The 70,321-nt window shown below is 38.3% G+C and overlaps 2 protein-coding genes across 2 annotated transcripts in view; both read right to left on the minus strand.

The window, feature by feature from the left end:
- Positions 1 to 7,267: 7,267 nt before the first annotated feature.
- LOC132846805 (uncharacterized) lies at positions 7,268 to 28,601 on the minus strand. Its single transcript, XM_060871520.1, has 12 exons — positions 28,499 to 28,601; positions 24,431 to 24,558; positions 23,834 to 23,864; positions 22,876 to 23,741; positions 19,225 to 20,229; positions 18,765 to 18,906; positions 16,961 to 17,670; positions 15,815 to 15,889; positions 9,392 to 9,545; positions 9,125 to 9,213; positions 8,694 to 8,730; positions 7,268 to 8,617 (listed from the first exon to the last, which is right to left on the minus strand). The coding sequence occupies exons 1-12, from the start codon at positions 28,503 to 28,505 to the stop codon at positions 7,875 to 7,877; spliced, it is 3,987 nt and encodes a 1,328-aa protein (XP_060727503.1). The 5' UTR covers positions 28,506 to 28,601; the 3' UTR covers positions 7,268 to 7,874.
- A 21,597-nt stretch (positions 28,602 to 50,198) lies between these two features.
- Positions 50,199 to 70,321, minus strand: part of LOC132846806 (uncharacterized) — a 34,683-nt gene continuing 14,560 nt past the window's right edge. Inside the window, exons 5-10 of the mRNA XM_060871521.1 lie at positions 66,073 to 66,898; positions 54,410 to 54,504; positions 52,913 to 52,923; positions 51,882 to 52,009; positions 51,229 to 51,259; positions 50,199 to 51,153 (exon numbers count right to left, since the gene is read on the minus strand). Coding sequence (XP_060727504.1) covers positions 50,306 to 51,153; positions 51,229 to 51,259; positions 51,882 to 52,009; positions 52,913 to 52,923; positions 54,410 to 54,504; positions 66,073 to 66,898 — 1,939 coding nt within the window. The 3' untranslated portion in view covers positions 50,199 to 50,305. The remainder of the gene's footprint in view (positions 51,154 to 51,228; positions 51,260 to 51,881; positions 52,010 to 52,912; positions 52,924 to 54,409; positions 54,505 to 66,072; positions 66,899 to 70,321) is intronic.

Genomic DNA, 70,321 nt, shown 5'->3' on the forward strand with positions numbered 1-70,321 from the left:
ATAGTATTGCCACTAAAAATCTATCCTGGGGTAGAGGACAGATGTGACAGATGTCATGCTTCCCCCTGTCATCTAAGTCATATGTTTTTTCTGTGCCCAAAATGACACGCATTCTGGACAGGTTTTTTCGGCATTATGTCCTCCATATTTGAAGTGCAATTGACGCCATGCCCTCTGATCACTATATTTGGTATTACCAATGAGTCAGTATCACTGAGTTCTGTACACAAAGATGTTTTAGCCTTCTCATCTTTGATGGCCAGACGTTGTATACTTCTGCACTGGAAGGCAATAAGATGTCCCTCCATCTCTCAGTGGTTTAAGGATCTGATGTTCTTTCTTAAGTTGGAGAAAATAAAATATACACTGAGGGGTTCTACTGATACCTTTTTTTGCAAGTGGCAACCTGTTATTTCTTACTTTAGGAGACTGCAGGTGTTACCTGATTAGAGTTCTAATTCGGTCAATAATTGGACTGTATGCATAACCTTTTTTTCCGTTTCTTCTGTTGTTTTAACAGGGGGATGTAGGGTGTTTGTGCGTGCGCGCGTGAGTGTGTGTGTGTGTGTGTCTTTGTCTGGGGGTTTGTTTTTGTTTTGGGTGACGGGGTGGGAGTGTCTGCTCTTTGTTGTTTGAAAAAGGAAAATGGAGAATTTCTGTATGCATTCTTGTATTTGTGATTGTTGATTTTTCAATAAAAAAAAAAAAAAAAAGAATAGTATTGCCACTGTTGTGAACATCATTTTGAGCGAAGGAAAAGTATTTATTGTCTACAAAGAGTATAAACATAGAAGCTCTTTCTTTGACTATCCAATGAATTCAAGTGATTTGGGAATTTTTTTTGTGAGGGAACTCTGAAGACGTGCACATCTCAGAGTTTGATGGCAGTATTGAGAAGTATGTTAGGTTACCTCTTAGAGAAAATTTTGTTGTTTTACCATTACTACATTCTGCACAAGTTCATGAAATAGAACATTAAATATGGGATGTGTGGCGATAAACCAGTAAAAAAGTCTCAGTTGGTAAGTATTTATCTAATTGTTGTTGTTTTAATTCATAATGTCTGACTCACTAGTTGATAAAACCTGTTTGTTATTGCAAGATAAGGTGCTATGAAGTTGGGAGAACATTTTAAAGAGCTAAAATTAGGTTCAAGCTACAAGGTCTTACTGTTAGGTAGGAGTGTGTGATATGTATTGTCAATAATAATATAGTAATTGTTGTTTTAGCTGACATTGCAAACATTTTTTTGTGTGTGTGCATGTTTTCACTGTGTGACATAGCCTAATAGAATGTCATCCAAATTTCAATATTATATAACGGAGCAAAAAATAGGAGTTTTGGGATTTTTATTTGATATATTTAAGCATTATCAGTCGAGCAAGCAATATGTTTTTATGCTTTGTATATCTTTCAGGAGTTTTTAACTCTCCTGACAGGTGGTTGTTGAAAATATGAATGTGTTCTTTAAAGAATACTGTAGTTCCCTTAAAAAAGAAAATTCTGTTATCACTTACTCACTCTCAAGTTGTTCAAAACCTGTATGAACTTCTTTCTTCTGCGGAACACAGAATAAGTTATTTTGAAGAATGTCGGTCACTAAACAGTTGATGGACCCCATTGACTTCCATAGTATGTTTTTTCTGTTCTATGGAAGTCAATGGGGTCCATCAACTGTTTAGTGCCCGACATTCTTCAAAATATCTTATTTCTGAGTTCAGCAGAAGAAAGAAGTTCATACAGGTTTGAAACAACTTCAGGGTGAGTAAACGAGTGATGAGTTACATTTTTGTGACTTGCCTAGTTAAATAAAGGTTAATAATGTTTTTCCTGAATATAGGCATGATTGCCAGTTTAATAGAATCAATATCAAACAAAGTTATATTTTATTAAGTACCAAATGTGTATGATGTACTTCTGTGGAACTCAAATGAACGTGTTTTAGTATGTGAACAATATTTTCAGTTCTGAGACTTTTTTCTTTTTTGTTCAATAATAGGCATGTTCCATATTGGAATATATATATATATATATATATATATATTATATATATTCCATATTGTTTCTTTTTTGGAAACAAATGAGGTGGAAGTGGTGCCCAGCGGTTGGGTAGATGGTGTCTGGCCACACCTAAGAGGGGAGAGCCTCACAAAGGCTGTGAAACCCAAGAAAGAGTGGAAAATCTTTAAAGTAAAGCTTCTCTACACAACAGGTAGTTCTTTAATGTTTAACCCCAATAAATATATGTGATACATAATATTTAATGTCTCACTATAAGTTTTGTGCTTTATCAACATAATTTAGAAAAACTAATTTTTATTGCAAAAGAAAAATATTTTAGTGTTTATAATATCTGTGGATTCTATCAACTTTTCTATTTTTATACAATGATATCAAATGTATAAATGTTTTATAAATTATGCTTATGTTTATTCTGTTTATGTCCCTTTCACTCAGTAATCCTGGTAAATTACTGTAAAATTACTACAACTTTTCCACTAAACACAGAACGGTGCTGTTCAAACACACAATGGCGTTCTGTCTTTTTACCAGTAATATACCATTCACACATCAGTACCAAAGTACTGCCCAGAAAGGTGGTAAATAATTTGTTAAAATAGTCCATCTGATTACAGTGGTTCAACTTTAATGTTATAAAGCGACGAGAATACATTTTGTGTGCAATTTTGGGATTATTGACATAGCAGTCTACAGGTGGTCAGAAACCTCTCAGATTTTTATTAAAAATATCTTCGACAAAGGTCTTACAGGATTGGAATGACATAACAGTCAGTAATTAATGGCATAATTTTAATTTGTGGGTGAACTATCCCTTCAAACACTGAACCGCTTTTTTCATCCACATGGATGAGAAGTGCTTTAGTTTCATCTGTCCAAGTTGACAACATTATTTTAATGTTGCAATAATTTACCAGTAAAGAATGTATGTGTGAAAGGGACTATTTTGACTATGTGGTTGTCATTTAGTCTTGCATGTGTTTTAGACAACTATGATGATGCCAGGAAAAAGCTCCCTGAAGCAGAACTCTTCTCTGACATTCAATCTGATACAGAGAGTGGGGTTAAAAAACGTAGACGAATTATGTAAGTACACATTTCTGTTTTCCAACATGAGTTTTTTATTCTGTTATGAGTTTTATTTTATTAATGGTGCTTGCAAAGCAACATTCTTACTATCCTGCATACTCTTCTGGACAAAACTTCGGCACATAACTTGTCCCGCAGCTTTTGTCCTAGACCCATGAATGAGATGTCAAATTGACTGGCTCATTGAGGAGAGGTGTGCTTTGACTTTTATAAGCGATCCGAGTACCGGTACTTCCGGTACCGGGTCTCAAAGTGGCCTTTTTTCCCATAGACTCCCATTATAAATTTGGAGGTTTATAACTCGGCAAGCTTTTGAACTATCTGCACCAAACACTGCCAGCTCCTTTAGAGTGATACCCTTATCAAACTTTTAAATTGGTGTACCGACTGGCCTTCCGGTTGTGCCGCAGCCCTGCCCCAATATATGCAAAATCAAAAAACTTTTTACAACATGGACATGTGACATATCAAAACACTCAGAACAATGAGGGGAACTTGCCACGTGCAAGCACCATTCACATTTTCTTCAGGAAATGTACGTTCTAGTTATAATTATTGTTTATCAGAAGCAATCCACATTATTGTAACTATTATTATTATTATTATGAATACATAAGTACTCTTTTTTACAGTACAATAGTGTATATAATTGCAATAGTAAGATAACTTTTTATTAATTTAATTAAAATAATAATCATTACAGGGGATGGGTTGGCTATTCTTGTTTTCCCTATTTTTTTGTCATTAGCTGATCACATCCCTGGCTCACTTAAGTGACTGCATTTTTTTAAAATTATAAGTTGTTTTGTTTTTGCATAAAGTTATTTTTTATATATTGTCAATCATACATTTTAAAGCTGTAATCAAAAAATTTTTGCTTGAGATTATCATACTGTCAAAGTATGCATCTGTATTTAAGTTCCTCCTTGCATTCAGTACTTGGCTGTTTGTGCTTGCACGCTGTCTCACATCATTGTGTTTGAGTTTATTTTGTGTTAGTAAAAACACTTCTATTTAAATTTTCTTCATCGTCTTTGGACTTAAACGTGACATTTATGCTATCTGTGTTGGTGTGTTTTTACATTAAAGTGTGCATGTCTTTTTTAAAGCAGAATACATCCAGAGTTGTAAATTTTAACCGGTTGGTGAAAAAGTATTCTAAAAATATATTCTAAAAACAAAATCTAAATAATTTGTCATAAGAAATTATAGTATTATTATGGCCCACATATTGAAAAATACAATTTGCAATTCCTTTCGACAATATACTGGAAATTTTTTTTTTTTGGTCAATCAGAGGTGGTTAATTATTGCAATGAAAATATTAAAGGAAATAATTAATATTTAAAGAATTTTTTTTCCCATTATCCTCCAGCTCTAACTTCCAGGTTGTATTGCTGCTAGCATTATTTAAATTCATCTTTATTGCAGGTGCAGTAGGGCAGAATCCCCTTTCTGCAAAAGCCTCAAATAAAGACATCGAAACCAACATAATTAAATGGTTGCACCTCGCTGGAGACCGAGAGGGGGGTAGGAGGGAGCGAATGAAGAAAAGAGAGGCCCAACAAAACACTGTCGACCCTCATTAGGCACATCATCAAAAGCAAATTCAAGTTCTCTACAAGTTACTCTGATTTTTTGTATTTTCTTCTGTGATTTTTATTTTATATTTTTATCTGAGTTTAATACATTCTTAAATGTATTCTTATGTTTATATTCTTAAAGCTGTGATTATTTAAACACTTGTTTTGAAATAAATTGTTTTGAGTACATTTGTTGTTGAGTGTTTCATTTACCTTTAAGTTAAAATACTGTCAGCTGCATGTGGGGCACATATGGGCCATTAGATTTTAACAGAACTCAACCATACTAAAATTGCATATAAGGCTCACATATGGGCCACATTAAATTGTATTATTTGTCTCATGCTTGGTGGACTTATGGGACTGCTTTGATTCAGTTCTGGCAAAGGAGATGTGGGCCATGTCTGGGCCGACAAACACAAACTAATCTGGGCCACAGCTCAGCTGTTTATCTGGCCCAAATCTGGGCCAAAGGAAATTTGCTGACTGGGTAATTAGTATCATGTATTTTCAAAGTACAAAGCAACACACCAGTATTACTAATACCTCATGAGTCCATCCAAACAGTAAAGTCGACCTACCTATAAGTAGAATAAATATGCAGGATCAAGTGTAGGGGTGTGCCATATCATAACATCCTGTCATGAACGCGGGGATAAAAACGGACCCAAGTGCAGGATAGCGTAACAAAAACATGACAGGATAAAACACAGGATTCCGCGCTGCACAAGGCAACGCGGCTTAACTACATACTAACAATAATCAAGACACATGAGGGACAGGTGTGCAGAGGCAGGGAGGAAGAGACAAGGGCGGGGCAGACACGTGAACACAGAACATAAACAAAAGGCACATGGCCAAAGTCCGGGCTGAGTCCTGACATATCCACGATAATACCGGTATAAATTTTTACATAATAAAAAAAGTCATATCTCAATATCAGTGGTATGGAGTTGTGATGATCTATAACCCACTGTTCCCTGCCATGCCCATTGACGCAATGTCAGTGAGTGAGAGCAGCACGTCAGCCTCTGATGATGGTTTAGTACCAAAAAAGGAAGTTACTTCAAAAGTATGGAAGTGGTTTGGATACAGGAGGTCAGACAAAACACAATTGTTTGCAAAATATGTCAGAAAATGTTTGCAAAATCTGGAAACACAACTAACCTGTTTACCTCTTCATTCAATACATTAACACACAGCTGAGTATAACCAGGCTATGGAGACATGCGAGAGGGAGATACCAGCAGCTGGTTATGTGCGGCCCAAAAATAAACACACGAGTCAAACGAGCATCACTGGAGTACTCACCAATTACACTCCTTATGACAGGAAAAGCAAACAGTAGATAGTAATTACTGATGCGGTTTTGTATTGTTTGGCGAAGGATATGATGAAGTGTTTTGTGAAGTTTGTGAAGTAGGATTTCTTCTATCATGACAGAGTCACATAGTTGCATCTGTACCCCATCTGAAACAGCCAATTGACCCAAGGTGCCTCCAAGACACCAAAAAAAGACCCTTGGAAGCTTTTTCAAGGGCACAGCATCAAAGAAGCTGAACTACACAGCTACTTGAATTATCCACCAGCAGATAGTGAGAGTGATCCACTCATGTGGTGGAAAAGGCATGATTGGAGCTTTCCTTGGATCAGCCATTTAGCCAAGAAATACCTGTGCATCCCTGCTGCCAGCATTGCTGCCGGAGGGAATGTAGTGGCTTTTCAAAGGACATCTCTTAAGCCAACATTAGTGAATATGCTGCTTTAATTTTGTTTGCACTAATAAATGATGCTGCTTGCGTGCTGCAATAAGAGACAAAATGTTTTTCAGTATTTTTTTCTATATCTGAAATATCGTTATCGCAATTTTCCCTGAAATATCATGATATAATTTTGAAGCTATATCACCCACCCCTAATCCTGTGTTTATTTTTCTAAACTTTCTGCTCAGAGTCCAAATTTATTTCAAAAAGTTATTTTTTTTCAAAGAAGGAACACACACCCTGATTTTTTTCTGAGCAATGACAGTGATTGTATTTTAGATCTATGCTGTGTAGGTTTATTGTGTAGCAGCTTCAACCCAGGATAACCAAAGAAAATTAGCCTTTTTGAAAGAGCAAATACAAAAGACATAAGGAAAGATATTATAGGACTCACACCCTGACCAACATCTAACCATCACTGACGAAGTGGTAAAAATCATTAATCAGATGCTATTCTAAACGTGCATAGAATAGAAAAAAAATCTTTTTACCAGTACACTGGTGATCATTCCCACTCATGGAATGGAAGTCAACTTATTGGACATTTTCAATCAGTATAATTTTTTTTATTTTTTTTTAACTATTTCTAGTTGTGGTCACAAATAATGAGGACACTTGGTTTTCAGTGTGAGACATTTTTTCCTCTGTTCATATAACCTTAGAGGTTGAAGTTAACACCTTCAATTTTTTCAAGCTTATGATCAAGTTTGGGTTACAAAATAGGTTTGATATCCCCATTTGCTTTAAATATGTAATCATTTGTGTGGGAAAAAAATCTAACCTTTTTTACATTTTTCCATGTAGAGTAAGTAAAAACACATTTACTTTTTTATTCACATTTGAATTTGTGGGACAGGAAACAAGACAAAGATGTGTATGTGCGTGTTACACACTCAATGTCGGCAAATCCGTCAAATCCCGCTAGAGGGCGCCTAAAAGCTACTTTTGTAACATTCGTTCTTTTATCACAGCTGCCATCTTGCTCTCCCTGATGTATCAGAAAAAGAGCATATAGAAAATAACATTTTTGATACTTGATATCAATTCCCATTATAAAAGGTTCTACAATGTCATTCTATTCTTCCATGCACCACAGACAGGTAGTCATGGGCAGTTGGAAGTGCAATAGTATAATACAAAAAATCCATACTTAAAGCTGCTCAGTGACATGTTTGACATGCCAAATAACAGAGTCATGAAATCTAACACCAGAATGCTAATAGTGCAATGGCTAAGAGCAGCTGACTGTGTGCTTATCAGTTCTGGTGTATATTGGATTGCAGAAATGAAGTTTACTGGATGGCAGGAATGAGATTTTGCAGATGCTTGCAGCTTTCCTTATACAAGCTCCAAAGATTTGTCTTCATAATATTGCCTAGCATAACAAAAATGCTTCTCTCAACTTCCAGTCTTGCTGATTTCATACGTTTGACAGCCTTCTTTTTTCTCTCTCCAAAACCTCCGCTTCAACCATCTTCTTTAGCTCTTCTATCTCCTTCTGTCTCTGTGCTTCATTTTCCTTCAGGATCCGCTGTTTCTCTGCTTCTGTCTCTCTCTCTACTTCCTGAAGCATCTCTGTAGTGTAATGTTCTCCACCATTTACAGTGACCATCTTATCAATCTGGTCCAGAAGCTGGATGACTTGTTCTGGATTCTGGTCTTCATTATTAAACACATGGTATCCTCCATTGCATTTTGTGATAAAATTCAAAAGCTTTGTATTGTTCCGAACAAACTGATGAATATTTTTCCCCTTTAGTTGATCTCCATGAGTGAAGAGAGCCATAGTGTACCTGGAGGACTTTTCTCCAAAAATGGCTTGAAATAGCTGAACTGTTTTTTCTTCTTCCTCTGTAAATCTACTTATTTGAATCACAACTAAAAAGACATGAGGTCCTGGAGCGGAGAAGGGAATGCACAGCTTAATCCTACCGACCACCTCATCTACAGATAACTGAGGGTCAAACAGCCCTGGAGAGTCAATAACAGACACTTTTCTGCCATGAACAAGTCCATTTTCTTTCTCACACTGTGTGGTTACAGATGAAGAAGACATATCAGATTTAAAAGCCTTTCTTCCAAGGATGGTGTTTCCTGTTGCACTTTTGCCCACACCTGTCTTTCCGATCATCAGGATCCGAAGCTCGTCACTGATTTCTTGAACTGATAGAACATAACATTAATTTCTCCTCTTGTTGCATATAAAAAAAAATTGGTAAAACTAATCTAAAGCACACACCTTGTTCATCTGAAGAGCTGTTCTGTTGCTCAAAGAACTGTGGGGAAAAAGGTATTTAGACTAATCTATTCTAAAAGTACGAATGTACAAATAATAATATAATGTACAGGAATAGTCTAAAATGTGACCTCCAGTGATCTTAATGAGTTGATCATACTATTATCAATGTAATGAAATTATTTTTGTCTGTTATAAATTGGACAAGGCTGATGCTAGAGTACTCTTTAATGCATATAACTAAACTAAATACTAATAACAATCAAGACACATGAGGGACAGGTGTGCAGACAGGGAGGAGCAGACGAAGGCAGGGCAGACATGTGACAGAGAACGTAAACAGAAGGCACATGGCCAGAGTCCAGGCTGAGTCCTGACAGTAACATTACATTTAACAAGCAAAGTATTAAGTCAGTTGTAAAATTTCAGCCTACCTGAATCCCAAAAGCTGCCACAACCACAAAACATGTCAACAACAGCATTTTAGGAGAAATAAGCCAGGCCATGTAGTGCTTTAATTGCCCTGAGAAATTTATATTAAAATGCAAATAAAGTAAATGGCAATAAACACAACCATATCACGATTATTATTATGAAATACTGCAATCAAAATGAAAGTTTAAACACAACTGGATTACTATAATTATCTGCTATAATTATAAAACCTAGAAACGAAAATGAGTTTAGACGATATGTCTCACCTGCCATCTTGTTTGTTAATGTTTGAGTTTCACAGACCTGAATGTGGAGCTGACCGTCTTTCAGGAACTGAGTTTTGTTTTGCACCGAAAGATCAGTTTCAGTTTCATTTCTACTGAAGCACTTGACCAATTCATGAACTAAGCTTACTGTAGTCTGCTTTTGTTGTGTGAGAACAAATTATGAGCTCTTAAGATTATGCTTAAAGCTAAGGCAGCATTTTATTGTCTTTATATGTTAAAACATTATTATTTATAATAAATTATTATTTATTATTTAATTAATAGAGATACTCTAATCACAGCAATTCACCAGGTGTAGCTTCAAGGTTTTAAGCTTTTAAGGATTTGTATGCCTTTTAACATTGTAATAAAAAACAAATAACACAAAGAGACACAAATTTATCACAATGCTAGTTAAGTTCTGATATTCATACTCTTGGCTGGTAGCATAGAGATGCATGCAGTGTACAGCACATAAAGGCTGTGAGCAACTTGTCTCACCCAATATCCTGGAAACACCTCCTGCAATTTATCGGCTTTGCTAACTTTTACCAGAAGTTTATTTGAGGCTAGAACACAGTTGTAGTACCTCTCCACCAACTCATTTTTTCCCTCATTCTCCAGTTTTCCAGAATTTAAAGGATCTGTTCAGTTCAGCTCCCACCTTGACCGTGCTTGTTGGCAATTAAGCTGGAATGACACCATTTTTTGGAGGGAGCAGAACAACAATTCATCATATGGACAGACCACAAGAAACTTGAGTACTTCCAGACAGCAAAAAGGCTTAATTCCCACCATGGCCCTCTTCTTTAGGTAGGATTAAATTCCCCTTTACTTATCACCTAGGGGCCAAGAATGGCAAGCTGGATGCCCTCTCCTGTCAGTTTCCTCTTTCTGAGGAGGAACCAGTCACTGAACACATTCTCCCATTTTCAGCTGTGATTAGAGTCGAGAGAAGAGTTAAACAACCCTGCGCCAACCAACCTATACCTAACAGCTGTCCATAGGGAAGGATCTATATTTCTGATTTGCTGCACTCTTAAGTCCTCCATTGGTGTCATAATTCTAGCCTGTTCTGACATCCTAGCGCTGCCCAAACACTGTCTCTCCTGCATCAACATTTCTGGTGCAAACTCTTTGTCCATTTTGGTCTGGGTGGGATATGCCCACAACTTCTTAAAATCAGCCACCATGAGTCACAGTTCCAAGGTGCCTATGGAACACCTACCATTGTTCACCACCCAGGATCTGGAGGCCTTGGACCCCTCTACCCACATTGCTCTGCTCAAGTCATCCAGACGTTATGCCTGATGGCCTAACCAGAAATGCCAGTAAGCATGTTGGAAAGAGGGTCTGGCTGACCTCCCAGGATCTGCACAAAGTTCTCCTGACATAATCTGGCACTTCACTTCATAGCGCCATTCCCAATCTACAATGTTTGGAACCCAGTAACTGTTTGCCTCAAGCTTGCTATGGTCCTCAAAATCTACTCTACATTCCATTTTCTGTCTCAAGCCTTTGCAAGCCTGTTCAGACAGAATTGATAAACCACACTTTGCAAAGTCATTAATAAATCAAAATGAGGCACATGTGAGCACAATCAGGAAAAAACAAGGATTTCAACAATGCATAATTGTTAAAACAAAAAAAAAAGTGTAGTCTTTGCAGATTCTGGTAGTTTTCCTCAGACAAGTAAGCTGTTAATCTCCTCCATTAATGGCCAGCAAATTTCTGGGTGCTGTTCCCACTGACACTGTGTAGAGTGTTGTAATCCACTAAACTGATATGAGCATATAATACTGCAATATAATAATATAATAATCCAGTATGTTGCATTCTCTATATGCTGGAATGATAGAAGTTCACTAGCAGCTGTTGAGAAATCAATTTTTCATTATTTGCCACTTCACTTCCCCTGATGTATGGCAGATTCTCTCTCTCTCTCTCTCTCTCTCTATCTCTCTCTCTCCATCTCAAAATCATCACATACAGCTTCTTGCTTCTCTTGAAGCATCACAAATGCTTTCTTACTCACCCTCAAGCTTCACAGGTGCCGTTATTCTTCCTTTCATCTATTAATAATGGGTTATTACAATCAGGAAAAAAGTGTCCAATAACAAGACAACAAAGTAGACATAAGCAGATGAACTAAGAGGAACTGTTAACTTCCCCTTGGAAAATTTATTTCAACAAAACAACTAAGGAACTGATGAAAGAACTTGAACTAATTTTGAGGAAAAAGTTACCATCCTGGGGTATTGATTATACCCTCATGTTGAAATAAACTACTGTCACAACCGGGGACGGAAGAAGACAGACCCGTACGCAGGATAGCTTCAAAAGAGGGGGGTTTAATAAACACAGGAAGACATAGACAGAAATGACAATAACTAAATAATACAAAGACGACATTTAACAAAGACTAGACATGACGAGGGGTAAACGTAACTAATGATCCGCGCTGCACTCAGCAACGCGGCTAACTTAAATACAATAGACAATGATGACAATAAGGAGCAGGTGTGGTGACAGGGAGGAGCAGACAAAGGCGGGGCAGACACGTGACGAAGAACAACAAAAGCACATGGCCAAAAGTCCGGGCTGAATCATGACAGAACCCCCCCTCCAAGGCGCGGCTCCCGAAGCGCCAAACCCTGGCAGAGTCCAGGAGGGGGGGCGAGGCACATGGCGAAGACAGATGGGGGGAGCAAGGAACACGGCGAAGGCAGATGGGGGAACGAGGAACACAGCGAAGGCAGATGGGGGAACGAGGAACACGGCGAAGGCCAATGGGGGGAGTAAGGCACACGGCGAGGCCGGTGGGGGAGCAAGGCACACGGCGAGGCCGGTGGAGGGAGCAAGGCACCCGGCGAGGCCGGTGGGGGGAGCAAGGCTCACGGCGGCACAGCAGCGAGGGCCGAGCGACGTCCACAGCCGAGCAGAAGGGCCGAGCGACGTCCTCAGCCGAGCAGAAGGGCCACGCGACTTCCATGGCCGAGCTGAAGGGCCGAGCGATATCCTCAGCCGAGCTGAAGGGCCGAATGACGTCACAGCCGAGCTGAAGGGCCGAGCGATATCCACAGCCGAGCTGAAGGGCCGAACGCAACCCCGACACACCGCAGCCAGCTCACGTCCTGATGACCAAGGGTGGGAGGGTGGGAAGGTCCATCGCCCTGGGCCTGCAGCACCCCCCCGCGGAAGAAGTGAAGCGACGCCCTCCTCGGACGGAACCGGAACTGGAGCGACGTCCTTCACTGAAAAAAAAGGCGGGGCGATGCCGCAGGGCACCAAAAAACAAAAAAGGAGCAAAAACAGTTTGGTGACATCCTCCGCGAAGGAAGTGAGGCGACGACCGCTTCGGACAGAACCGAAAGTGGAGCGGCGTCCCTCACCGGAAAAAGGGCGGAGCGATGTCACCGAAAAAAGAAAAAAGGACTGGCGGAACAGTCCAGGGGAAGAGGAGGATAAAAAGCCGGTCCGAGCTGGAAGCTATCCTGCTGGGTCTGCTGGGTTTTAGGGCGGATCATTCTGTCACAACCGGGGACGGAAGGAGACAGACCCGTACGCAGGATAGCTTCAAAAGAGGGGGGTTTAATAAACACAGGAAGACATAGACAGAAATGACAATAACTAAATAATACAAAGACGACATTTAACAAAGACTAGACATGACGAGGGGAAACGTAACTAATGATCCGCGCTGCACTCAGCAACGCGGCTAACTTAAATACAATAGACAATGATGACAATAAGGAGCAGGTGTGGTGACAGGGAGGAGCAGACAAAGGCGGGGCAGACACGTGACGAAGAACAACAAAAGCACATGGCCAAAAGTCCGGGCTGAATCATGACAACTACTCAAAAGAGCATAAACAGAGCCAAAAAAATGCTGGTGCATTGTATGAAAAGAATGCCTTATTAACTATAGAAGATGATTTATTCTATGCATTCAGTGAATTTGTCTGTGTTACTGACAAACAAGTGGCATGAAAATTAATTATTTTTACCAATAGACTGGTGATCATTTCCACCTGTGGAATAGAAGTCAAATCTTTTTTGATTTTTAATCAGTATAAATTAATTTTAAATAAGTATTTTATGGCCAAAAGTCTGTTTTAAAAATAATCAGGAGACTGTTGGCTTTCAGTGTGAGACATTTTTTCCACTGTTCATATAACCTTAGTGGTTGAAGTTAATGCATTAATCTTAATAAAGATTGGGTTACAAAATATGTTTGAAATCCCCATTTGCTTTAAAGAATATACATCTGTGTGCAAAAAAAAACTACCCTTTTTTCTATGTTAAATTAAAAATAAAAAAGTAAAACACTTATGAACATATACAGATTCGTAAATCTATTAATGTCTACTTTCATATCTGTCATTAACTACAAATATGGAGAGCAACATGACAAACAAATTCTATACTGATCATGGACACTCTGAAAACAAAATTGTCAAATTTGTCCACTGGTTAAAGTGGCTGTGATCTGCTAAATCAATAACAAATAATTTGGTAATCATAATTATTCACTGCATATAATAAAAGAAGGATTATATACTATTTGTGAAACAGGAAACAAAACAAAGATGACAAAATCTTTGAGAGATAAGTACAAATAATAAACTGAAGCTTGCTCGACAGATACATGATAATACTTTGCCTTCTAAAAAGACATGGGGAAACCTGGAAATGTTGGAAATGCACCAACTCATAAATCAAAATGAGACACATGCTGGCACAGTTTGGTAAAATAAACTAATAACAAGACAACAAAGAAAATGTGCAGAATATAAACTGAAACAAACATGTAACATTTTTGTAACCTTAGCTAAGTGTCCTGTGCCTCAAAGCTTCATACCTCTATGAGCATAAACAGAGCCAAAAAATGGTGGTGCATTGTATGAAAAGAAAGCCTTATTAACTATAGAAGATGATTTATTATGATTATAGAAAAGCATTGCTGCTTATAGAACAGGATCTTTCTGATTTACTATCCAATATACCACCCTCAAGTCAGTGATTAGGTGGAGGACCAAAACGAAAAGAATGGATGTTTCTTAAGAATGTACTGTGCTGAAAATAAAGAGGACTGTGCATGATTACTGCTGTGGGAAAAATTTGCCCAGAACTCACTCAATTGTCTGCTACTAATCTCACCCTAACCATCCTGGGTACCAGCCTCCACTATTCCCATGAAATGTTAACCCATGGATTCCCCTGCAGTTGACAGATGGTCCAGTGGAGTGAACAAGTGTGGGAAAAAGACCACTAATTACTAGAGCAGAGGGCTCAAACTAACAAGAGTTTTGCAGTCAAGAGTCGTAGACAGATGTACATTTTGCATAGCCCTCTAATTGTTGTTTAGTGATCACTTAACCTGTGCCTGTTCCTAACATTGATTTTGTCTTACTTTATTAAACTTTAAACTGTTTGCATTTGGTTCTCCTATATCCTGACATATATATTATAAAAAGAATAATTATAGAGCTTGTTTGAATAGTGTTACGAACCCCCACTTTCAACAATGCTCGTAGAGGAGGGGGCAAGCAACACAAAAGGACACGCGAGTCAAAAAGGACAGTTTTGTCGGTTTAATATTTAGTTGCACTCACGCATCACGGGCAACTACTGTAGGAATTATCACATAAAACACACCCCAAACACATACACAAAAACAAAAGGAGAATACAAATGAACCCAGAAAAGGACACACAGCGTATCAGCAATGGCTGGGCAACAAGACGCACACACGAAGCTCAGTTCAACACCACCGGTCGTCAGCACAAATCTGACGGCCAAAAAGAGCTTCCCCTCAAGTGTGTACCGCTCTCACAGAGAGCTAAAGACTGGTAGTCGCAGTGGCCTGGCGACAGGAGTTCTTCCCCCTCAGGTACGACGTCGGCCCCCCTTTTATCCCCACCCGGCGCGTCAATCAGAAATGAGGAGCTTACCCTAAAAAAAAAAGAAAAGGAAGACCCAGTCAATAGAACGGAAACACACATCAATAATCATAAATCAAGGCTTAGGCCGTAACACTTCCCCCCCTAAAAAGACAGAAACAGTTCTCTCTTTTTTTTTATTCCGTTTGGAGAAAAGAAAAAAAAAAACTTTCTGTATAAAGGAGGTGAGTTAACCCCGTGACAAAGCGTCCGCGACCACATTTTCAGATCCCTTCTTATGACGGATCTCTAGATTATACGGCTGCACCATTAAAGCCCATCTCATCAAACGTTGGTTGTGATTGTACATTTTGCTGAGAAAGACTAACGGATTGTGGTCCGTATAAACTATTACAGGATGCATACTGGCTCCCACATAAACATTAAAATGTTGTAAGGCCAATAAGAGTGCTAAGGTCTCCTTCTCAATGGTTGAGTAGTTACGCTGATGACAATTGAACTTAGAAGAAAAATAGGATACGGGATGAGCTATTCCATCAGCCCCCTCTTGCAGGAGAACAGCTCCTGCTCCGACATCACTGGCATCCACCTCCAGCTGGAACGCCCGATATACATCCGGAGCAGAGAGGACTGGAGCACTGCAAAGAAGAGACTTTGCAGACAAAAATGCCTGTTGACAGTCATTAGTCCAACAGAAATCAACCTTAGGACTACACAATTGAGTTAAAGGAGCAACAACACTCGAAAAGTTCTTGCAAAAACACCGGTAGTATCCAACCATTCCAAGAAATCTACGCAGCTCTCGCCTCGTAGTGGGTGCCGGATACTCAAGAACCGCTGCCACTTTCACATCTAATGGCCGAACCTGCTTTCCCAAGTATGTGACCGAAGCTTTACCAAATTCGCACTTTTTTAAATTTAATGTAAGAGATGCAGTAGATAAACGATGAAATACATCGTGCAAAATTGACAAGTGTTCAGCCCAGGTAGACGAATAGATGACTATGTCATCCAGATAGACGTTACAATTTGAAACGTCACCCAAAACCATGGACATCAAACGCTGAAACGTCGCCGGTGCATTTCGCAGACCAAACGCCATCCGTGTATACTGAAGAAAAGAATCTGGGGTGACAAACGCAGAGATCTCGGAGGCACGCTCAGTTAAAGGCACCTGCCAATAACCTTTTAGTAGATCTAATTTTGTAATATATTTTGCCACACCAAGATTATCGATACAATCATCGATACGCGGCAACGGAAAAGCATCAGGCACAGTGACGGAATTAACCTTTCTAAAATCTGTGCAAAAACGAAAGGTTCCATCAGGTTTTGGCACCAAGATACATGGCGAGCTCCAACTGCTGGTACTTGGAACCGCAAATCCATTTTGCAGAAGATACGTCACCTCACGTTTCATTTCTTCCCGTTTTCTTACCGGACAACGATATGCATGTTGTTTAATGGGTAATGCACCACCGACATTTATATCATGCGCAATGACATTAGTACCCGGAGGGACATCATTAAATAAGTTTGGAAATCTATCCAACAATTTCTTAATGTCCTGCTGGTGTTCACTGGGCAAATAAGACAGTTGAGTGGGAAGAGTTAACAATACTTTCGAGTTTTTCAAATTTTCACTCCTTACAACCTCCATGGATACCTCCAAACCATCATCCACATCATCTGTAGGCAGAGTTAGAGCAAGCAATGAAACACGCTCCCTTGACTCAGTCACTGGCTCACGCGAGGAAACAGTGATCTCGCCTTGATCAGAACGGCACAAATATGGCTTCAACATATTTATATGACATAGGCGGGTTTTTCGCCGCCGTTCAGGAGTATGGATCACATAATCCGTCTCACTGACCTTGCTTTTAATCACATAAGGACCAGAGAACCGCGCTGCAAAAGCCGATCCAGGAGTGGGAATTAATACTAAAACTTTTTCTCCTTGTAGAAAGTTACGGGCAACTGCCTTCTGATCAAAACAACGTTTCATTTTCTTTTGTGACCAAGCAAGAGCTTCTTTAGCTGCAGTACAGGCTGTGCGTAAACGTTCACGAATACGAGAGACGATATCAAGTACATTAGTCTTTTCAGAAGGACCTGTACAGAGAAACTCTTCTTTTAACATTTTCAAAGGCCCACGAACATTATGTCCAAACACTAATTCAGAAGGGCTGAATCCCAACGAATCTTGTCGCGCCTCACGCACCGCAAATAAAACAAAGGGAACTCCCTCTTCCCAATCGTTCCCAGTCTCTAGGCAATACTTCCGCAGACTTGATTTCAATGTCTGATGCCAACGTTCAAGAGCCCCCTGAGATTCAGGATGGTAGGCACTCGACACCACATGAGACACTCCTAGAGCTTTTAAAACATTACGGAAAACACGAGATAAAAAATTGGACCCCTGATCTGTTTGGACAATCTTTGGGAGGCCAAAAGTCGTGAAGAATTTCATAAGGGCTTTTGTCACAGATTTAGCAGTTATACTCCTTAAGGGAATAGCTTCTGGGAACCGGGTAGCCACGCACATAATAGTCAATAAATATTGACACCCAGACCTAGCACGAGGAAGTGGACCCACACAATCTACCAAAACACGCTCAAATGGCTCTCCTACAGCAGGGATAGGACAGAGAGGAGCAGGTGGCACCACCTGGTTAGGCTTCCCCCGACCTGGCAGATGTGGCATGTTTTACAGTATTTAGAAACATCACATTTTAAACCTGGCCAGAAAAAATGTTGGAGCACTCGATTATAGGTTTTATTAACTCCGAGGTGTCCAGACCAAGGATGATCATGAGCCAAACGTAGTACATGTTGTCGAAATTGTGAGGGAAGCACAATTTGATGCACCACATTCCAATCATCTACATGCTCAGCATTAAGCATACTGCTCCATTTGCGCATCAGCACTTCGTCACACCAACAAAACTGTTGGTTACGCGGTGACAGTAGATTCCCGGGACTCGCACGACATTTTTGTAAGGTCGCATCATTTTTCTGTGCATCAATCAGGACTTCACGAGAAATTGACGCATCAGAAAGGAAGTCAGAGCAAACTTGTGAACTCTGCGTTATTTTAGCAGCATGCAAAGATTCTGGAAAGGCATCGTTTCCTAAAATACATGAGAAGACAGTCTCACTAAGATTAACTTTCTCCGGTACGTCACGTTTTGCTTGTGCTCGTGTTGTCACAGCACTTTTAGAAAAAACATCAGGTAACATTTCAGCCAGCACATCAGATTGCATCTCTTTGCTCGGAGCAGCAGTTACCTTTACAACCGGCATGACATTACCACCAGCAATATCATTTCCCATTATAAAGTCAATACCTTTCACAGGTAGCGAAGGGCAAACTGCGACTTCAAAACATCCAGATGCTAATTCAGAAGTTATCCATATACGATGGAGCGGAACGGTTACGAACCCCATCTCAATACCCTGCACAATCGTACTGGTTTCACAAGCAGAACTCCCAGAAAAATCTAAAATGTTCAACAGTATGAAGGACTGAGACCCTCCAGTGTCACGTAAAATTCGCACTGGTTTGCGATCTTCTACACCATGTATAGACACAAATCCGTCAAACACAAAAGGCTGGAAACAGGGATCAAGAGTAGAAGTAGATGAAGAGATTTTTACTAAAACAGTACCTCAAGGTTGAACAGGCAAAGAATCTTGTCGCTCGCGTTTTCGTTTCAAGCTATGACATTCAACCATCACATGTCCCATTTTGTGACAATAACTACACTCTTTACGAGCCTTTGGACTACTAGGAACCCATTTGCTTTTAACATCTGAAACAACCTCATGTGGTGCTGTACCTCCAAAATCACTTGAACGCTTATAAAACACTGTTTTATGCATCAGAGCATATTCGTCTGCTAATACAGCAACTTGCTGCACCGTACTGACTTTTTGTTCATTTAAATACAAAGCCGTGCACTCTGGAACACAGTTCTTAAATTCCTCAATCAGTATCAGCTCTCGCAGAGAAGTATAATCCGTAACCTTACACGCTTTAATCCAGCGGTCAAACAACATTGCTTTCTCACGAGCAAACTCAACGAAAGTTTGAGACGCAGATTTTTTCGTGGAACGGAAACACTGTCGGTAATGTTCAGGTACCAATTCATACGCCCTCAGAATCGCAGTTTTCACAGCATCATATTGAACGCTCTCTTCCAATGAAAGAGACGCACACACATCTTGTGCTTTACCGGTTAATTTACACTGTAACATCAAGGCCCAAACTTCAGTTGGCCACTTCAGAGCACTCGCAATGCGTTCAAAAGCTTGAAAATAAGCCTCAACTTCTCTCTCACGGAAAGGCGGGACGATTGCAATATTTTTAGCCACGTCAAAATGTAGGGATGACTCAACTACAGACCCAGATACATGACCTGATGGAACAGAGTGACTGGAGACAACATTAGGATTGGATGGACCAGCAGCCGCCTCAGAACGCTCATTCCAACTAATAGATGTTTTAGGAATCGTTGGCTTAGAGAGATCCTGTGCAGCCTGCAACTCCACCTGCCGAAGCCGCACTTTTGCATCAGCATCAATTCGATACATTTCAATCTGACGTTTTAAATCATCTTGTCTCGCCTGAGCCCTATCCTGAGTCTCTAATTGTAGACGAGCTAAACGAACTTTTAAACGCATATCCGCCCGAATTTCAGGCGAAGCCCCGGAAGAAAGAGAACTTGGGTCGAATTTAGGCATGGAGAATGGTGGACCTACCGCTGCACTAACAGTCACGGGAGTCGACTGATCACCAACCGGAACTTGTGAAGAAGGACTTCCTGCAGCAGATATCGCGGGACCAGCTGCTTCCACAGAAACCGTCTCCGTAGGAGGAAGAACCCCTTTATCAATCAAAGCCGACATAATACAAGATTTTATTTCCGCTTTACGCTGTGTTTTAAAAATAGAAATCTCATAATGCTGAGCGACCAGAAACAAATCATTTTTCCGACACCCCTCTAACGCCTCAACACTAGGCTGATCTATGAATATGTTTAGGTCGAAAGTTGCCATTTCTAAAAAAACAAAAAAAAAAAAACGGTGAGGAAGCAAAATAAGCAAAAACCCACACACACACTCCGGTCCTACCTGCCTAACCGGAAGCCTAACTATAGCCTATCTCTAGTCTTCGGAGGGTACCGATTAAGAGCTTACTCTCTCCCCCGGAATACCTCCAAACAAAATAAACTAAAATAATAAAGAAAACAACAAACAGTAAACCGTAGCCAAAACTGGCGCTAAGCACAGTCCTGTTGGCTTACTCTAACTCACCGGAGAATGTGTAGGACAAACTCAATGCACTCCGCACCAATCAATGTGGATGACAAACAACTAAACCCTCGGGAAACAATGATCCCGGACGAGTCCCCATTTATGTTACGAACCCCCACTTTCAATAATGCTCGTAGAGGAGGGGGCAAGTAACATAAAAGGACACGCGAGTCAAAAAGGACAGTTTTGTCGGTTTATTATTTAGCTGCACTCACGCATCACGGGCAACTAGGAATTATCACATAAAACACACCCCAAACACATACACAAAAACAAAAAGGAGAATAAAAATGAACCCAGAAAAGGACACACAGCATATCAGCAATGGCTGGGCAACAAGACGCACACACGAAGCTCAGTTCAACACCACCGGTCGTCAGCACAAATCTGACGGCCAAAAAAGAGCTTCCCCTCAAGTGTGTACCGCTCTCACAGAAAGCTAAAGACTGGTAGTCGCAGTGGCCTGGCGACAGGAGTTCTTCCCCTCAGGTACGAGGTCAGCCCCCCTTTTATCCCCACCCGGCGCGTCAATCAGAAATGGGCCGCAGGTGTGCAGGGGCGGAGCTTACCCTAAAAAAAAAAAAAAGAAAGGGAAGACCCAGTCAATAGAACGGAAACACACATCAATAATCATAAATCAAGGCTTAGGCCGTAACAATAGTCTCACTGACACCATGTCCTGGTAAAGCCCTGGAGAAACAGCAACAGTGGCACCAGAGGTATGATTAAAGGTTTGACATTTTAGTATCGTGAATAGGCCTGTAATTGGTATCTGCTTGAATTACTTAAAATGAAAATTAAAAGGAACTATATTAATTTAAATAAAATGTTATTTTACAGAACATAAGAAACATAATACATAATAAAAGATTAATATAATACAAAAATTCAAGATTAATATTAGACTTATATTTAAATGTGTTTGTATTTATTCCCAACGAGCAAACCTGAGGTGACTGAGGCGACTGTTAGAATATATTAACTATATAAAAAAACTATATTAACTATATTATTAATGTATTTTAGATCTATGCTGTGTAGGTTTCTCTGGGCTGGATCACCGAAACTCAGTTCTCCTTTAACACCAGGTTCACAAAAGTAAATTAGCCTGTTTGAAAGAGCAAATACAAAAGAAAACTGAAAGACACACCCTGACAAACATTCAACCATCATTAAAGAACAGAAATCTTATAGTGCAAGAGTTGACAAGAGCAGCCGATTGTGTACAAAAGACTAAATGATGTGACAGGATGGCAGGAGTGAGTGTGGTCTTTGCAGGTGCTGTTAGCTTTCTTTATGTTAGCTGTAAATCTCCCGAAGAATGGAAACTGTTGCCCAGTGTATTTCTAGGAACTGCTGATACATATCATAGATATTTCATGCTCTAAGTAATAACATTATATTATATGATCTGAACACATCTTACGTACAATACAGAGTAACAAAAAGTTTGTTTTAAGTGCTGCTTTTGTCAAGAGATTGTATAATGTTTATAAAGGATCAGCTGGACTGGTGCTTATGCTTATAAAAATGGCAAACCTGGCTAGTGTACAGAATCAGAATTGTAAAAAAAGAGAAAAGAAAGATTCCTCTTACATGCAATTTTACTCACCAGTTAATATCAAGGTCACAGTTATAAAAAAAATAAATAGATAAAAAAAATGCTTTTTCTTGTTTTTTGCGAGGAAACAACAGTGTCAATATTAGGAAAATACACTACATTAATATTGTTACTGTTTCAGCCTGCATCATTGCTATTAACCTATGTTATGGCTGTGTCACAACCAGGGAAGGAAGGAGACAGACCCGTACATAGCTTCAAAGGAATGGGGTTTAATAAATGATAAAGACAAAGACAGTAAATGACGAGGACTACGATAATACAAATGACAAGACCTAACCTTTGACTAGACGTAAACAATGATTCCGCGCTGTAATCGGCAACGTGGCTCACATTTATACAAAAGACAATGAGATACAATTAGGATCATGTGTGGAGACAGAGAGGAGCAGACGAAGGCGGGGCAGACACGTGACAACAACAATAACAATAACAGGACATGGCCAGAAGTCCGGGCTGATCCCTAACAGGCTGCCTATGCTGGCTTTTAGAAGTATTCCATGTTTAATCACAAAAAATCTAGAAGAATTGAACATTTTGAACATTTGAATTTTTCTATTATTTTATTTTAAAAACAATATTTGACACTATATATAAAAGACAATATTTGCTCAAAATAAAATTAGGAGTAAATTATTACTTTACCAATCTTTTTGAATTTTCAACACTGTTTCAATTATTGAATTCATATATTCAAATGGAATTTTCTTATCTTTCCAAATATTTCTTATATTTCCAGTGCTTCTCTCAGCTTCCATTCTTGCTGCTCTTATATGTTCCTCATTTAGTTGCTTTTTTGCTTTCTCCAATGCCTCCCCTTCAAACTTCATCTTTAGTTCTTCTATCTCCTTCTGTCTTTGTGCTTCATTTTCTTCGAGGATCCGCTGTTTTTCTGCTTCTATCGCTTTCTCTACTTCCTGAAGCATCTCTGTAGTGTAATGTTCTCCACCATTTACAGTGACCATCATATCAATCTGGTCCAGAAGCTGGATGACTTGTTCTGGATTCTGGTCTTCATTATTAAACACATGGTATCCCCCATTGCATTTCTTGATACAATTCAAAAGCTTTGTATTGTTCCGAACAAACTGATGAATATTTTTCCCCTTTAGTTGATCTCCATGAGTGAAGAGAGCCATAGTGTACCTGGAGGACTTTTCTCCAAAGATTTCTTGAAATAGCTGAACTGTTTTTTCTTCTTCCTCTGTAAATCTACCTATTTGTGTTACAACTAAAAAGACATGAGGTCCTGGAGCAAAGAAGTGAGTGCACAGTTTAATCCGACCGACCACCTCATCTACAGATAACTGAGTGTCAAACAGCCCTGGATATTTAATAACAGACACTTTTCTGCCATGAACATGTCCATTTTCTTTCTCACACCATGTGGTTACAGATGAAGAAGACATATCAGATTTAAAAGCCTTTCTACCAAGGATGGTGTTTCCTGTTGCACTTTTGCCCACACCTGTCTTTCCGATCATCAGGATCCGAAGCTCGTCATTGAATTCTTGAAATGATAGAACATAACATTAATTTATTGTCTTATTGGCTTTTTATCATATTTTTTATCATAATTTGCTTAAATTATTATAACTTTACCTTGTTCACTTGAAGACTTGTTCTGTTGCAACTGTGGGAAAACATCATTTAGAGCAGTGGTTAGATATTCAATATAAATACTAAGTTTGTAAGTACAGAATGGATCCAACATGCTTGTGAAAGCAGAATCCAGATACAGTATTTAGAGGAAATATCATCAAAGGAAAGCAATTTTACAACAGATCATGTGCATGCTGCAGAATCAGTTAGAAATTGCTTTTGGTTGATTAAAATATTTTCATGTCAATTGGTAAACTATATTTAATGCAATGTTTCAGCCCAATAATTTAGCCATAGAGGCATCTGATGTGTTTTACAATTAGTATTCAATAATTATTTAATGTTTCTTCCTCATGCGATCTAAGGAACTTTTTTCTTGCCATTATTGCTTTTGGCTTGCTCATTAGGGATACTTATTTTTTAAATTTATATCCAGAATTTATTTATTCCTGTAATATGAATTGAACTCAATAAGATAGAATATTCAGTAACTTCTGTCAACCATTTAATGCTAAGCTGCAGCTCAATTTATTGTACACAATATAACTTAACTCTTCATAACAGAAGTATTATTCCAGTCTTGACATTTCAGCTTACCTGAATCCCAAGAAATACCATAAGCAAACATCCCAAACAAACAAACAGTTTAGAAGAAGCCATCCAGGACGTTTCCTTCTGTTCTGTGTTCTGTGAAGGCTTTTTTTCTGTAAGCTCATTCTGGAAAGCTGAAAAAGAATGAAAGTAATTATGTGTTTAAGACCAAATAAAATAAAAAGTTAAAATTAAATAAAATTCCAATAACATTATGGCATTTTTATTAAGTTAAATTTAATTTTTAGAATTTAGGACTTTTAACACTTGAAATATAGAACTCTGGGGCTTTGTAAAATAAACAAAATCTTGGTTTATCTTCATGTTTCACACTGCTCATACTTTACCCATGGTTTACAAGTAATCATTGTTCATAACCTGGTATCTCACACGGTACATTAATAAACTTTGGGTTAAAGCTCTTATTTAATCTTTATTTGCTGTTTACAGTTTCAACGACCATGATGTGTAGCCCTTACGAGTCAATGGTCCCACATGAGGAACCTCATAAGTTTTATTCATGCAGCAACGACGAGTTAAAATACTCCACCATTTATGGTCAGACAAAAAAGAGAAAGACATCATTCTAAATTGCAACAGGTCTATTTTTATTTAAATAAAAACAGAAATTTGAGGATGGCTTCCTTTCTGAGTCTGGTTCCTCTCAAGGTTTCTTCCTCATATCATCTCAGGGAGTTTTTCCTTGCCACCTTGCTCATTAGGGATATATAATACTATATTGTACATATATAATGATCATTAATGAGAAACTAAGATGGCGCCGGTGTGTGTGGCAGGCCATCTCTTCTCTCCAGCCTTAATCGTGTTTATGTTGTTTTTATGTTGTTTTTACTAACTACTTTTAACAATGTAGACTCTCTACTGGTGTATGATCGCCAGACACTTTTGAACATTAGAGCGAATATGGAAAATATGTTAATTTATAATTCTGGTGGCTCGAAACCTCACCTCACCTGCACGATTTACCTGCAAATCTTATCTTGAAAGACAGCTTGTTCAAATGTCAAAAAAACTGTAAAAATGGAAAAGTCAAGGTATTTCTCTAATGTCATCGCAAAAAATTCTCATGAACCTCGTGTTCTGTTCAACACTATTAATTCTGTTTTAAATACATCTCAACAAATAAGTTTGGAATTTTCCAAAGAAACATGCGAAAATTTTTAATTCTAATTTAAGTTTTTTAATGACAAGATTGTGACTGTTAAAGGCAATATTGTTCACCCTTCTGCTGATATGTCTTCTTTCCCTGTGTGCTCCTCTGTTTTTAATCAGTTTGAGTCAGTGTCTCTTGCTTGAAAACAAGCAAGCTTGTTTAAAACATCATTGATAAAATGAATCCATCTTGTTGTCCCTTAGATATTATTGCCCCATATTTCCTAAAGAAGGTTTTTGAAACCCTTGGCCCTAACATACTGATGGTTGTAAATAGTAGTCTCACTCATGGAGTTGTACCCCTACATTTTAAACACGCTTTAGTGGAACCACTGATAAAAAAACCTACCTTGGATTTATCGGTTCTTGGTAATTTTAGACCCATTTCAAAACTCCCGTTTCTTTCCAAAATATTGGAAAAAGTTGTTTTTAATCAATTATTAGCCTATCTAAACTTGCATGGCTAGCAAGAGTTGTACCAATCTGGTTTTAAATCACTTCACAGCACGGAAATGGCCCTGTTACAAGTTTACAATGATTTATTATCGGCCACTGACGCAGGTAACTATGCTGTTCTTATGCTGTCAGATCTTACTGCTGCGTTTGACACCATAGACCACAATATACTGATCTCTCGCCTTGAGCATTGTGTTGGTATAAAGGGTGCCGTGTTACAATGGTTTAAATCTTATCTGGGTGAAAGAACTTTCTTTGTACGTCTTGGGGAATTTGCGTCTTCTACTGCATCTCTTGAATGTGGAGTCCCTCAGGGTTCCTTTCATGGACCGATTTTATTTTCTTTATATATATTACCTTTAGGGTCCATTTTTAGGAAACATGGCATCTCATTTCACTGTTATGCAGATGACTTTATCTGCCTTTGAAACGTAAGGATGCAAACTCTGTGGCACCTTTGCTGAGATGTCTTGAAGATATTAAACCCTGGATGGCCTCCAACTTCTTAAAGTGTAATGAAGATAAAACTGAAATCATTTTATTTCGACCTGGTGGTACCATTAATACTCCTGATGTAGATCTGGGTGACTTGTGAAGCCTGTTGTTAAAAACCTGGGGGTTTTAATGGACGGTGACTTTAAACTAGAAAAACAGATTCATTTGGTAGTTAAATTGTGTTTTTATCAGTTAAGGCAATTATCTAAAGTCAAGTCATTTGTATCTTTTACTGATTTTGAGAGGGTCATCCATGCTTTTATATCATCCCGCCTGGACTATTGTAATAGTCTCTATGTAGGCATTGGTGAGGCATCTCTAACACGTTTGCAGAGGGTACAAAACACAGCTGCACGTTTATTAACGGGGACACGCAAACGAGAACACATTACACCTATATTGGCTTCCCTTCATTGGTTGCCCATTCATTTTAGAATTGATTTCAAGATTTTACTTTTAGTTTTCAAATCATTAAATAACATTGGTCTAAAATATCTCTCAGATCTATTAAAACATCCATCCAGAGCACTTAGGTCTGCTGGGCAACTGCATTTAGTATCCCCCAATGCAAAATTAAAGAGCAGAGGTGACCGTGCCTTTGCAGTAGCAGCCCCCAAACTCTGGAATAATTTTCCTTTGTACATTAGGCAGGCACCTTCACTGGCTGTTTTTAAATCACATTTAAAAACATATTTGTATGGGGCAGCATACAACGCAGTATGAGAGTTACCTGTTAGGAGTTCTTTTTAAGTGTGTGCTACTAATTATTATTGAATTTATTGCATTTTTATGAGTCTTTAATTTAGTTTTTATTTATTTATTTTATTATTATTTTATGCTTTTTAGTTCTATTGTTTATTTTATATTGTTTGTACAGCACTTTGGTGAACACCTGCTGCTTTTAAAAGGTGCTCTATAAATAAACATTGATTTGATTTGATATAATGTAATGTATGTAATGTATGTATGTAATACTATATTATTATAAACATTGTTATTTTAGAGTATAATTAAAGAGTATTATAAATTAAAATAAAATTAATTTTAAACTTTAATTATATATTCTCTTATTTATATTCTTGTTTCTTCTTCTTCTTCTTCTTCTTCTTCTTCTTCTTCTTCTTCTTCTTCTTATTATTATTATTATTATTATTATATATGTATTTCCTTTTCTCTCTCTTCTGTTTCCATACTTCTGTAAAGCTGCTTTGAGACAATGGCCAATTGTTAAAAGCGCAATACAAATAAATTGAATTGAATAAAAACAAAATGCTGTGATTTTGTAAATCAGCTCTTTAAAATGAAACAAAACTGCTCAACGTATCATTGTTGCACAGACACAAGAATTTTTGTCTATATAAACACTGAAATGTTCACTTTTAAATGGATTTAAGATGTAATATCCTCTGTGTAATATACACGAAAAAAACCAATGTGTACAGTTTTTTCTATCTCCACTTGACAGCGCTAATCTAGACACAGTGTGCGCTATTCATACGTTAATGATCTCTGTGGACAAGGTGCTCTTTAGTATCTTTAGTATTACTTATATCACTTTTGCTTCTGCGCGGAATTGCTTGATGTTCGGTGTTTTGCCGCTTCACCCTACTGACTACCGACTACCGAGCCTGTTTCTTTAAGTGTTACTCCGTCCTGCTTTTCACGTGAAATGAAGCACTCGCGTTAAATTTCTGAGTGTTCAGTGTTTTACTCGTAACCTTCTAACTTCTAAACGTCGCGTCGTTTCACACTGAACACGTTTGGCACCGGTGCCAACGGGGAACGTTCCTCAATGCGTAAAAGAGGAAACCTGGACTTAATAATAATAATAATAATAATAATAATAATAATAATAATTATTATTATTATTATTATTATTATTATTATTATTATTATTATTATCATCCTAATCTTAACATCTGATAACATTTATAGAAATTGAATTCTCACCTGCCATTGTACTTGTTGATGGTTAAAGTCTCTCTGTGGAGCAAACACACTTCCTTTCAGTGGCTAAGTAACTTGTTTTGTATTCAGGAACGATCACTTTCACTTTCATTTCCTCTCACAGGGCATAATTTACACATCACACTCTGGATCTGGTTGTGGCCATGGGCGTAAATCCCGGGGGGGACGGAGGGGACATGTCCCCCCCATCCGAGGGACAATCCAAAAACATTAAAATTTTAAAATTAAAATTAAAATTTTGTTTAAAATGTTTTTTTTTAAAATATCGCACTCTCTATTGTGAAAAATATATGTATATATACCTAAATAATTGTGTAAGTAGAAAAAAAAGCAAAAAATGCATTTAGAAACAGTTGCGATCCCCCTCCCCTTCCTCACAGTGGTTTGACCCACTGCCTGCTTTCCCAGTTCATCTCACCTACTCTGCACACACGAGTCAGGTGTGTGGCTGCGGCTCAATTAATGTTGAACTCCATTAAGTAGGGGATTTTATTCACTTTAAATAAAGCGATTCTCTTTAATGTAGTTAATGCAGACTCATTCACAAATTAGTTGCGGCAAAAATGCTGATTACCGATGTAATTTTCCACGAATCTGCTATATTAGCGATTAAAATATTACTTATCAAGTTAATGTTAGCTTGTTTACAATAGCTTGTTGCATAGTGCACTGCAACTAACAAGCTGTTTTTTTTTTATACATAGAGCAGTTAGTGTAAATTAATTATTTAATAATTGATTTTGTTACAAAACATTACTTTTATTATTTTATATAGATTTTTCACAATAACAGTCATGTTTATATTTTATTGTATGTTGGTGGCTGCAATACTGTAAATAGTTTTGAAGAAAAATCTGCTTTGTCATTGAACCTGAGAAAAACTTTGAAATTAACCATAATGACGCATTTGTAGCGTGTCCCCCCTAACCCCCACCCCCCCACAAATATTATTGTAATCTCCATGCTACAATAATAATGATAAAAGCAGTTTTTCACTGTGGGGACATATCTTTATAAGTACAATTAGACTGTATTATTTGTGTCCCCCTTCAAAAATTGCTCATGAGAATTTTTATATTTATTGTCCCCCCTACTGTTAAATGAAATTTACGCCCATGGCTGTGTCACTCATTCATTTCATTATTCAGCATTTACACATTTACATTTACATTTCAATTTACAGCATTTGGCAGACGCCCTTATCCAGCGCGATGTACTTAAGTGCTTAAATCTCTATCACTGGATACATTAATGCTGGTTCACCAGCTTACATACTTAAGATACCATGAGTTTAAAACATTGTTCAAAGTTACAATGAAAAAGTGTCAAAAGTTTTTTTTTTGTTTTTTTATGCAAAAGATAAGGAAAGAAAGTGCTAGTTGAAGTGTTTCCTGAATAATTAGGCCTTCAACCGCCGTTTGAAAATAGCCAGTGAAAAACAAAATCCTTGTGATCTTCAATTTTTACCCACAATGTCTAAAATCTACCTGTCTCACAAAACGAAATATGTTATGTGCAGAAAGAATGAATGCATTTTGAATACAGTATTTCTAAATTTAGCAAATTAAATACTTCATAACTAACCGGACGAACATGTTTGCAAACTTGATTTTTTTCTGTGTTGATATTTGCAAAATTCCACCTGGAAGCAGATTATTTACATAAGGGAGTGACTTTTAACTGCTTTAATACTAATGTGTTTATTCCAGTACTTCTGCACATGTACTATAGAACATACAGTATTTACACTGGTTGGGGCGCTTTTGTGTATTGTCTTTTGTCTATTGTCTTGTATTTTTTGTTTGCACTGTCTTTTGTTCTGCACTGTCTTTTTAACTGTCTTGTTTGTCTTGTCCTGCACCGTTTGCACCAGGTTGCACAGATGCACTTTATGTATCTAGGACTTGTTGTTTGTCCGATAAATTATACAGTGACAGTCAGTGGTCAATGGTGATGATATTTATTAACAGAGCTCGTGTCAGACATACCACACATCACATATGAACATAGCCCTCCTGTGTTCTTAGTACGTAGGCTCCCAGGGGGTGGGAGGACTTTCTTAAAGAACCCAACACGTTTGAGGTGCAGCACATTAGAATATACAAATCACACTGTATTTCTGAACAGATCATGTGCTGTTCTGTACGAACATTTTTGTATTTATTGAAATGTTGTTCTAGAGTGACCCCTTCTGTTCAAATGGGGTATTGCATATTATTGTTTAAGTCCTTATATGATGACATCACAAACAGTGATGGGAAGTTTGGTTCTTTTCCGCGAACCGGTTCTTTCGGACAGTTTGTTTTAATGAACCAGTTCAAAAATCCAGTTCACCAGTTCTTTTACGTCCTGATGTAATGACGTCATTCACAATGACATAATGACGTAAATTCCTTCATCCCGCCGCTGCCGGCAGATATTAATTCAATCAATTATTATAACTTTAGTTGAATACGTTTCTTAAATTTAAGTTTTGCAACTAAAACACCCAGTACAGGCATTGATGTGCAAACGTGGATGTTTTACGTGTTTACATGTGTAGCACTCCTATCCCACCCTTTACGATAAGAGCACTCTGGGTTCGTTAACTAGATCCAAAAACAACTTGGCAAGTCACAAATCACAGTATATATAGGGCATTTAAGCAAAGAAAATTAGCTGTGCAACATAATACTTAAATAATCATTTAGTAAATAAAGTACATGACAAAAAGACGAATAGAACAATAAGCATTACTTTCTTATTTAACAAACTACTTAGAATTCGTAATAAATTTACTAACTTGAACCTTACTAATATCTTTCAGATGAAACATGTTATGGTCATGACCAACTTAGTAAAACAAACAGAAAAAGAATGTGGCAGGCCTGGACGATGCTTGTGAGCGATGTGGCGATAAGCTACTAAAAAATAAAGTAAACCCAGCAAAACAGTGCTTTCTACACATTAAGCCTCACCCTCTGTCCAGATGTGGAGGATTCAGGATAAAACCTATGAAAGAGAGAAAGTTACTGCTTAAACAACAAGGCATATGCTTCAAATGTTGCGGCTCCATAGCACACATGGCAAAGAACTGTGATCAGGTTGTTAAGTGTTCGGAATGTGACAGCATTTCCCACATGGCAGCACTCCATCCAGGTGCAGAACAGTTGTTCCAAAATCTCCACTCCAGAAGTGGTTAGTAACCACAGGCAACTAAAACATCTTGCAAGGTTCATTCCAGAGCCAGATCATCACATTCCCATTCTTCTCCTGTTAGGCAGAGATATGATCAGAGTCCACCAAATGCTCCCTTTGCGCAAAAGTTGGACTTAGGATGGGTTATCGTTGGAGACATGTGCCTCGGGACAGTTCATAAGCCTACTTCATCCAAAATTACCACACCACCATTATGGAAAATGGTCAGTCTACATATTTTCACACGTGTCCTAAAAATTACACTGTAAAGAATAGGTTCAAAAGTGTGTCATTCTCCAAGTCAATCAAGGAGGAAACTTTGCTGGTTTGCACAATTCTTTACATTATCTCAGGGACCTGCTGCTATAAAACTGTGTTCATTATAGTATTACTGCTTGCAATATTGCTGAACGTACAGTATTTACACTGGTCGGCACTGTTTCTGTTTATTGTCTTTTGTGTATTGTCTTTTAATTTTTTGTATGCACTGTCTTTTGTTCTGCACTGTCTTGTCTGTCTTGTTTGTCTTGTCCTGCACTGTTTGCATCAGGTTGCACAGTTGCACTTTATGTGGCTAGGACTCACATTCAGACAGTCAAGGCAGTATATCCCGAACAATCGTCCACAAGCTGGGGAACGTTTCAATTCACTTCTATGATCTTTCAGAAGGAAGCCCAAGATGAAAAAAGACTTTGTAGTCTTTATGGAAAGATTATTTCAAAATGACCATGCAGAAATAGCTCCTACAGTTGATCCTGTTACAACCCGTGAAAATGGTGTATTGTATTGTGTTCTTGTACATGTCTGTGTGCAGGATTCCAGGTTGATTCCAGGCCAGAGTTTCCAGCCTGCCCTAGCCTGCCCTGATCCTGCCAGTGTACTGTCGGCTGTAAATATTATTTATATCTGTAAATATACAAATACACTTACCTAGAAATTCTACTTTGTGTGTTTTCTTTGAATCACTGAATCCCGAGCAGGCCAACCCTAGACTGGGTTGTAACAATCCCAATAAACAGTGTTGTATTTACCTTCTTTTGGCGTATACCATCCAAAAAAGCCAACTCAGATCCAAGTGGTCTTTGACTCGAGCACTCAATGCAAAGGTGCATCACTGAACAAGGTTCTCTTGATGGGTCCTGACCTCAACAACAGTCTACTTGGAGTCCTCATGCATTTACGCAAAATGTTCAACAAATGTTCCACTGCTTCAAAGTTCGGCCTGCAGACAGGAACCACCATAGGTTGCTCTGGTTTTGAGAAAAAAACCCAGAGAATGAGGTCACGGAATACCGTATGAAGTCCCTCTCCGCCAGTGGCCATCTACTGTCTCCGTCGTGCAGCTCAAGAAGGAGAACGGGAATTCGGTCAAGACGCCCGACAGTTCGTGGAGCAAGACTTTTATATGGATGACGGATTGAAATCCTTACCCTCCTCAGAGATGGCAATCGACCTTCTAAAAAGGACACAGGACATGTTGGCTGGGTCTAATTTGAAGTTGCATAAATTAGCTTCAAACAGCAAGGAGATTATGACAGCTTTCCCATCTGAGGATTACGCAAACTCACTGAAAGAACTGGATTTAGGTGTCAGCTCACTTCCTATGGAATAAAGTTTTGGCTTGCTTTGGAATCTGGACACAGACTGCTTCAACGTCCATGTCGAACAGGATAGAAGGCCTTATACTAGGTGTGGATTGCTGTCTGTAATTAACAGTTTGTACGATCCACTAGGATTTGTAGCCCCTATCACAATTCAAGCCAAAGTACTACTGTGAGAGCTAACTGAAAATGTTTCTATTTGGGATGTGCCCTTACCTGCAAACAAACAAAAGGTGTGGGAGGAATGGAGCGATTCTTTGCAAGAACTGCAACATGTACAAGTCCCAAAAAGCTAAGGGCCCACATCATTGTTAGAAGCTAAGTTCAAGGAGCTCTGTTGTGTTTTCTGATGTTTCTGAGCGTGTAATCGCAGCAGAAGCGCCACAATCTGAGCTCACTATACCTTGTCTGGAACTCTGCATGGCTGTCTTAGCTGTGAACATGATGGAAACCATCACTGCAGAGATTGCTGTCAAATTTGATGAGATTACCTTCTTTATGGATAGTTGAGTGGTTCTTGATATATCTATAATGAGAAACATAGATTTCATATCTACATAAGCAACTGTGTACAAAGAATCGAAACAGCAGCAATCCAGAACAATGGCATTATGTGAGCTCAGAACATAATCCAGCTGATGCTGCAACATGACTGATAGCTCCAACCAGATTGCGGGACACTATTGCCCCTTTTCCACTGAGGCAGTTTGAGTGCTGGTTCGGAGCCAGAGCCTAATTTAGAACCAGTTCTTACTTTTCCGACAGCCAAAGCACCGGCCCTGAACCAGGAAAAGTGGTTCTTAAGTAGCACCAAAACGTTGCTGGTCTAGACTTAAGAACCGCTTGCGTCAGGAGCTGGGGTGGGGCTGGGGGTTACTCTGACCAAAAGAGAACATCGTTAGCGCCATTTTTAAATCAGCAGCAGCAAAAGACAATGGACGCGAAAACTAAACAACAGTGGTCCGTTGATGAGATCAACTACCTAATTGCACTCTGGTCCTTGGCAGAAGTCCAGAAGAAGCTGGATGGAGCTTCAAGAACAAAACCTGTATTACAGCAAATTCAGCGTGAGATGGCTGCACCAGGGTTCGACAAGAGTGTCGAACAAATTAAAAACAAACTTAAAAAGTTAAAAAAGGAATACAGAGACCGAAAATGGACCTTGGTTGAAGCGGCAGTAGTCGGCCACGTCGTAATCCACATTTCAATGTCCTCGACTCTGTCCTCGGTGACAGACCAGCCTGCAAGTTTACTGGGGCACTGAACTCCGCAACAGTGATCCTCGATGGAATGGTGAATCATTCGCTTGAGCAAAGTCACACTGACCCTTAATCAATGTTGTCTCGTGTTTTATTTTTTTTACTTTTAAGAATACGACAGTGATGACAACATTGAGTTACCACCACCATTCGGCTGTAGCTCTCCCTCACCGTCGAGTAGCAGCTCTGGAGATACATGTCCATCATCTTCAGCACAGGACAAACGTGGTAATACTTGCAAAGTATTGTCACACCATATACTATACCCACACTCTCAGGTGCAGAAACAATGTTTAGTTAAATTCTTCATTTATCTTCAGGACCATTAAATTGACTTGATATGTATCATTCATCAAAGTAGATTACAGTACACAAGCCAAAGCGAAAGTAATGTATAGAATAACCTTAAAAGAAAAAGGTTTTATAACAATAACTGACATTAGTTTGTTCATTTACAATCGACTTCTTACATGATGACCTTGTATGCGATGTGAGCACAAGATGAAGTGCAGTGATATAGTATGATGCTATAGTTCAGTAATATAACATAATATTAGATAGACCTGTCACAGATATTTTATCACTGTTTAGCAGATGCATAGTGTTTATACTGATCTGTCTTTTGCTATTCTTGATGCACAGGAAAAAGTAAGAGAGACAGCACATCAGAAATGGTGCAATATTTCGAAAGGGCAGAATACCCTACTTGGACTCATGGAGCGCATGGTGAATGCCATTGAGAAATAATTGTGCAATAACAAGACTGTTTTTTAAAGATTATTTTTATTTACAATCTTTTTTTAATTGCACATCTATTGCACTTTACATTTTTGCAAAGTTTTATACAAAACACTTTTTTAATTTGCTGTGCTTTTTAAAATAAACACATTTTTATGATTACAAATGTCTGGTTGTGTTTCTTTAAGCAATAGAGGGGAATACAATACAATTTTTGACAGTTTAGATGTCCTCTAACACAACTTTTACTATTACAAAAATTAACATTGATGTGGTACAAAGCATTTTAATGAATCACTCCTCTGTTAAAATGCATCATTAATGCAGCTCTAATGTCAGCCCCTTCTGAGCATTGCCATGCTCGGGTATTGCCTGAACAGGAGACTGAATGTTTACAGTTCTGTTTGTGTGCTCCTCAGTGAAATTATCACCATGTTCCTCACAAATGTTATGGAGCACACAGCATGTCAGTGCCATTTTCTTGATCATCTCCACAACCAACCGTGCACTGCTCAGCCAGTAATTATAGGTGTGTTGTTCAGTGGTCAGTCTGCCAGTATCTGAAAAGGGCTTCATGAGCCACTTCTGCATGGGGAATGCAGGATCACCAGGTAATAGCCAACATCATAGCCAGATATGGTCACTTTGGTTTGCCCTATTAATTCCCCATCACTTAGGACCTCCCACAAATGTGACTGTCATAGCACTCTGGCATTATTCACACTCCCTGGATAGCCAACACAAACATCCCAAAATAGTCCTATGCCATACACTACTGCTCACAGAACAACTGAATGCCAGCCTTTACAATTGTAATAATCTCGCGGATAGTCCTCTGGTGCAATTATTGAAATGTGGGTTCCATCTAGGGATGCACCGATACCACGTAATTATTAAATTTAATTATTTTCTGAAGAAAAGGCAGTATTTTAAAGTGAATCTTAAATTAGAACTCTTGAAACACAATGCAAAATGTATGAAACAGTAAACCTTGCAACCAAATGAGCGACATGTTTAACGCGCTGAGGTAAATGGAAAGGGCGCCTGCTAAACTTGCCTGTCTGTCGCAGGCGGTTGTGCAACATATTTCCAATAAAATTTATTATATTTATTTTCATTAATGCAATTTAATATATTAGTGTATTTTTCTTATAAGTTTAAGCAATAGTCTATAATGTTTGCTGTTCATTAATCAACCACCACGGGCATTGATTTCAGGAAGCAGGAGTGTGGTCAGTGCTGTAGGTAAAACACGGAATGGAGTTTAATTTATTAGGGCATTCCTCAAGCAGAATGGATTCGACTGGCGGCGCTCTGAAAAGTAAAAAAAAAGACATATGTGCTGAATAGAGATGGTAAAAGTGGGTGGGGTCCAATATTATAGGTCTTAAAAAGTGGGTGGGTCCGCTCCCACCCACATATAATAGTTCCGACGCCCATGACCATGGGTATTGGATTTGGATCGGTCACGCACCACCGATACCTGATCCACTCAAAACACTTGGATTGGCGTCGATACCGATCCAAAATATCAGATCGGTGCATGCCTAGTTCCATCAACTGCACCAACACACTGTGGTACACTCCAGCTTTTTAAAGAAAGTGGACATTTCTAATAACTTGTCGGCATCAGGAAATCTTATGTGGTAAGGAAGCAGCATCGTGATGACAGCGTTGCAGAATTCCTGAACACAATTAAACACAGTGCGAAGGCCTACCCCAAAAAAGGCTGATGGTCCTGTATTCACTGCCTGTGGCCAGTTTCCAGATGGCAATTGCAACATGCTTCCCTATTGGGACACACAAAAGGTATTTTGTGTTCCTTCTCTCCATTACATGCTTCACCCGACTGCAGATGTACTCAAATGTTTCTGGGGACACACGAAAATTGAGCAGGAAATGTAAAGGGGTGAAATTCGGAACTACAGTATTGTGTCCCACCAGTGCTCAGATAGTGGGTATGCCCACATTGCAAGTGACATCCACCTTGCCTTCAACAGCAAGATTGCCTGTAAAGATAAAAATCGTTTACATGTTTAATTTTTCTGTAATGCGGGCAGTACATTACCATTACATATTACATTACATATAAATACAAAGTATAAATACAAAGTATTTGTACATGAATATACATGAATTTGCAATGGTTCATTAGTTTATCAATATAGAAGTACCACTTTTTGATATTAAAACAATGTGATGTGTTGCTGTTAACTGAATTATCCAACAGTATATACAATAGTTACAATAGGAGTAAAATGCAACATAAAATACACACTAAAGCAGCATTAATATTAATCCAAAAAACAAAATATAATATGCTAAAACAGGCAGATTGGACCAGTTTTTCTGGATAATAAGTACTTTTGGATTCAATACTGTACATGCTTTTGCTACAGGCATTTATTTAAATATGATGTACTTCTACTGGAGTATTTCTACTGTAATTAATGTAAGTGAAGTACGTTTTGATAAAGTACATTAAGTATACCAATGTTTAATACACTTTTACCTGACCGCAATAAGATCAATTATCAGCACACGTGATAGTAGGTAGCTACATGCTAATGCTACCTTTATTTCTGTGTTAATGATAAAATAATGTTATGTACTTACCCTTATTCTCGAGTGCAACCTCCGTTTATATAAACTAAATTGAGCTGCACGTACACATTGGATTCACTGCGTTTGGATGAGAATGTAGGTTTGAAAAGCCACGAGCACGAACAGTACAGCAACAGCCGCCATTGTTGATGTTGTGTTTGTGTTTGCCGCTGCTGCGCTAACATTGCTGGGAAAGACGTATTCAGTGACGTCAGACTTGGCTCTGTGATGGCTGTCTAGCCAACGGAAAGACAAACCGGTTCTTAGAAGACTCGCCAGTGGAACCAACTTTGAACCAGCACTAGCACTAGCTCTGAACCAGCACCCGGTTCTTTTTTGTGGAAAAGGGGCATATATGGTTCAGTGGGCCACCATTCTTGCATCATCCAAAAACAGAGACTTTACCTAAAGAATCGTTTGCACTTGTTGATCCTGATCAAGATTCAGAAGTTCGTCCCGAGGTTACAGTGTTGTATACCACTGTCTCAAATTGCTTTGAACACTTTTTGGACTGGATCCGACTAGTCAGTTCTGTTGGAAAGCCTGATCTGTACAAGCAACAGTGGCACATGGTGCAAAGTCTTGCAAATACCTTCTGGGACAGATGGTGTTAACAGTTCCTTTCTACCTGTAAGGACTCTGCCCGGACTCTGGCCACGTGCACTTGTTTATGTTTCTCGTCACGTGTCTGCCCCGCCTTCGTCTGCTCCTCCCTGTCATCACACCTGATCCTTATTGTTCTGATTGTCTTGTGTATTTAACTGTGCCGCATTGCTTTGGGCGGCGCGGCATCTACTGTGGTTTGGCCTGTCTTTAGTCTGCGTCCTGTTTCATGTTTTCAGTTATTAAACCCTGTTTTGATTTATGCTATCCTGCGTTTGGGTCCGCTCTGTTTGTGGTCATGACACTACCCTGCAGCATCGACGAAAATGGCACCACCTAATAATAACTGCTCCATCGAGTGCTGGAACACTTTGCTTGCAGAGTTTATGCCACAAGGCGTACGAAGAAATCTATAGCGCCCAAATGGGGTGCTAAATGTGGTCATCTTGGAGGACTTGTGCTCTCAGCAAATCTGGCAGAAAGAGATCTCCGCGTCCAGCACTGAAAATACAGTTGCTCCCAATATCTGGGACGCCATTTCCTCTACGCTGCATTGGGTGATGTGGTCTTTTTAAGGCAGAGTTGAGATCTTTTGGGTTGATACACAGCCTGATTTCTTGTCTGTCCCTTTTATGTGTAGCCACCATGGATGAGACCCAATCCGTCGGCTCTGAGATCACGACTTTGCATTGCAAGAGGAATGCGATGAGCAGGGCGAACTACAGGATGTACGCTGGGGTCCACTGTCATAGAATATGTTATCGGGAGTTCTCCAAGCTCGTCTGTGAACAAGTCTTTGTATTCAGTGAGAATGTCTTCAGTGCTGCCCTCCATACTGACATGATGCACATCTTGGCTGATAGTAACGATACCCATTTTGAGGCATGCACAAAATCCTAGCAGCGGTTGGACATCTTGATTCACCAAGAAGAATGGAAGTGAATGATTTTGCCCATTTACAGTAGGCCACACTGCAATGTCACTAAGCATTTTGTTTCAATTTTACTTCCACCATACAAGGTTAGGTATCTTTGATTCACTGGTCGTTTGTTGTTGGCAATTTGTTCATTTGTGACATTACGTTACATTTTGCCCCGGTGTCAACTTTCATTTCAATTGGAGTTTTGTTTATGTGTAAAGTGACAAATCTCTCCTCCAACCCTGGCATTTGAGGGTTAACAGTGTTGACAAACTTGTCCAATTCGATGCCATCAACATAAAAAGTGTCATCATAGTCAAGGGGTTTGTCTACTTTGAGTTCATGTACTGCTTTCCTATGGCTGAATTTCTTCTGACCAAACTGACTGCATGCTTTGCAACATTTCTTGTAATGATTAATTTTCTTGCAGTTATGACACTGTTGTCTGAAAGCTGGGCATTTCTCTTTCTTTGCAGCATGATTGCTTCCACAGTTTTTACAATTGGTTATGGTTGGTGAATCTTTGTTTATGTCTTGTGTGTTGGCGCCATCTGCTGGAATTTGGCTGTATTGCATCCACATTAGTGGCAGTCTGAGGTATAGACGTTTTTTTATTTTCCTCTGTCATTTTATGTATGCGGCAAATTGAGATGGCTTTAGTTAGAGGTAGATCACTGTCTCTCAACAGTACTTTCCTTAAGCTTTCACTTTTGATGCCACATACTATCCTATCACCATGGGCATAAATTTCATTTAACAGTAGGGGGGGGCAATGCATATAAAATTTCTCATGAGCAATTTTTGAAGGGGGACACAAATAATACAGTCTAATTATACTTATAAAGATATGTCCCTACAGTGAAAAACTTTGCTTTTATCATTATTATTGTAGCATGGAGACTGCGTCATTATGGATGTTTTCAAAGTTTTTCTCAGGTTCAATGACAAAACAGATTTTTTTTCAAAACTATTTATTGCATTGTTTGTACAAATATATATATATATATATATATATATATATATATATATATATATATATATATATATATATATATATATATATATATATAAAATAAGTAATGTTTTGTAACAAAAATCAATTATTAAATAATCAATTTACAGTAACTGCTCTATGCATAAAAACAACAACAAAAAAAAACATCTGCAATTTAAAGCAAACTTACATTAATGAATGGACACTAAACAAAAGTACCAAATGTGTATTTCCTGGTATCACTGGGCCCACAAACTCCTGGCATATGTTGTTTATGTTAAGGTTGTCAAGCTTGTCTTTGTGCACATTGCAGACTACCAGGCTGTTAAGTCCGTCTTGGCCCATAGTAGCCCTTAGCCACTTCTTTAGTCTCCGCAATGCACTGAAGCTCCTCTCAGCTTCACATGAGGACACTGGAACCACCAACAAAATTCTGACAAGGACCTCGACTTGGTCAAACAACCCATGCACCTCCACTGGCATTCCCCTTAGGACCTCTGCTGCCTCTCTACTGCTGCTACAGGAGAATTTCTGGTGAAAGAGAGGCAACTGTACTGCAAGAGTACCTCTGTGCAACTCGGGGTACTTATCTACTGAATCAGTTAACAATCCAGTCAAAATGACTTTCTCTAAGCTTTGCAGAGACTTGAGACTATCTTGGTTGAAACGCTCACCAAACTGAACCTCCACACAGTCCAATACTTTGAAGAACTCTGCCCTGTTATGGTCCACTGCTTTGCCAGCAAAACGCCTTGAATTTGCTGTCTCAATAGGGTCAACTAATTCGATGGAGTTTAACAATGATGTAGCTTTCTCGAACAATTCAAGATACTGTAGCTCTTGTCATTTCTCTTTCCCTGAAGGTAGGATCATACACAATCTACTGCATCCTGCATACCAGAGACAGTCTGGGTCTTCTACTGCAGTGAAATGTTTAGGCACTCAAGTTCTCCAACAACAGCAGAAGCAAGTGTAAGACCCAACATAGACTTACCTTTACTAAAGTGCTCAAATAATATCAAAGGGCTAATGGCTGCTGCTCCCTCACTACTGCCTGTGCACCACTGTACTTTCCTGCCATGTTCTTTCCTGCCATGCAACACATCAGTAACCATTTTGGCAATGCCTTGGCCTGTTGTCTCTGATAAACTGTACAACCCAATAAACTCCTCGTGTGGCATAAGGTCATGGTCCACATAGCACAGACAGACACTTTCCTGCTCAATACCAGAAATATCCTGGGTGCCATCAACTATTACAGAAAACTGACAAGGGCTGGAGACCTAATCTCACTTGCAATCCCTTGGATTATTGTATTGGCCATAATGTTCAGGATTTCATTCTGCGATTTAGGGCTTACATATGCATATTACATATGCATAATCTGTTAACCATTTCAATAATCCTCTTCTGCCCTAAGTTTTATGAGCTGATACAGATTCCCACTTTCTTCAGTATGGCCTCTTAAAGATTGTCCTTGCCTTGCCACATGCCGCACAGAGCTAACAATTTTCCTCAAGCAATGTCTTGCCACATCCTGCTGTTTATGCCATGCACTAGATAACTGGGCGCTGATTGGGTTTGGCTGACGTGCAGTGACAGTCACATAATGTTGGTGGGCTAGAGAGGTCTGGTGTCATGTAAATTTTTCAATGGCTTTCTTCCAATTTATAAAGCCTGTACTAACGAAAGCAGTATCAGGTATATGAAACCTAAGAGGACTGGTTTGAAACACCTTTGCTGCAGTAAAAACATAAGACCCCTTTCACTGATGGACTGTAATGTAGCCATGGAAAGTCTTGATAGCATTTTGAACATCTTGAAATGTCAATGACTTATTTGAAAGTATTTGTTTTTCGATACACTGGGGAGGTGGTTGGTACGGCTTTGTGCAGGCACTGAGATCTAAACGAAAAACTGTGCTCCCTGTGCTGGTGCTGACAATATCATCTCTTTGTTCTGCTGTTTCTGGCTCCCTACCTGGTTCTGAATCTGCCCCTTCCTCTACTCTCGCTGTCTCAGAACAGCCTCCTGAAGAAAAAATGCAGGAAAAGATGTTTTCCATACTCATAATAACTAACTTGTTTACATTACACTTGTTAAATTGACAGATGATACTGTAAATTTGTGAGCCTGTGATGTTCATCTGCTGAACAGCCACAACTCCGAAAACATTAAAGAAATTGTTCACCCAAAAAAAAAACTCTTACACTTAAAAAAAACACTTACCTGACACTGTACATCTGATTGACCCTGCTCTGCCTGTCCCTCAATAATTTCTGTCTCCTTTGCCTGTGATTGATATTGTGACATTAGTATTTTCATAAGCACCCATTCTTAAAACCAAATTGCCTTAATATGTGAACTTTTTGTACTTACTTGACGTTTAGGTGCACTGAAAAATGATCTTATGTCCATTTTCCTTTTCTCCGTCATTTTATCTAGTCTATGACACTGCAAGGCAAGTTTATTTATACTGTAGCACATTTCATACACAATGGTAATTCAAAGTGCTTTAAATAAAGAAAGTAAAACTAGCATAAAAATAATCACAACAATAAAAACAAGGAATTAAAAAAAAGGTTTAAAATTTTCTTTAAAATTAATTGACACTTAAGAACAGAATAGAAATTGATTATACAAAAAAAATACAGTGAGGTCAGTTCGGACGTAGCACAGTGCTCATTTAGTAAATGCACAGCTAAACAATATGCTAATTGTAGCCGTTAATGTTAAGTTAACATTATGCCAAGTCATCCCAAATAAAACAATACATAGGAAACAGCTTCGGCGTGTTAGTTGCAGTGCACTATGCAACAAGCTATTGTAAACAAGCTAACATTAACTTGATAAGTAATATTTTAATCGCTAATATAGCAGATTCGTGGAAAATTACATCGGTAATCAGCATTTTTGCCGCAACTAATTTGTGAATGAGTCTGCATTAACTACATTAAAGAGAATCGCTTTATTTAAAGTGAATAAAATCCCCTACTTAATGGAGTTCAACATTAATTGAGCCGCAGCCACACACCTGACTCGTGTGTGCAGAGTAGGTGATATGAACTGGGAAAGCAGGCAGTGGGCAAACCACTGTGAAGCAAACCACTGTGAAGAAGGGGAGGGGGAACTCAACTGTTTCTAAATGCATTTTTTTGCGGGGGTTTTTTTCTACTTACACAATTATTTAGGTATACATACATATATTTTTCACAATAGAGAGTGCAGTATTTTTTAAATAATTTTTTTTTTGGGGGGGGACAACCCTCGGATGGGGGTTCAGTTCTCCAAATTGACAGCTTTTAGCTTTAATTCTGAGATCACTGATGAATGCCTCAATAGTCTCACCTTGTTTTGGTTTCTAGAGTGAAACCTGTGCCTCTCCATTGTTTTATTTTCTTGAGGGTTGCATATTTCATGAAATTTTCTTTTCAGGCACTCTGGATCTTCTCTCGATTCAGCGGAAGTCAAGATCGCATCATTCTTGCCCGGTGCACGCACCTCTGCTGCATAGAAAAATGAACGCTCTTCTTCTATGGCTTCCGGCCCTGTGAGATTGAGGAGGCTATATGCCCTTGTCTTGGTAGGCTTATCATAGTGTGTGGCGGAGGTTAAAATTTTGAAACAATCACCAATTGTCAACGATTTTCCATCAAAAGTGAGCAGGTTTTGGTTAGGCTCTGTTTTCTACAAAACTGATTGACTCATGGGCAAAAAGTCCTTGCCATCTTCTTACACTATGTTGTTTGTCAGATAAATTATACAGTGGCAGTCAGTGGTCAATGTGATGATATTTATTAATATCAATATGATGTGGTATCATAATACCACACATCACATATGAACATAGCTCTCCTGTGTTCTTAGTACATACTGTACGCCCTCTCTCTCTCTGTCCAATAGGTGGTACTATGACTATAGTAAATTCGTTCTCCTACACCGGGTAGATGTGTAGTGTAGCCAGGCAAGCGCCTACCAGCAGGGGGCATGGTTGGCTAATTATTCCAAGACTTTTTAAGCAGGCACTGGGGAAGAAGCCTTCGAAATGTGGGCCTTGTTTTAAAAGCATGCGGGATATAGTGCTGCTTTATTTGGTTGTGTTTGAATTTGCCCCAGATGAGGCAGGCTTGTTATTTTTTATTGCTTGATTTGTTTATTTATGGGGATTTATTTTGATGCTATGGGAAAATTGTGATTTTGTTTATTTAGATGCAGATAAATTGAGTAATGCTGACCGTGTATTTTGACAGCTTCTGGTGTAGGTAAATATATGGGCTTTGTCTATGCTAACATTGTTAATGTAGGTAGTATAGATGTATGGGTGGCACCTCATCATACTATAGGCACTGTTCAGGTGGTGAAAGTAGTAAAAACTCAAGGGCCTAATCTAATCATTTTTCCTAAGAATATTTAGACGGCCCATGTTCATCTCCAGGTGGCTGAACAAGTGCCTGGTGATGGGGTAAAGTGGCCTAATTTTGAAGAGCTAGCAGAACAGGAAGTAAAACAGGGAAAGCATCTTTTGAATAAGTACCAGTCCCTCTTTTCTGTAAGTGAGGGTGATATAAGGTGTTCATCACTAATTACACACGAGATCCCTGTGGTGGATGATAAACCAGTTCAACAGCCATATAGGCGAATCCCTCCCTCTCAGTATGAGTCAGTGCAGGCCCATATTAGACAACCTCTGGATAGTAAAGTGATAAGGGAGAGTAGTAGTCCTTATTTATCTCCTATTGTCTTGGTACAAAAAAAAGGATGGGACAATTAGGATGTGTGTCGATTATCGGCAGCTTAATGCAAAAACTAGGAAAGATGCATATCCGTTGCCTAGAATTGAAGAGTCTCTGGATGCGTTGACTGGGCAATGTGGTTTTCCACCTTAGATTTAGCCAGTGGTTACCATCAGGTACAAGTGGCTGAGGCCGATAAAGCAAAGATTGCTTTCTGTACTCCATTTTGCCTATTTGAGTTCAGTCGTATGCCCTTTTGGGCTGTGTAATGCCCCATCCATGTTCCAGAGCCTCTACATGTTCTTAAAGCCACTACAGAACCACTACATGTTCTTAAAGCCATCAGTGTCTACTTTCATATCTGTCATTAACTACAACTATGGAGAGCAACATGACAAAGAAAACGTGATCTGCTAAATCTGTAACAAATGATCCAGTAATCATAATTATTTATTGCATATAACTAAAAGAAGAATAATAGCGTATTTGTGAAACAGGACATAAAACAAAGATGACAAAATGTGAGAGATAGGACAAAATAATCAACTAATGCTTAGAAAAAGATATGGGGAAACCTGGAAATTTGAAATGCACCAAATATTAAAACAAAACGAGACACAGGTGAGCACAGATAGGTCTGCCTGTCTCTCAATTCTTGCAACCCTTATAATCTCTCAGTGCTTACAACATTTCTGTTTCTCATAGCACACAACCTTCCCATCAGCCTTTCTGTCTGAAGCACTGCTTTCTGAAGTTATCCTGCTTTCCCTGATGTATCACAGAAGGAGAATCATTTACTGAAATTCTTCAACCGTGCAGACATACATTAGACTTTAAAGTCGTACAGGGTGATTGCAGGTTAGCTCAGAATAGTGGAAATGTAGGTTAATATAACAGAAGTGTGGAGGTGTGGAGGTATTTGTATGCACAAACACACACACACACACACACACACACACTCCAGGGCGAGAACTATAGCCTCATGTGCACAATGAATGTCGGCAAATCCGTCAAAGCCCGATAGAGGGCGCCTAAACGCTACCTTTGTAACACTCATATTATTTATCACAGCTGCCATCTTGCTGATATATCAGAAATATATCAGCAAGATATATTTGATACCCTGATATATCAGAAAAAGAGCATATAGAAAATAACATTTTTAATATTTGATATTAACTCCCATTATAAAAGGTTTTACAATGTCATACGTTTCTTCCAGATATTTAAATTTTGGAATGGTAGAGCACCACAGACAGGTAGTCATGGGCAGTTGAAAGTGCAATAGTATAATACAAAAAATTCCAAATTATAGCTGCCCAGTGACATGTTTGACATGCCAACGAATAGAGTCATGAAATCTAACACCAGAAAGCTTACAGTGCAATGGCTGACAAGAGCAGCTGAATGTGTGCTTATCAGTTCTGGTGTATACTGGATTGCAAAAATGAAGTTTACAGGATAGCAGGAATGAGTGTAGTTTTTGCAGATGCTTGTATCTTTCCTTATACGAGCTATATTATTGCCTAGCAACGAAAATGCTTCTCTCAACTTCCAGTCTTGCTGCTTAATACGTTTGTCAGCCTTCTTTTCTCTCTCTCCAAAACTGTATCTCCAAGGTATTCAACCCAGTAACTGTTTGCCTCAAGCTTCCCATGGTCCTCAAAATCCACTCTACATTCCATTTTCTGTCTCAAGCCTTTGCAAGCCTGATCTTTGTATTTTTGAAACAGAAAACATAGCAAGGCAAATGTTCAAAAATGAAACAGACAGAATTGAAAAGTAACTTGCAAAGTAATTAATAAATCAAAATGAGGACAATCAGGAAAAAACAAGGATTGCAACAATGCATACAGTAATTGTTAAAACAAAACAAAAAAAGTGTAGTCTTTGCAGATGCTGGTAGTTTTCCTCAGACAAGTAAGCTGTTAATCTCCTCCATTAATGGCCAGCAAATTTCTGGGTGCTGTTCCCACTGACACTGTGTAGAGTGTTGTAATCCACTAAACTGATATGAGCATATAAAACTGCAATATAATAATATAATAATCCAGTATGTTGCATTCTCTCTATGATGGAATGATAGAAGTTCACTAGCAGCTGTTGAGAAATCAAGGCTTTCTTCATTATTTGCCACTTCACTTCCCCTGATGTATGGCAGATTTTCTCTCTCTCTCTCTCTCTCTCTCTCTCTCTCTCTCTCTCTCTCTCTCTCTCTCTCTCTCTCTCTCTCTCCCAAAATCATCACATACAGCTTCTTGCTTCTCTTGAAGCATCACAAATGCTTTCTTACTCACCCTCAAGCTTTACAGATGCCGTTATGCTTCCTTTTATCTATTAATAATGGGTTATTACAATCAGGAAAAAAGTGTCCAATAACAAGACAACAAAGTAGACATAAGCAGATGAACTAAGAGGAACTGTTAACTTCCGCTTGGAAAATATATTTCAACAAAACAACTAAGGAACTGATGAAAGAACTGGAACCAATTCTGAAAAAAAAGTTACCACCCTGGGGTATTGATTATACAGTACCCTCATGTTGAAATAAACTACTCAAAAGAGCATAAACAGAGCCAAAAAAAATGCTGGTGCATTGTATGAAAAGTTATTAAAAAAAACTAACTATAGAAGATGATTTATTCTATGCATTCAGTGAATTTGTCTGTGTTACTGACAAACAAGTGACATGAAAATTAATTCTTTTTACCAGTAGACTGGTGATCATTTCCACCTGTGGAATAGAAGTCAAATCTTTTTTTGATTTTCAATCAGTATAAATAATTGTAGTATTTTAGGCCACAAGTCCGATATAAAAATAGTTAGGACACTGTTGACTTTCAGTGTGCGACATTTTTTCCACTGTTCATATAACCTTAGTGGTTGATGTTAATGCATTAATCTTAATAAAGCTTGGGTTACAAAATATGTTTGAAATATGTTTGAAATCCCTATTTGCTTTAAAGAATATACATCTGTGTGCAAAAAAACCCTTTTTTCTATGTAAAATTAAAAATAAAAAGGTAAAACACTTATGAACCACTACAGATTCTTAAATCTATTAATATCTACTTTCATATCTGTCATTAACTACAAATATGGAGAGCAACATGACAAACAATTTCTATACTGATCATGGACACTCTGAAAACAAAAAAGTGGCTGTGATCTGCTAAATCAGGAACAAATAATTTGGTAATCATAATTATTCACTGCATATAATAAAAGAAGGATTATATACTATTTGTGAAACAGGAAACAAAACAAAGATGACAAAATCTTTGAGAGATAAGTACAAATAATAAACTGAAGCTTGCTCGACAGATACATGATAATACTTTGCCTTCTAAAAAGACATGGGGAAACCTGGAAATGTTGGAAATGCACCAACTCATAAATCAAAATGAGACACAGGTTGGCACAGTTTGGTAAAAGAAACTAATAATAAGACAAGTATCTAGTACTGGACTTCTCCCTCCTTCTTCACTTTTTTATGGACAACCTTTTTTTCACTATGACACTTTAACTCTGATACACACCATACTGCACATGGACACTTTAAGGACAATCATTAAAACCATACGCATTTACTGTAGGTACTGTATAATCTGTATAGTGCATAAAAAGCATTTCATTGCATGTCGTACTCTGTATGTATGTGACAAATAAAATTTGATTTGATTTGATTTGAGACAACAAAGAAGATGTGCAGAATATAAATTAAAACAAACATGTAACTTGTTTGTAACTGTAGCTAAGTGCCCTGTGCCTCAAAGCTTCATAGCTCTGCCTGTCTCTTAAATGTTGCAACCCTTCTAATCTCTCAGTGCTTGCAACATTTCCATTTTTCATTGCACACAACCTTCCCATCAGCCTCTCCATCTGAAGGACTGCTCTCTGAAGCCATCCTGCTTTCCCTGATGTATCACAAAAGGAGAATATAGAAAATAATATCTCTGATATTTGATATCAACTCCCATTAGAAAATGTTCTACAGTGTTCTTCTTTTATCCAGATATTTATATTTCGGAATGGTACAGCAGCATAGACTGATGATCATGGGAAGTTGAAAGCACAATAGTGCAATACATAAAAGCCCAGAATTATAGCAGTTCTTCAACAAGGTGGCAAGTCATGAAATCTAACAACACAAATCTTATAGTGCAAGAGTTGACAAGAGCAGTCGACTGTGTGTTTATCAGTTCTGGTGTATATTGTACAAAAGACTAAATGATGTAACAGGATGGCAGGAGTGAGTGTGGTCTTTGAAGGTGCTGTTAGCTTTATTTATGTTAGCTGTAAATCCCAGGAGTGGAAACTGGAGCCCAGTGTATTTCTAGGAACTGCTGATACATATCATAGATGTTTCATGCTCTAAGTAATAACATTATATTTTATGATCTGAACACAAACAAAAAGTTTGTTTTAAGTGCTGCTTTTGTGAAGAGATTTTCTAATGTTTATAAAAGATCGGCTGGACTGGTGCTTATGCTTATAAAAATGGTAACACCCATGATGGGCCAGTGTACAGAATCAGAATTGGAAAAAAAAGGAAAAGAAAGATAACTCTTACATGCAATTTTACTCACCAGTTAAAATAATAAAAAAATAAAAAAATAAAAAAACACACAAATGCTTTTTCTTGTTGATTTTTGCTAATTTTATTAGGTTAAAGTTTTGTCCAACTCTCTTTAAAGATTAAATAAATAGTCAGAAAATAATGTTTGCCAGGAAACAACAGTGTCAATATTAGGAAAATACACTACATTAATATTGTTACTGTTTCAGCCTGCATTATTGATATTCATCTATGTTATGTCCGCCTACGGTGGCTTTTAGATTGCCTAAAAATTGTTAATAACTACTGAAAGTATTTCATGGAAAAAAAATTAAACATGGAATACTTTGTATAATAGTTTTCAATCACACTAAATCTAGAAGAATTTAACATTTTGAACATTTGAATTTTTTTCTAGAATTATTTTAAAAGCAATATTTGACACTTTGCTCAAAAAAAATAAGAAATTTTGATCTTTCATTCATTCATTCATTCATTCATTCATTTTCTACTGCTTATCTGAACTATTCTCGGGTCACAGGGAGCCTGTGCCAATCTCAGGCGTCATTGGGCATCAAGGCAGGATTCTGATCTTACAAGTTGTTAATTAAAAACATTTATAATCGCTGTGACAATTCGCTTGAAGAAATTGCCTATTCTTCCAAATAGAGAAGTGCTTCTCTCAGCTGCCATTCTTGCTGCTCTTATATGTTCCTCATTTAGTTGCTCTTTTGCTTTCTCCAATGCCTCTCCTTCAAACTTCTTCCTTAGCTCTTCCATCTCCTTCTGTCTCTGTGCTTCATTTTCTTTGAGGATCCGCTCTTTCTCTGCTTCTATCGCTCTCTCTGCTTCCTGAAGCATCTCTGTAGTGTAATGTTCTCCACCATTTACAGTGACCATCATATCAATCTGGTCCAGAAGCTGGATGACTTGTTCTGGATTCTGGTCTTCATTATTAAACACATGGTATCCTCCATTGCATTTCTTGATAAAATTCAAAAGCTTTGTATTGTTTCGAACAAACTGATGAATATTTTTCCCCTTTAGTTGATCTCCATGACTGAAGAGAGCCATGGTGTACCTGGAGGACTTTTCTCCAAAGATTTCTTGAAATAGCTGAACTGTTTTTTCTTCTTCCTCTGTAAATCTACTTATTTGAATCACAACTAAAAAGACATGAGGTCCTGGAGCAGAGAAGGGAATGCACAGCTTAATCCGACCGACCACCTCATCTACAGATAACTGAGTGTCAAACAGCCCTGGTGAGTCAATAACAGACACTTTTCTGCCATGAACATGTCCATTTTCTTTCTCACACTGTGTGGTTACAGATGAAGAAGACATATCGGATTTAAAAGCCTTTTTACCGAGGATGGTGTTTCCTGTTGCACTTTTGCCCACACCTGTCTTTCCGATCATCAGGATCCGAAGCTCGTCACTGGATTCTTGAACTGATAGAACATAACATTAATTTCTTGTCTTACTGGCTTTTTATCATATTGTTGCTTAAATTATTATAACTTTACCTTGTTCACTTGAAGACTTGTTCTGTTGCATCTGTGGGAAAACAGCATTTGGAGCAGTGGTTTACTTTAGATATTCAATATAAATACTAAGTTTGTAAGTACACCTCCAACATGCTGGTGAAAACAGAATCCAGATATTTAGAGGAAATATCATCAAAGGAAAGCAATTTTACACCAGATCATGTGCATGCTGCAGAATCAGTTAGAAACTGCTTTTGGTTGATTAAAATATTTTCATGTCATTTGGTAAACTATATTTAATGCAATGTTTCGGCCCAATAATTTAGCCATAGAGGCATCTGATGTGTTTTACAATTAGTATTCAATAATTATTTAATGTTTCTTCCTCATGCGGTCTAAGGGAATTTTTTCTTGCCATTATTGCTTTTAGCTTGCTCATTAGGGATACTTATTTTTGAAATTCATATCCAGAATTAATTTATTCTTGTAAATCTGCTTTGTGACAATGTCAATCGTTAAAAGCACTAACAAATGAAACTGAACTGATTTGAACTGAATTTAACTGAATAAGATAAAATATTCAGTAACTTCTATCAACCATTTAATGCTAAGCTGCTGTATATTTATTGTATACAATATAACTTAATTCTTCATAACAGAAGTATTATGCCAGTCATGACATTTCAGCTTACCTGAATCCCAAGAAATACCATAAGCAAACATCCCAAACAAACAAATAGTTTAGAAGAAGGCATCCAGGATGTTTCCTTCTGTTTTGTGTTCTGTGAAGGCTTTTTTTCTGTAAGCTCATTCTGCAAAGCTGAATAAGAATGAAAGTAATTATGTGTTCAAGTCCAAATAAAATAAAAAGATGCAATGAAATAAAATAACAATAACATTATGGCATTTTATGGCACACTTGAAATATAGAACTCTGGGTCTTTGTAAACCTCGGGTAAACAGAAACCTGGGTTATCTTCATGTTTCACACGGCTCATACTTTACCCATGGTTTACAATTATTCATTGGTGTTCATAACTTGGTATTTCACACGGTACATTTGGGTTAACGCTCTTATTTAATCTTTATTTGCTGTTTATGATTTCAACGACCATGGATTTAAGATGTAATATCCTCTTTGTAATATGTATCCTCAGTTTTTCTGTCTCAGCTTAACAGGGCTAATCTAGACACTGTGCGCTATTCATACGTTAATGATCTATGTGGACAAAGTGTTCTTTTGTATCGTAATTCGTCTAATTATCTAAGATGTATTACTTATATCCCCTTTGCTTGATGTTCGGTGTTTTGCCGCTTCACGCTACCGACTACCGAGCCTGTTTCTTTAAGTGTTACTCCGTCCTGCTTTTCACGTTAAATTTAACTCGCTGTTAAATTTCTGAGCGTTTGGTGTTAAGGATTTTACTCGTAACCTTCTAACTTCTAAACGTCGCGTCGTTTCACACTGAACACGTTTGGCACCGGTGCCAACGGGGAACGTTCCTCAAAAGGAACCCCGGGAATAAGTTTAGTGTGAAAAGACTGGACTTATTATTATTATTATTATTATTATTATTATTATTATTATTATTATTATTATTGTTGTTGTTATTATTATTATTATTATTATTATTATTATTATTATTAATAATAATAATAATAATAATAATAATATTATCCTAATCTTATCATCTGATAACATTTATAGAAATAGAATTCTCACCTGCCATTGTACTTGTTGATGGTTAAAGTCTCTCTGTTGTGTGGAGCAAACACACTACCTTTCAGTGGCTAAGTAACTTGTTTTGTATGCAGGAACGATCACTTTCACTTTCATTTCCTCTCACAGAGCATCATTTACACATCACACTCTGGATCTGGTTGTGGCACTCAATCATTTCATTAGTCGGCATTTGGCAGACGCCCTTATCCAGAGCGACGTACATAAGTGCTTAAATCTCTATCATTGGATACATTAATGCTGGTTCACTACGTTACATACTTAAGATACCATGAGTTTAAAACATTGTTCAAAGGTACAATGAAAAAGTGTCAAAGTTTGTGTTTTTTTTTTAAATGCAAAAGATAGGGAAAGAAGTTCTAGTTGAAGTGTTTCCTGAATACGTAGGTCTTCAAATGCCGTTTGAAAACAGCCAGTGAAAAACAAAATCCTTGTGATCTTCATTTTTTCCTCACAATGTCTAAAATCTGTCTCACAAAACAAAATATGTTATGTGCAGAAAGAATTAATGCATTTTGAATACAGTATTATTAAATTTAGCAAATTAATTCTAGAAATACTTCATAACTTACCCGTCAAACATGTTTGCAAACTTGATTTATTTCACTTGATTTATTATTCCACCTGGAAGCAGATTATTTACACAAGGGAGTGACATTTAACTGCTTTAATACTAATGTGTTTATTCTAGTACTTCTGCATATGTACTATAGAACATACAGTATTTACACTGGTCGGGGTGCTTTTGTGTATTGCCTTTTGTTTGTTGTCTTGTATTTTTTGTTTGCACTGTCTTTTGTCCTGCACTGTCTTTTTGTCTGTCTTGTTTTTCTTGTTTGTCTTGTCCTGCACTCTTTTCACCAGGTTGCACAGATGCACTTTATGTATCTAGGACTTGTTGTTTGTCCGATAAATTATACAGTGACAGTCAGTGGTCAATGGTGATGATATTTATTAACAGAGCTCATGTCAGACATACCACACATCACATATGAACATAGCCCTCCTGTGTTCTTAGGACATACGCTCCCAGGGGATGGGAGGACTTTCTTAAAGAACCCAACACGTTTGAGGTGCAGCACATTAGAATATACAAATCACCAACCCAGTCTCACGGCAGTTCGTGACATAGGTCACGAAAAGTAATCTTTTTGATTCATGTTCGTGGAGACGTATTTCCCTTTTTTACGTGTCACAAAGCACGGACTTTCGATCTAATGTATTTCAGTAGGAAGCATCTTTCGTGTTTGCACCATGTTTTTCTTTCTGCCACTCCAAAGCATCGTTTTTGCTCATTTGTTATTCATTTTTAAACTTTAAGCACTACATTACTCAACATTTAACCAGGTTTATCCTTGTTTTATTGCTTTATATTCTGTATAGTACTAACCATTGTGCTATGGTTTCTTTTCTGAGAAAAGCTGTTTTTTCCATCTATTTGGTGTGTTAAATCGGACAGTAAACTAAATACTACAGTACCCATGAGACTTATCTACTTTTACTATGTTAAAGATGTCAGCTAAAACTACCTGATGACCCACCACCGATTCTCCTTTAATGATATCCTCAGCTTTCTATCAACACATAAACACGAAAGTGTGCTTGATAATTCAACAATACAATGTCATGACCATTTTATTTATTTTTTTTAATTTGATTCTCCTGATTTCTGCAGGCCACGAATTCTCCTTCATTGCGCTCAAAACACTTCCCAGATAATGTTACTTGAATGTAATGATCAAATTTGAAGATCACCCAAGAAATCACCCAATCGCAAAGTGGACTGGCTCCATCTCCGTAGCAACGGATGCTGAGTCTCACGGGTAATGCGGGCGTCCGCATTTGAGATTGGGTGATTTCTGCAAGCCGCAAATTCTAAATGTTCAAATTTGATCATTACATTCAAGTAACATTACCTGGAAAGTGGTTTGAGTGCAATGAAGGAGAATTCACGGCCTGCAGAAATCAGGAGAATCAAATAAATCAGACTTGAAATCACATTGTATTTCTGAACAGATCATGTGCTGTTCTCTACGAACATTTAACAACATTGAAATGTTGTTCTAGAGGGGGGCACGGTGGCTTAGTGGTTAGCACGTTCGCCTCACACCTCCAGGGTTGGGGGTTCGATTCCCGCCTCCGCCTTGTGTGTGTGGAGTTTGCATGTTCTCCCCTTGCCTCGGGGGTTTCCTCCGGGTACTCCAGTTCCCCCCCCCGGTCCAAAGACATTCATGGTAGGTTGATTGGCATCTCTGGAAAATTGTCCTGAGTGTGTGAGTGAATGAGTGTGTGTGTGTGTGTGTGCCCTGCGGTGGGTTGGCACTCCGTCCAGGGTGTATCCTGCCTTGATGCCCGCTGACGCCTGAGCACAGGCTCCCCGTGACCTGAGGTAGTTCTAATAAGCGGTAGAAAATGAATGAATGAATGTTGTTCTAGAGTGACCCCTTCTGTTCAAATGAGGTATTGCATATTTTTTGTTGAAGTCCTTGTATGATGACATCCCAAACGTGAGTCTAGTTTTCAGCAGCAGCAGGGAAGAGCATGCGGTCATGGCTATGCTCCTTGATTTAAGTTGATTTGAATGCACTTTCGGTATGTAGATATTGCTATGTTATAGTTCCCATGCATATTCACAGTAAATATATTTATAAAATAAAAATAAAAATATTTTATATGGGAGATGTTAATTTAATTCTCTTTGTTTTTGTGAATAGCACAATCTATTTCTGAAATAGTTGATGCTAGCTACAAGAAATGTGAAGGGCCTTTGTTGTGTTTATGTGAACATATTATTGATTATGTTTGCTTAGAGTTCTTTATTTTGTACCTTTACAGTTTTACGTTACTCCTTGGACAGCAGTAAATCTTGAAACCATTACTGAGTTTGTTGTCTTTGGGGGGCATCATCTGACTGTATACTCAAGCATTTATCACAATGATCTACATCCCCTTCCTTTAGCTGAAACCTCCTATCAAATGGAAGAAAACATATTTAACAATGAACAGTACTAGCATGACACTGACTTGATCAATAACCAAGAATATGAATGACTTCCATTATAACATTGTATCCATTGCAGTAAATAAATGAACATTAAAGCCCTATTCGGACGGCATTAGTTTTACGTGGGGATGTGGAGTAATGCAATTTTACCTCAGGACGTCTGTAATATTAATTGGCCAACATCACATCTCAGTAAAACTAGCAGAAGTGGGAGGGGTAACTCGCTTTACGCACCACAGTAACCTCCTTGTCGTCATGTGCGTATGACGTTGCTTCCTGTTATCACGTTCTTTTTGCTTTAAATGGTATGCGGAAAACATTGGAGGTTTGCCACAGAGTTGGCCCAGCACCTACAACGCAACCGAGTGCTTCTTCAAGCGCCTCCATGCTTGCAAAACACGCCAAAAACCACTTTTAAACAGGAAATGACGGAATTTTACCGTACATATTTACAGCGGGTCTATTCGGACAGGATTAGTATTACCTGAGGTAATTTTTCCGGACCTTTTTACAGAAGGTAAAAGTCGCCGTAATCTTTACTGACATTGTCCGTAATGAGTACCGAGATGGCACATTTGGACGGGACTAAAATCACAGAGATGTTCTGGTAATAATTATTTTACCCCCACGTCCTCACGTAAAACTAATCCCGTCCGAATAGGGCTTAACAGATACAAATCTCAAGGTGTTCTCTGTATGCATAAAGAAAACTTCAACAAAGAATGACACTGGCAGTATGGAAATGTCCAAAATAAACACATTTAAAGGGGCACTCAAAATAATAACCAAAGTGTCACTAAATATGCCATTACTAGAACTCACTGTTCATATCTTGGATTAGGCTTGCAGATACGACCTGAACGTGTTCTGTAAGGTGTATTACTGACCTTAAAAGTGGGCTCTCCGATGTTTGAGAAATGCTTCAGAAAACTGAGTCGGGACCACAAACTAAAAATTAAAACAAAAATCAAAACAAACGTGTAGCCAGTGAGCAGAAAGGGGCGTGTCTTGTCGATATGCGACGGAGAGAGTGTTCAGTGCGCATGTGTGACATTAGCAGAAAGCGATTTTAACATTGGCATGGATGATAAAAACAAAGAAAGAAAGAAAGCGAAGAAAGGCTTACGATAAGGCAAGAAGTAGGACCCGTGTTAATATAGGATCAGCTTTCCAGCGCTGGAGAGAACTGAAAGAGCGGGAAGTTGGCCGCATATTCACAGATTCAAGTTTTCCGAGTCAATAACTCCTGAGCTAAACGCTGTAACTACACAAATAACACCTCTTTTCTATCATAGTAATGTAGAGAGGCAGCTACAACCACGTTCTCTTCTTGACATGGGAGAATATGCAGGAGGAACCGACGCCACATTGCATTGGATAGTGTATGACCGAGGCTCCTTATTCACCTCCTTTACTGTGCCAAGGTGGTCGTATTCTTTCGGGGTTTGCATTCTAACAACTTGTTCTTCTGCCAATGGTTGCAGTGGATTACTTGAGACATCATAGTACCGCTTCTGGGTCATTCTCTTATGACAGAGCTGAGCGGTGACTTGCTGGGCATGTTTGGGGTCTGGCTCCAATAGACTAGAATTAACAGGAATGGCTGACCGTGTCTGTTGTGACAGCAGGTGTTGTTCAGCAGAACCCAACATTGGGTCTCAGGGAATGTTTCTCAGATTTAGGAGATTGAGAAATACATCCGTCCCATCTCTGTGAGATTTCTCCATCAGCTGTTTCGCACGGCGGACCGCTCTTTCTGCCAGGCCATTTGACTGTGGGAACTCTGGACTACTGGTGGTGACATGTATAAAGTCCCACTGTTTGGCCAATTCTCTGAATCACTGACTTGTGTACTGTCTAGCATGATCAGAAATGAGTGTGTGAGGTGTGCCATGCACAGAGAAATGTCTCTTCAATTTCTTTTAATACAGCTGACGATGTTATGTCACAGAGAAAGTCAATCTCATACCAACCCGAGTATAAATCCACAAGCACCAGGTAGTTTTGGCCACACCACTTAAACATATCTGTTGCCACAGAAGTCCAAGGCAAGTCTGGAACAGGGTATGGCTTTAATGGTTCTTTTGGTTGATGTGGCTTTGTGCTGTTGCAGACTGAGCATGTTAGGAGTTCTGCAGTGATATCAGCTGTCATCGTTGGCCAGAAAAGTATACATCTAGATCTGTGCTTAGTAGCATCCAGACCAGGAGGACCTCTGTGGACAATACAGATGTATTCTCTCTGTAATGAGCGAGGAATGACTGTTTTGTGGCCCTTGATCACTATTCCGTCTTCCACAGCAAGCTCATCTCTGTAAGGAAAGTATGGACGCAAAGCAGGGCACAAGCTATGTTCTTTAGTTGGCCAACCTTGTTGAATCACAGTGCTGAGATCCTGTAGCACCTCTGCTGTATGCTTTCTGACTTCCTCCAGTCAGGCAGTCGAGATGTAATTGACAGACATGACCTCAAAGGTGTCATTTTTAATGTCTGGAGGGACTTCTGCATTTGGAGCTCGAGATAGAGTGTCCGGTGAGATACATATGCTTACCCTTCCTGTACACCAGAGTGATGTCGTAGCACTGTAACCTGAGCAACATTCTTTATAGTCTTGCAGGGGCTGTGTGGATTGGTTTCTTTAGAATGGTCACCAGGGGTTGGTGGTCCATTTCAACGAGTGTGGGTTTTCCATACACATAGTCTCTGAACTTAGTACAAACAAACACGACAGCTAGCAGCTCCTTTTATATCTGAGCATATCGTGTCTCTGTGTCTGTGAGGCGTGTCAAAAAAAGAACCGATTTTCATTGAAGCTTTGTATCAAAGCTTGATTTGAAAATCACGTGACCAATGACGTCCGAAGCTTCGTTTCACACACACCCACGTGACTGCTTCGTTATCAGATTCAAAGGTTTAAAATCATGCGTGACACACAGCGCACCCTCGTGGGTTATATTGGAGTATTGCATTACACGGCATCTATTACTGTATAGCGAGTTTAGGAGAGTTGTCAATGGAGCCTCTTACAAAAAGATCGCGTTCTGAAATGTGGGAACACTTTCATTTGATTTCGCCCAATAAGGTGGATATATATGGTTTTGTTGAAAAGCCTATATTTATAACTTAAATCTCACTCATCATTTGGCAATTATACGATTCAGTGTAACATTTCATGTCATATTTTGTCATATATATATATATATATATTTATTGGATAGTAGTAATAAGAAAAGCCTTTTGTGCACCGCTTAATACCATGATCTTTTTTTAAATGGTTCACACTTTATACTTTTGAGACAAGGTCTATCCTTGATCTGTTTTTAGGTCCAGTGTTTGATTTGCTGGCCTATAATAATAATAATACAGCATCCATGTTGAGGCATTTTTGTGCAAAGCATGACAGTGCCAGATCCTCTGTCCAAGATGTAGCCACAAGGGCGTAAGTTTGATTTTGACATTTTGTCCTTGGTGAGGACAACATTCCCTGTATTTTGTGCATAAAACTGTTGTTATAAGAATACTTTCTTACTCACATACCGGTAGCTGCATAATCACGTTGCATATTGCTTCATACAAAGGAATATAGCTGCAGCCTCTGACCTCAACACATTAGCGAGAAAGACAAAACCAATTAAACAGTGACGTGGGTTAGAGAGGCAAAAAAAGGCAAAGGCCAATCCTTTTAGAGAGGTGAGTTAAAGAGGCGGGATTCATTGCAGGGGGTAAATCTGTTAATCGTTTGTGTTCCACAAGTTGCGCTATTTTTTACAGAACACTGATATTTTTTATCTTATTTAATGATTCCTGGATAAATGTTAAATGAAATAAGTAAAAAAGCACAAGACACAGACGGACATCAGTGGTTATATATAAATATATATATATATAGCCTTGGTCGCTTTATTACTAGGGACAATTGAGTGTTCCCTGGATATCGGTGTGGTTTAAAAGTGCTGCTGTTATTTTATTATTGTCAAAATAGGAACACATTCTCTCTCTCTCTATCTCTCTCTCTCTCTCTCTCTCTCACTCTCTCTCTTTCTTAATTTCAATTTAAGTGTGCTTTATTGGCATGACAAAAACTGTACATTTGTATTACAAAAACATTTGCAGCTGTGCTGCATACAAATAGTACAAAAGGTTAAATTTAATCAAAGTACATTGTGCATAATTAATAGTAAATTATAGAAATACAATAAGAACGTACATTAAATAATAAGAAATCTCTCTCTTTCTCTCTCTCTCTCTCTCTGTCTCTCTCTCTCTCTCTCTCTCTCTCTCTCTCTCTCTCTCTCTCTCGTGAACATGATTGTCCAAGACTCCCAGCCTTTTACCATTGTGGAAATTTTGTCAGCCTCTTGAATCCTACATACATTCTCCCATCAAGGAAAACACTGAAGACAATGGTGGAGAAAAGGTTTACAAAGGAGAAAGAGAGAGCTAAAGAAGAAGTGCTTAGGGCTACAGCTGTGACCTTAACTTCGGACATGTGGACATCAATTCATATGGATTCTTTAGCACTTGCCATTTCATTGCTGGGAGTAGGAAAATTTCCTGCTTTACATACAGCAGCAAACATTGCTGCAGTGAAGACATCTCTCATTGAGGAATGGGGGATTCAGCTTAAAATTAGATGTCTTGTCACTGATGCAGCTGCTAATATGATAGCATGTGCCAACAATTTACAGCTAAGGCATACCATTTAAATAGCTCATGCTCTAAACTTTGTTGTTAACAAAGCTATTGACTTCCCAGGGCTTCAAGGCATCAGGAGCAAGCCAAGGAAGTTTGTTGCTTATTTTATATCAAGCACTGTTGCAAAGGAGCGACTCGTCAATTTCCAGCAACAGATGGGCAAACCTGCTCATAAATTACAACAGGAAGTAGAGACGTGCTGTCCAGACTTTATGAACAGTGTGAACCATTTGGTGCTGCACTGGTGTCCCTAAGGACGGATTTGGCTCCTCTATCCTCAGCAGAGTACCACTGTACCAATGTGGGAGTGCCTTGGTGTACTGTCTCCACTAAAGGATGCAACTGCTTTACATTCTGCAGAAAAAACTGTCTGGCTCCTAGGTCATTCCCCTCATTCACATGTTGAGGCATGCTATATCTACAAAGCAGCAAGTGGTGACTAATGAGAAGGCAGCACAGCTCTGCACCAACCTCATCACACTAATGTCTGAGAGGTTGGCTCATTATGAAACAGCAAGCCAAATGACCCTTGCCACTCTCCTGGATCCATGTTTTAAAACCGTTGGGTTTTGCAATCCATTCAATGCCCAGAATGCTATCAAAAGGCTTACAGCTGAGTGTGCAACAAAGGTAAGGGAAACAGCATCTGACCCCATACCAGAGCATGGGGAAACCTCTACAGCAGCAGCAGGCACCTCAGGTAGGACTCAAAGTCTATAATGGCCCCATTGTATTTTACTGCACATATAAAATCTTGTGAATTTTTCCACTTTTCAGGGACAGGACTGTGAGATCTTGATCAACAGGTGATGTAAACAAGAAAGGTGAAGAGTGCCACTGCCAATGCAACCATTGAGGTTCAGCGCGACCTGAGTGAACCCAAAATCCCCTGCTCTGAAAATCCACTTCAGGATTGGCATAAGCACAAGCACATTTACCCCCATTTATACATGCTGGCCCTGATCTTTTTGTGTTCTCCTGCCTCTTCTGTGCCTTGTGAAGGGGTATATTCTAAGGCTGACGAAGTGGTCAGCAAGATGAGAAATAGGCTCAGCCCCAGCACTGTGGAGAAAATCCTGTTCCTAAATAAAAATCAAACCACATAAGTTACCCATAAGTCACTACAATTAATTCCCCCAAGCTTATAGCAACAGTCATTTCCATCCCACTATGTATGTATTTCTTTAAGCAATATCACTCATTTACACTTTAAGCATCACTCATTCAAGAACATTTACAATGTCCCTTTCACAAGCTCACACTTACAAATAAGACCGTGTGTCTATATAGTCATGCTGAACAGGTGGACACCTGATTGCTGACTGCTGATTGTTAATAAAACATAATTAAGCACAAAGCATCCATCTAGCCTACAGTACAGTAGTCTGTAAGGCAGATCTATAATCGTGTAAAAGTGTGTCTGCACTTATGTACCTTCAACATTCATAAGTTTGATTTTTTTTCTAAAAACAGTCAAAATGTCCACCTTCAGTTCTCTTTATTAGATTTTTGTTTGGAATTACCATGTGTATCAAATGGAACATGCTTAGGTCATGTATTTAATATATTGATTAATTTATTTATTAATCTATCCTTAATTTGTCAATCCATAAATTTTTGATTCTAAAATTAATGTTGTTTGGTTGTGGAACATTCTGTGATAGCGCTTTCACCAGCAGAGGTCCTCATCGAGCTATGATTTGAAAAGCTTCGAGTAATGAACCTTTTTCCGATACAAATGGGTTGAAAGCTTCACTGCTTCAAGAAAGCTTCACTTCGCCATCACTAGTGCGAGACGCATACGCAACTGATCTGCCCTCCTGCATGCAAGCAGCACCAAGCCTAAAACATGAGGCATCACATTTTAGTGTAACCGGCTTCTTCACATCATAGTATGCTAAGACAGATGGGGTGGACAAACATGACTTGAGGGTTTAAAATGCATTTTTGTGTTGCTGCTACCAGAACCATGCAGTCTCTTTGTGTGTCAGCTTTCTGAGGGGTGTGGCAATGTCGCTGAAGTTTGGTATAAATTTCCCCAGATAATTTACCATTCCAAGGAAACGCTGTAGTGCAGGGACATCCTTGGGGACTGGCATCTCAGAGATTGCTTTTTTCTTGGAAGGATCAGTGTTACGTCCAAGGACGTATGTTTTTTTGTGTTTTTCTTCTCCCTTTCACTCTTTTCGCGTGTGTGTGTGTATGTCCTCAACCCTAAAAGTGTTGATTTATATTCGGTTGATCGAATTTCTCCCAAAGTGTTATTGTGTTAAGCATCTTGTTGTACAGGTTGCCTACAGTACTATAAGAAAACCCATTTTCTTTGTAAGTTACCTCTTTTGTGTATACTTTTGTTATTTCTTTACCTATTAAGTTATATTGTTAATTCTTTTGGAAAGGATTTGTAGAGAGGTGGGTGCCATTTTCTTTCATATGCGGTTTTCTCTTTTTTAAGCTAGTTAGGGAGTTAGTTTATTATTGTAAGTTTTGTTTTGTTTATAGTCTAGTTAGTTTCTTTCTAATAGTTAGAGGGTTTATGTTTGTTATTTTGGCCTTGCCCCCTCTTGAAGCCTTGAAATCCTCCCACGTTTTGACAATAAAAGAACTTGTTTTTGATATTGAGTTTTGGTCTTTGTTAAAAGCCCTGGGGTTGGGAATTGAACCTTGCTGCCTCCACACATCACACCATTTTCATTCTGTTACTCGTTCCCCCAACCCTAGACTAGCTGGGGACGTAACAATCAGCTTCCAGGCCTTCACTTGTAAAGATGTGTCCCACATAGCTGACTTTATCCAGGTGAAATTTGCATTTAACAGGGTTTAGCTTGAGCTTGACCTTATGCGCTCTGTTCAACACTCTTTTCAAATTAATGTCGTGTTCAGCAATGTTGTAGCATCTCTACTTCCTACAAAGGCTGAGAAAGGCACATCTCCCTCCCCCATCCTGAATACTTTCTACAGAGGGACCATTGAGAGCATTCTGAGCAGCTGCATCACTGTCTGGTTTGGGAACTGTACCATCTTGGATCGCAAGACCCTGCAGCGGATAGTGAGGACATTGGAGAAGATCATTGGAGTCTCTCTTCCCTGTATCATGGACATTTACACCACATGCTGCATCTGCAAAGCCAACACACTCCTCACACACATTCTTCACCCTCCTGCCATCTGGAAAAAGGTACTGAAGCATTCAGGCCCTCATGACCAGACTGTGTAACAGTTTCTTCCCACAAGCCATCAGACTCCTTAATAACTGAAACTGAACTGTACTGAGCACGACATACACACACACACATCATCTGTATGGACTGCACAGACCTCCACCAAATACACACACTTCCAATATACTGTAAATCCATCAACCTCTTTACATGCTGTTTACATCCATCAAACAGTTTACATGCGGTTTGGCACACTTTTTTCCTTTTTGCACATACTGTCCAACGTTTCATTTGTTTTTCACTTACTGTCCAACATTTCAGTAGTTTGCTGTTTTGTACAATCCTATACATTATCTCAGGGACCTGCTGCTATGAAACTGTGTTCATTATAGTATTACTGCATGCAATATCGTTGAACATACAGTATTTACACTGGACAGCGGTGTTTCTGTTTATTGTCTTTTGTTTATTGTCTTTTTTGTCTTTTTTGCATTGTCTTGTCAATTTTTGTCTGCACTGTCTTGTCTGTCTTGTCCTGCACTGTTTGCACCAGGTTGCACAGATGCACTTTATGGGGCTAGGACTACTTACTAAGTCCTTAACCCTGTCTTTGTTTTATGTAGCACCACAAACCTGGAGAAACGTTGTCTCATTTCACTGTGTACTGCAACAGCTACTGTATATATGGTTGAAATGACAATAAAAGCTTCTTGACTTGAGTTGACAGATGGCCCAGTAAAGTAAACAAGTGTGGGGAAAAGACCACCAATGTCTAGAGCAGAGGGCTCAAACTAACAGGAGGTTTGCATTCAAGAGTCATAGACAGATGTACATTTTGCCTAGCCCCCTAATTGTTGTTTGGTGATCACTTAACCTGTGCCCGTTCCTAACATTGGTTTTGTCTTACTTTATCAAACTTTATTAAACTGTTTGACTTGCATTTGGTTCTCCTAAATCATGACATATATATTATAGAAAACAATTATAGCGGTGGGGGGCACGGTGGCTTAGTGGTTAGCACGTTTGCCTCACACCTCCAGGGATGGGGGTTCGATTCCCGCCTCCGCCTTGTGTGTGTGGAGTTTGCATGTTCTCCCCGTGCCTTGGGGGTTTCCTCCGGGTACTCCGGTTTCCTCCCCCGGTCCAAAGACATGCATGGTAGGTTGATTGGCATCTCTGGAAAATTAAGCGGTAAAAAATGAATGAATGAATGAATGAATGAATCTACTGGATAAGCGGTAGAAAATGAATGAAAGAATGAATTATAGAGGTTGTTTTGAATAGTCTCACTGACAACATGTCCTTTTAAAGGCCTGGAGAAACAGCAACAGTGGCACCAGAGGTATGATTAAAGGTTTGACATTTTAGTATTGTGACTAAAAAATAGGCCTGTAATAGGTCATTGCTTAATTTACTTAAAATGAAAATGAAAATGAACTATATTCATTTAAATTACATTTTATTTATATAGCGCTTTTAACAATAGACATGGTCTTAAAGCATCTTTACTTTATTCTTGCTCTACTGTAAGTAATAACATTACTTACAATATTGTAATAACAATATTATATGATCTGAACACATTTTACATACAATACAGAGTAACAAAAAGTTTGTTTTAAACTTTGCTTTTGTGAAGAGATTTTCTAATGTTTATAAAGGATCAGCTGGACTGGTGTTTATGCTTATAAATATGGTAACACCCATGATGGGCCAGTGTACAGAATCAGAATTGGAAAAAAAGGGGAAAAAAAAGATTCCTCTTACATGCAGTTTTACTCACCAGTTAATAATAATAAAAAAAATAAATAAATAAATAAAAAAACACAAATGCTTTTTCTTGTTGTTTTTTGCAAATTTTATTAATTTAAAGTTTTGCCCAACTCTCTTTAAAGATTAAATAAATAAACAGTCAGAAAATAATGTTTGCCAGGAAACAACAGTGTCAATATTAGGAAAATACACAACATTAATATTGTCACTTTTTCAGCCTGCATTATTGCTATTCATCTATGTTATGGCTGCCTATGTTGGCTTTTAGATTTGCCTCAAAATTGTTCATAACTACTGAAAGTATTTAATGGAAAAAAAAATTAAACATGGAATATAATAATTATAATATAATAATTTTCACTCACACTAAATCTAAAAGAATTGAACATTTTGAACATTTGAATTTTTTCTATTATTTTATTTAAAAACAATATTTGACACTTTGCTCAAAATAAAATTAGGAGTAAATTATTACTTTAAAAGAAATTCTAATCTTACATGTTGTTAATTAAAAACATTTATAATCGCTGTGACAATTCGCTTGATGAAATTGCCTATACGTTCAAACAGAGAAGTGCTTCTCTCAGCTTTCATTCTTGCTGCTCTTATATGTTCCCAATTTAGTTGCTCTTTTGCTATCTCCAATGCCTCCCCTTCAAACTTCTTCTTTAGCTCTTCCATCTCCTTCTTTCTCTGTGCTTCATTTTCTTTTAGGATCCGCTGTTTTTCTGCTTCTATTGCTCTCTCTGCTTCCTGAAGCATCTCTGTAGTGTAATGTTCTCCACCATTTACAGTGACCAACATATCAATCTGGTCCAGAAGCTGGATGACTTGTTCTGGATTCTGGTCTTCATTATTAAACACATGGTATCCTCCATTGCATTTCTTGATAAAATTCAAAAGCTTTGTATTGTTTCGAACAAACTGATGAATATTTTTCCCCTTTAGTTGATCTCCATGAGTGAAGAGAGCCATAGTGTACCTGGAAGACTTTTCTCCAAAAATGGCTTGAAATAGCTGAACTGTTTTTTCTTCTTCCTCTGTAAATCTACTTATTTGAATCACAACTAAAAAGACATGAGGTCCTGGAGCAGAGAAGGGAATGCACAGCTTAATCCTACCGACCACCTCATCTACAGATAACTGAGTGTCAAACAGCCCTGGAGAGTCAATAACAGACACTTTTCTGCCATGAACAAGTCCATTTTCTTTCTCACACTGTGTGGTTACAGATGAAGAAGACATATCAGATTTAAAAGCCTTTTTACCGAGGATGGTGTTTCCTGTTGCACTTTTGCCCACACCTGTCTTTCCGATCATCAGGATTCGAAGTTCATCACTAAATTCTTGAACTAATAGAACATAACATTAATTTCTTGTCTTGTTGCATATTTAAATTTTTCTCATAATGTTAATGGACAGTACACACCTTGTTCACCTGAAGAGCTTTTCTGTTGCTCAAGGAACTGTGAGGAAAATAACAATTAATCTGGTCAATTTTATATGTAAAACTGTATACATAATAATACAATGTACACAAATGATCAATATGTGACCTTCTGTAAACTTCACATTAGTTTAATTATACTACTATATTATTAGCTCTTACAGTATATCTAATTATTATAACCATTATTACATGTAATGAAATTCTTGTTTTCTATTATATTATATTACAGACAGACTTTTCTCCCTGCTGCTATTAGACTTTACAATCAAAGCTGCTTCCAGTGAACCAGTCACCAAAATACACACTGGTATTACAGGTTAACTGCAATAATAACAATTATATTGTATTTTAAACAACACATGCAATAACAGAAATTTTAAAACCGTGCAATAGTACCTGTGTGTAATATGTCTGTTAGCGTAACTACTTACTCATGTTCTCTTTTTTCTTCTTTGTATTTATATATTGTTTTGTGTACTATATTACTATGTCTTTATTCTTTATATATTTGCATTTCTTTTTCTTTGCTGCTGTAACAGAGAAATTTCCCCATTGTGGGACGAATAAAGGTATATCTTATCTTATCTTATCTTATCTTATCTTATCTTATCTTATTCTATCTTATCTTATCTTATCTTATCTTATCTTATAATTTGGATGTTTGATGTTTTCAAAAGGTTTGATGTGAAATGTTTTGACATTTCAATCATTTCAAGTCATTTTAGATTACAATTGTAAACTCACTCATCACTCACTCACTCATTTTCTACCACTTATCCGAACTATCTCGGGTCACGGGGAGCCTGTGCCTATCTCAGGCGTCATCGGGCATCAAGGCAGGATACACCCTGGGCGGAGTGCCAACCCATCGCAGGGCACACACACTCTCATTCACTCACGCAATCACGCACTACGGACAATTTTCCAGAGATGCCAATCAACCTACCATGCATGTCTTTGGACCATGGAAGGAAACCGGAGTACCCGGAGGAAACCCCCGAGGCACGGGGAGAACATGCAAACTCCACACACACAAGGCGGAGGCGGGAATCGAACCCCCAACCCTGGAGGTGTGAGGCGAACATGCTAACCACCATGCCCCCACAATTGTAAACAATAATACAAAAATATGCATTTGTTTATGCATATAATGTAACATTATTAGAGAGATATTAAGACAGTTTTGAAATTTTAGCCTACCTGAATCCCAAAAGCTGCCACAACCACAACCAAATATATCAACAGCATTTTAGGTGAAAGGAGCCAGGCCATGTTCTGCTTTAATTGTCCTGAGAAAGTTTAGGTTAAATTGATGTTTAAACATTACCTTAATTATTTGCTATGATCATAAAACTGAGATATGAAAACAATATTAGACGATATATCTCACCTGCCATCTTGCTTGTGAATGTTAGAATCTCACAGCTCAGAGTGTGGAGCTGAATGTCTCTCAGAGACTGAGTTTCATTTCCTACTAAAAGATTAGTTTCTATTTCATTGCCTTGCCTGCAGCAACAACCACACAAAACAGGATCCTTTGTTTACGCACTGGACCAACCCATGAACTTAGAAACTAAGAAAACTAAGAAAAAACCTTTTATTGTGACTTTAGATGTTAGAACATTATCATTAGGAAATTATAATTAATAGAGGTATATATAAATTTAATAAGTGTGGCTTTCAAGGTTTAAATTTAAATTCCTAAAATGTTAATTTGCAAAACTGGGGAATATACATATATATGATTTCTTCATACATGGCTATTTCCATGAACTTACAAGGTGCTTGTTACCCACAAAATGATAACATTAAGCTGGATATTGATTTTTTTTTTTTTTATTCCTCTCATGCAGAACTCACAATGTACCCATAAGTCGTTGCTGTAGTTTAAATTTCAGGTTGTGTGTGTATGTGTGCAAGAGTGCATGCACTCTTAACCCAAATTAGTTGACATTACTAGAAATTTTTTTGAGGAAACCCGTTGCACAAAACCAGTTTAGTTTTTACACAGGATAAAACTAAACAAGTTAAGTTGTTTGAACATAGAATCTCAAGAAATGCAATAGACAAATCAAGTTTACACTAGTAGTCTTTACTGAAATTCATTAGTTCACATTACTAATGTTTTTGAGCATATGTTTTATAAAATAACTATTAATGTGTTATAATTTAAATTATACTACTTAAATGAGATTTTATATATTAATTTAATAAGAAATTAAACAATAACACCATTTCATTTTTTTTTATTGTTGACAAAAAACAGGTAACACTGCAATGTACTCAAGTTCACAATGTTAACAATACAGTGTTTAGAGAAAAACACATTATTCAGCAATAAAGCATTAAACTGGATAAAAATAAAGGGAAAAGAGCACACGCACACACTCCTGCATGCACTGGTGAGAACTTTTGAGTTGATAACTGTTAACTCATCAATAGAGCAACAATATGCAGTTTTAACATACAGTACACTATAAGCGCAGAACACTGGTAAATGTTAAGAGCACTTACTGCAGCGACTGGACAATCGGAACAAGAATCTGTTCAAAGATTGACACTGAGAATCTTGAGAACAAAAACAGGCATGGCTTCTGATGCTAGCTTAGCCCTGATGGTAATTAACTATAATGTTTTAATAGGTAAACTCGTTTGTCACATAAATCCACAAAACTTCCACTGCATCTTCAAAATGTGACGGAGTGGTATAATGGAAGGAAAACACAATATACAAACTAGAGATGAGCCGGATACTCGGCTGAAACGAGTATCCGGTACGGATAAAGCACTTCTGCCGAGTATGAGTATTATACGAGTAATACAAGTCAATATCTGTGCTCGGCTTGAATGAAAATCATCATTGGGTAGCTGATTGTGTCAGCGTTCTGTGATAGGCTAGTCACAGCGCCCCTCCCCTACACGCATACATATGTATTGTGTTGCTGTATCTCGCTCTGCTCACTCACAGTCACACACAGAACAGCTCTCTGTCTCTCCCTCAGTCACTCGGGTTCGCGGGTCTTTTCCGTTAACGTTTAGGGTTTCTTCAGCTTTTTACTTCGTGTTGTAACGTTAATAATACGTACTTACTAACCAGTAGAGTTCTGGTAAACGTGGGTTCGTTCAGACGTGGTGCTTGCTTGGTAGAATGCGACTCGCATTGCGTCTCTGCCTGTCGGAGATTTTTTTCTTTTTTAAACCTTCAGCTGTCTCTAACCAGTAACCAGACACTGAGTGTCTGACACGTTTTTGCTGTATTTTATAAAAACATAAAGGTAGTAAGCTAGTGTTATAAATATTACAAATTAA

This window comes from Tachysurus vachellii, chromosome 6, assembly GCF_030014155.1.
Source record: "Tachysurus vachellii isolate PV-2020 chromosome 6, HZAU_Pvac_v1, whole genome shotgun sequence".
Lineage (NCBI taxonomy): Eukaryota > Metazoa > Chordata > Actinopteri > Siluriformes > Bagridae > Tachysurus > Tachysurus vachellii.

Excerpts from the sequence above, each read along its gene's own strand:
- LOC132846805 (XM_060871520.1), bottom strand. Across the intron at positions 23,742-23,833 it reads CAAGTCTTCAAGTGAACAAG|AATTCAATGACGAGCTTCGG; the intron begins GTAAAGTTATAA and ends TATCATTTCAAG. Across the intron at positions 18,907-19,224 it reads TGTATTTAAATGAACAAAAA|CCTTTTGTGTTTGACGGATT; the intron begins GTCAGTACGGTG and ends CCCTGTTTCCAG.